Source organism: Drosophila nasuta, unplaced genomic scaffold (assembly GCF_023558535.2).
Source record: "Drosophila nasuta strain 15112-1781.00 unplaced genomic scaffold, ASM2355853v1 ctg14_pilon, whole genome shotgun sequence".
Taxonomy (NCBI): Eukaryota; Metazoa; Arthropoda; class Insecta; order Diptera; family Drosophilidae; genus Drosophila; species Drosophila nasuta.
Genome location: NW_026869386.1, coordinates 1,354,745 through 1,426,833, shown reverse-complemented (window position 1 = coordinate 1,426,833; position 72,089 = coordinate 1,354,745).

The following is a 72,089-nucleotide window of genomic DNA, read 5'->3' as shown; positions in this document are numbered from 1 at the left end:
TATGGTTTACTAAGAAATTATCGAATTTAAAAAATCGTAAGTCGAGACTTTACAAAAAATTCAAGGGAACTGGCTTTTGATTTTCTCCGCTATTCTGTTGCTCAAGCTGCTTTTCGCACTCATAACAATGAGTGTTATAATAATTATTTGAGTAGGTGCAGAATAAGATTTCAGCGTGATCCAAAGCGATTTTACGACTTCGTTAACTCGAAGCGAAGATCCGCGTCATCACCAGCATTTGTGTCTTTGGAGAATATGACAGTATCTAATGGTGATGATGTTGCCGCTTTTTTTGCGGACTTTTTCCAAACGACATATTCTGTCCCAAGTTCTCAAAATTCCTTTTCTTATCCTTATCAGTTAAATTCATCTAATTGTATTTTTGGTTCTTTAATTACTGAAAGCTCTATTTTAACGGAACTATTGGCTATAAAACCTGTTTTTTCGGCAGGTCCGGATGGAGTACCTTGTTGTGTGCTAAGGTATTGTGCTGGTAGTATCTGTAAACCGCTTTTTAAATTGTTTGAATTATCCGTTAACTCATGTTCTTTTCCTAAAATCTGGAAAAAATCATACATTATACCTATCCTAAAAAAAGGGAGCAAATCTAAAGTTAAAAATTATCGCGGTATATCTAAAATGTCTGCGATTCCGAAAGCATTTGAAAAAATTATAACTTCTCAACTGCAACATCTGTGTAAATCTATAATTTCACCTTACCAACATGGGTTTGTGAAGTCTAGATCCACTTCTACTAACTTATTGGAGTTCTCTTCTATTGTAATTAAAGGATTCGAGAATAAAATGCAAACGGATGTCATTTACACCGATTTTAGTAAGGCTTTTGACTCTGTTAATCATCACCTCTTACTGTATAAGCTTAATGTCTTAGGGTTTCCTCATAGCCTAATTGAGTGGATATCCTCATACCTTTCCAACAGAATTCAGAATGTGTATTATAATGGTTTTGTATCTAAATGTGTCCAAGTCACTTCTGGTGTGCCCCAGGGCAGTCATTTGGGTCCTCTATTGTTCACTTTGTTCATAAATGATCTTCCTTCTGTTATTGAGCATTCCCGTGTACTTATGTACGCCGATGACGTTAAGCTTTGCCTGACATTTAATGATAGTCTTGCGAACTCACTGTTACAATGTGACCTTACTCGTCTAGAATCTTGGTGCATCTCAACTGCAATAAGTGTAAGTTTATGACCTTTTGTAGGGGTTCTTTCCAGTTAAATAACTATGTGTTATATGATACTCCTCTTGAGCGAATTGAAGGTGTGAATGACTTAGGGATTCTGCTTGATGCAAAACTAAAATTCGATAAACATATTCTGTCTACTGTAAATAGCTGGGTGTTCTGGGATTTATAAAACGCTGGTCGAAAGAGTTCAATGATCCCTACATCATTAAGACTTTATACGTCTCACTGGTTCGTTCTATCCTTGAGTACGGATCTCTTGTCTGGAATCCCCAGTATAGGGTTTATCAAGATAGGATTGAATCGGTGCAGAAACAATTCTTATTATTTGCTCTTCGTAGTTTAAATTGGAATCCTAATATTAGATTACCACCGTATCGCAGTAGACTTTTATTACTAAACCTTCCTTCTCTTTCTGACCGTAGAACTATGCAAGGTGCTGTTTTTATACAGAGACTAATTAATGGTGAAATAGACTCTTTGGAGCTGTTAAGTCAAATTAGTTTTGCAGTTCCTGTCAGGATCACTAGGAATTTGCTTCCTCTTCTTATTTCACGTAGATCTACTAACTTTGCTTGCCATAATGCCTTCCGTATTCTGTGTGTGAACTATAATAATCTCAATAACGGAGTTTGCTCTAGTAAATCTATTCCTTTGCTTAAAACCTTATTATTTATCGAGTATTTAATTGTTATTTATCTTATTGTACATATATTCTAACATATTTTTAATCTAATTTATTTAGCTGTCCAGCGTCTTTTAATATTTGGTCGCGGTTTTCGTTTAATGCATGCTGTTCACAAATTTATTTTGTTTTGTCCGCGCGTCAACAAGCCCGAGCTTGGTGTCTCTGCGCCACTTGATGATACTGTCGTTAGTACGTCAACGTCCAAATAACTCACCCCAGCAACCTGGAACTGGCGAGACACTGGAGGATACATTTAATAATTTATATACGTACATAAATTCACATATCTTTGATCTCTTTACATACCATATATAAATTGTCCATACTCCGTTGTTGTTTCTTTGTTGTTAGGCTTTGTTTGTTTTGTTGTTTGCTTTTGCTTCGAATCCTGTTCCGTGTAGCCGTAATAAAATTCAAATATCTATAAATATTTGTAAATAAAAATAAATTAATTAAATGTTAGTATTTAAGAAAAATTCTTGAATAACATAATTGTAATTACGTTGTGTGAGTTTTCTCATCATGGTGGGGAATTACACAGCACTACGCCAGATGAGGAGCAGCCACTGATGTAGTGGCCAACGCAAGGGCGATGGCGTCAATGTGGCCATCTCAGGCAGGGTGGGTACGCCGGGGTCCAATTGGGCCTTATTCAAATATAAAAATGGATCAGTGAGAGTATTTATTATTGTTTTCTTGGTACTGCGTTTCTTTTGTTTTAAAGCAGCTGTTTCGTATCGGTGGAGTTATCAATTGTGCGGACTGCGGGCCAGGGATGAAACTCCACCTGAGTACCGATGAGCCAGCCGGCGCGGCCCCAGGGAGGACAAACAGTCCGTAACAATATGGCGCCCAATTGTTATTTGAATTAAAAAAAAATAAAAATAAAAAAAAAGATAGTTCAATCGATGTAGTGTATGTCCTTTTATCGTGTGAAATTGTGATCATCTGATGTCTTATATGGTACCCATAATTGCGTAGCTTTGATCGGGATTCCATTTGGTGACAGGATCCAAATCTTAATGTCATTTTTTTTTTTGTAGCAGGATCTGCTCATTTTGTGGTTGATGGGCGTGTGTCACTCTTACGATGTAGTAGAGAGTTTGCAACGTGTCATCGTAGCCTGGTGGCAACTACGAATAAATCCTGTGATAGAATAGATAGGTTAGCATTGTTGTATAGATAGTTTATCTTTGTTGTTTATGTTTACTATTTGTTCCGTCTCATTTCGAGTGGCGCCGGGTGTGTGCTGGCCTGATGCTCTATTATCAGCATGGGCGATAGGTGACCCAGATCGATATAGGATCGATTCTGCCGCACCTGCTACACAGCGTACACCAATCGTGCTCAAAATAGATTTCAGGTAGCGGTCCTTGGATGCCATCCATCACGAGAGTGATGAATAGAGCATCTGATTAGTGCTTAAGTGTTTGTCCATTGTTTGAATTGTGCGTAGTAAAGCATTGGTTAGGCCGTAGTATGAAGTTTTTCTCTCCCTTCCGTTTGTTAATGTTATAGAAAGAAAAAGGAAAATTGTTGGTGATAGTTTGTTTAAGTTATTTATTTATTTATTAGGGTACGTAATTATTTATGGTGTTTATTTATTTATTATATTAGTTTATTTTAGTAGTGGTCGTTTTCTTACTTAGCAGTAGATTAATAGGAAAATAGAAATGTCGGAGGGTCGAGAAACAGATGGAGCACCGGGGAATCTGCCGCATTTAGTGGGAGATATGGCGAGGACTCCTATGAACTTTCGTGGATTCCCGGTTTCAGTGCAGTTTCCATCAGCTGAGGCATTTGCAGAATTGGAGCAAGAGGCTTTGCCACCGGGAGCTCAACCACCAGCAGTAGCATCCGGTATGGGAACCGCAACTGTTAGCAATTCGGCGGATACGGGCCGACAAGTGTATCCACCAGAGGCGACGGACTCAGTCCTCAAATCGACGGTGAACGCGGCAATCGCGCAGGCTCATGCGACCTACCCGAGTTCGCTGAAGGAGGGGTTTTCTGGAGTTGATGAAGCTGATGCAGGAGACAACCCGGCCGCAGAGTGACGGTAGTAGTGGCAGTCGACCCGCCTCTAAGCTGCAAAAGTCGATGGCAGAGACAGTAGCAATCCCGAAGGTCCACAAAAGTGAGCCGGAGCCGCCAGAGCAGACCATACGAGGACCGTTGCCGCGTCCAGACTATTTGACGAGCCCGGAAGAGGTGTACGATCCGCACGCAAGGAACTGGCGGAATCCCCATGGCAACATGCGTTCAGATACTAGAGACGGAAGAATCGAATTAGGCATGGAAACGGAATCGTCGGGGGGACCGAATATACCTGAAGCTGGAGCGGTGGAACGTGCGATTCGATGGCGCCGATTCCTCTCACGCTGTGGAGGATTTTTTTTTCGCATCGAGTTCTTGCAAAGGCAGTACCAATGGAGAGAAGTGCTGCGCGGCTTCCTTGTACTGTTGGAGGGCAGAGCCAGGGAATGGTACTGGATGCATGTGAGGCACTCCAGGGTGGACAGCTGGACTCAGTTGCGTCAAGCAATGCTGACCGGTTTCGGGGCTACCAAACCGAGCATGACCTCATGCAAGAGCTGCTACAAAGGAAACAGCAGTCTAGCGAAGGCGTAGATGATTACATCCATCACATGCGGCGGCTAGCTTCTCGTTTCCAGAAGCCTCTCCCAAGACCGTGAACTGGTAAAAATAATAAAGCGCGGGTTAAAGGAAGGCTTGGCTTGCTGAATTTGCAGGCAACCTGGTCACGGTTTCCGGGACTGTATGTCCGGGACGAGGAGCATCTTTTGCTTTAGGTGTGGCAAACCTGACACCTTTAGCTCGCAATGCGTCAATTGTCCGGGAAACACCTGGGCGAACGCGATGAAGCCGGGGCAGACGCGTTCGGAGTCGAGACCCGACCAGAAACCGGAGTGGCGTGCCAACAGGAGCAAGTAGAGGATAAGACTGCGAATGGAGAACATAGCTTTAGTAGAATTGCAACTACGTTAAGGAGAAATATCGTGGATGAAGAGGGAACGAACACATTAGTGAGAGGAAGTATACTAAGAGGCTTACCATATGAAGAACGTGTTCGGGCATACATGTCGGGCCGAAATAAAATTTTTGGTGAGCGGCAGTGTGAAGGAATGACGCTGGCCACGAAACGCGTCATAAAGGCACGCGCTCGTTTTCGTCGGCGAAGGTTAACGAGGAGGCAAGTCGTGGAAGCAGTTCGGAGAATGGAGAACGCCGATCCCCGAGCCTTTGTGGACGTTGTCATCGGTGGACAAGCTTTAAAAGGCCTTCTGGACTCCGGTGCATCCGTTAGTCTGTTGGGGCGAGGATGCAAAGAGCTGGTCAGTAAGATGGACTGGTATGTTCAGCCGTACGCGACCATGGTCACCACTGCTGCAGGAGCCAGCCGACCGATCCTAGGACGAGTTAATCTGCCAGTGTCATACGGCGACAAGTCGTAGGAAATAGCTTTCTTTATGTGCCCCGATTTAGAGAGCGTTCAACATCGCTCCTCATTTGTTTGGAGAATTGGACCACCAAGAGTCACCCCGAGATGTGTCGGAAGTGGCCACTGTTGAAGTGGATTATTACCGAGGCGAGGATGTTGTCGAGTCTGATCCGGAAATATGGGACCTGGAAGAGATGCAGAGGAGTCAGTTGGAGGCCGTGAAAAGCGAGTTTCTCCAATTTGAAATTCATAGATTGAGCAAGACTTACCTGATGCAGCATCGGATACAGCTAATTAAAGGAACCGAACCCGTGAAGGACCGACATTTCCCTCTATCCCCAGCAAAACAGAAGATCGTGTAGAAGGAGGTTGACAAGATGCTTCAGTTGGGCATCATTAAAGAGAGCAACAGTCCATGAAGCAATCGAACGACGGTCGTCATTAAGCCTGGCAAAAATCGATTTTGCTTAGGTGCACGGAAGCTGAATAGCGTAACGGTGAAAGATGCGTCGGTCAATGATGTTGGTCAATGAGCGGATGATCTACATCAAACAGAAGAGTGCGCACAATTGCTTCACATGCAAGGGACGTCACAACACTCTACTTCATCGGGGCGATAGAGCCCATAATGGTGCCTCCTCCTCTTCTCCGATACAGTCCACTCCGAATCCAAAGGCAACAAATGTGCAAAAAATGTGCCAATAACGTACAGAATGTCCTTCTCGGCACGGCGGTCATCATGCCACTTGGGTACTACATACACCGCTCGTGCGCTAATCGATTCCGGGTCCGAAGCGATCCTCATTTCTGAGCGTCTCTTCCAACGCATCAAGTTGCCATTCCAGTCCGTGCGAGCCCCAGTATCTAGGCTGAATCACGCAGTTGCGGCCCAATCGCAGAAGTTACATATGTCACTTCAGTATTGGTTCTTCGACGAAGCCGAGGCTCCATATCGAGACTTCGGCATTCGTTATTCCACAGTTGGCAGGCAAACTGCCCTCCCTCAATATGCCGCAAAGTTTCCTAAGGGATCTACCAGCGATCGAACTGGCAGATCCACATTTCTACAAAGGCGCTCAGATTGACATTGGCGCGGATATCCTTCCATCAGTATTCTTGAGCGGCTCCCGGCTCACTCCTTGGGCATGAAACCGTGTTTGGCTGGATTCTCACCGGCCCCGTCTCCCAGAATGTGTCGACAACTGTCTCTGCGTTTTCGACAAGAGTCGCCCTCCAAGCAGACGAACAGCTCGACAGCCTAATTTCCAAATTTTGGGAGGTGGAGGATATTCTAGCGAAGCTGATAAAAGAGTCAGACTTCGTTTGCGAAGAAAACTTCGTAAAGACTACTTCTTGTAGCAAATGTGGCAGATATCGGGTGACTCTTCCATTACGGAAGCCCGATGGCATTGAACTGGGTCATTCCAGATCCATAGCGTTGGCTCAATTCCTCAAGAACGAGAATCGTTTGTCAAGAAACGATTCTCTAAAGGATCAGTACAATGCCGTTCTCCAGGAGTACGTGGATTTGGGTCATATGACACCCATATCGCCACAGGCGATTGTCACGACTCCTAACTTCTATCTGCCTCATCATGCCGTATTCAAACCAGATAGCACCACAACGAAGGTGCGGGTCGTTTTTAACGCTTCTTGTACATCCTCAAATGGCAAGAGTCTGAATGATATTCTTCATTTAGGGCACATTCTCCAATCGGATCTCACATTGCAGATCCTCAAATGGCGATACTATCGGTATGTGTTCAAAGCGGACATAACGAAGACGTATCGCCAAATCCTTATGGACTCGAGGCACACACCGTTCCAACGGATTGTGCTTCGTACGTCGGACGGTGAGATCCGTGACTTCGAATTGAACACAGTTACATTCGGTGTCAACTGTGCGCCTTTCCAGGTCCTACCAGTCCTCCAGCAACTTGCTGAAGACATACGCTTGTAGTATCCTCTCGCAAGTCATCTCCAGCAGCATGTACGTGGACGACGTCCTGGCGGGGACACATACTAAGGAAAAGGCCATCCGGACCATTGCGGAAGTGTGTGCAGCCCTAGATAGCGCTGGCTTTCCGCTGAGGAAGTGGACGTCGAACAACAAGAGCGTGCTGAAGAACATCTCAAAGGACCACCTACTTCGAGAAGACTTCCTAGAACTCGAGGACTCTAGCACGGCGGACAACTCTGGGCATCAGGTGGCAAGCTCACGATGACGAGTTCTTCTTCATGCCACCAGAATTTGCCCATCAGGACTCCTACACGAAGAGGGAAGTACTTTCGCAGATTGCTAAACTTTTCGACCCAGCCGGGTGACTGGCCTCTTTCGTTATCCGAGCCAAGATCTTCATGCAGGAGATCTGGCTGAAAACGCTCGAATGGGACGAACATTTACCCGCGGATCTTTTACTCCAATGGAAGGAGTATCTCGAGAGCTATCCTGCTCTGGGAAAGATCCGGATTCCAAGATGGGTCCAGTTCCAGACAAGGGTGAAGCTCCAGTACCTCGGATCTGTGATGCTTCAGAAAGGGCCTATGGAGCGGCTATCTATGTCCGCGTGGAGATGGCGAACAAAGTGACCACGCATCTCCTCACTGCGAAGACAAAGGTGGCTCCTGTCAAGTCACTCTCAGTACCACGTTTGGAGCTTTGTGGCGCAGTCCTGTTGGCTGAGCTATCTTCGGCCCAGCAGAGAGTTTCCAGACTTTCTTTTGGACTGATTCAACAATTGTTCTCGTCTGGAGCAGCGGATTAAGTGTAACATCGCTAAGTTACCTGTAGTATGTGCATATATTGGGAGAACACTGTACCGAATAAAAACATTTAACTGCAATACTTTGTCGCTTTACATTCCGACTCGACTCTCTCTCTCTCTCTCTCTCTTGCTAATATGCTTTTTCGCGTATTCTTAGAATACATAATATAAAATGTAATACATAACTATGCAGCAGCTTCGCTGCCGTCATCGACGGCTTCACCGCGTGCTTTTCTAATTATGTACTTAGGCTAGATCATGCTTTGATTTTTTCCAATAAATCATTATCAAAGTGAAAACCCAAAGGCACAGACGTGCCAGTGTCTAAATAAATTAATATTCTCGACACGTGCCTACTGGAGACAATTTGGTACAGTCATCTCCACATGGTGACCACGACGGTCATCACCACATGGCGACCGTGATAAATTGAAGTCGCAAATCTTCAACCAATCAGCCGCAATCAGCAGGAACAAATTGGATGCAATTCATACAATCTGTAAATAAAAATCAAACGCAGTGAGTAGAGTGATATGTGTGCAAAGCGGAGCGGAGTAGTAAAATGGTTGAGGGCAAGAAAAGCCCAACTGTTAAAACTACTAAATACAGATTCTTTACCTTGGGATAAATCAGTCAAGGTACACGCAGAGGTTAAACATATTAAAGAACAATTGAATAACCGCAAAGACAAAACCGCGCACACATACACCTACCATGCGATAAAGAATATTGCAAAACAAACCAATAAAACCGTTTCACCTCAAAAGAAAGAATTACCAAAACGTAGGAAGAAAAATTTTATTTTTTAATGCACTGCGTTGCATAATTTTTTTGAATGCACTACGATGCATATTTTTTTTTTATAAATATTAAGAATTGTAAAATTGAGCGACATTAAAGTTGCCCGATTAGAGTTTGGGCCGAAAACCATACACAATTAGGCAGGCAATAATGTAAAAACCAAACGAATAAAATACAAAATTAAAAATTATATATATAGTATATATACACGTCTGAATAATTTCTTTTAAAAAGAAATGGAATGGCAAAATATTAACGCCGTATTAATAAAAATAAAAGAAAATTTCGACGAGTCATACAAGTGTCTAGCATAAAATATTTCGAAAGAGACATATATACACTCGAGTTTAACGTGAGCACCTGCCATGTTGGCTTAATCCCACGAAGCCCGAGCTTAGGGATACAAATTATGCGTTGATCAGCGCCCCCTTGGAATTCACCGCAGGTACACATTTGAAGAGCCAGTTGTTTGGACTAGACACTTCCTCCTGTGTGGGGAGGAGGCCCATCTAAAACCTCTTCCGATTTTTGGTTATCGGCAACCGGTTGATTGTACGCAACTCCACGCTGAGTATAATCCTCATTGTCCGCTTTGGACTACCACAGAAAGAGACAATAAATAGACACGCAACAATACTAGTTGCATGTTTTAACCAAGCCCGTTCTTTTATACACGAAAATAAAGAAAAGTTAAATTCTAGCCACTGGTCGTATGTATCAAGATTCCTTCAGAGATTAAAAACAAACTTAAATAGTATTAAATCAAAATATTCGTTAGATATAACTATACCTTCAATTTTGAATACTCCAGTGTTAGGCGAAGAAGAAACAAATTCAGACTTAGAGACAATAATTGAATCTGAAATGGCGAGCGGTTCAGATAAATATATAAAAAAAGAAGATATAGGCGATCTTACGATACCAGCAGTAATAACACTAGCCGAACTATCCGATTCGAAATCTGAGTTTATTATTGATATAAAAAATCTAAATATGGCCATGACACAAGTTGAATTCCTTAAACTAGCCTCCTCACTCATACCAGAGTTTGACGAAAGGTCTGAAAATCTTCAAAGTTTCCTTGATGCTCTCAGTTTAGTGGATTCACTAAAAGGAACACATGAAACTATTGCAGTCAGCCTAATAAAAACTAGACTCAAAGGCCATGTTCGAAATCTAATAAACAATGAACAAACGATAGTGACCATAGTCGACAAATTAAAAAGCAGTATAAAAGGCGAGTCAGCTAAAGCATTATCCGCTAAATTATTCAATCTTCAGCAAAAGCACAAGTCAGTAAGTCAATATATTCAAGAAGTTGAACAATTGACAAGGGCTTTGCAATCAGCGCATATGATTCACGGTGTACCGCAAGAATATGCCGAATATGCAAACAGCACAATTGACGAAGTTAGATCTGTAATGAAATCACGAAATTTCAATACAATGAGTAAAATTACAACTGTTTTCGTCGATAGTTGCACAGACGCAGTAGGACGTCTAAATACGGTCCTATACGCTGCACAGCAACATAAATATGGATCCAGTCGAGGGTATACCCGCGGAAACTATCGTGGAAATTACCAAAACAATGGAAATAGATACAATAATAATTATAATAATAATGGCAATAACAGAAATAGAGGCCAATATAGAGGAAACTCTAGAGGCCGTGGTAATTCAAACAGGGGCCTCAACAATAATAATGGCAATAATAATAATGTGAGAATTGCACAGAATGCTTCGGGAAACGCACAACAGCCCTTAGGTACACAGCAATAAACTGTAAAAAGGTTCATTCGATTAATCTTAGTGTAAATATATTCGTACAATTCACAAACGTAGCAACAGACAATAAATTAATATTTTTGATAGATACTGGTGCAGATATTTCTTTGTTAAAAGACAATTCAAACACTTTCAATAATATAAACACTGACAACAAAATAAATATTCAGGGAATCAATCAAGGATTAATTCAATCTAAAGGACTGACATCTTTAGAAATACAAACTACTAAATATATAATTCCACACAACTTCCATATTGTCGAATCAACTTTCTCTATACCGTGTGATGGAATTTTAGGAACAGATTTTATTAAAAAATATAATTGTCAGTTAGATTTCACACCTTCAAAAGATCTCATAATAAGACCAGACAATCTAAACTATCCTATATCCTATATATGTTCCAATAATAATAATACCAGCAAGATCCGAAGTCGTCCGCAAAATCGAGTTAGCTTCAAATGAAGAGACCTTTTTAATTCCGAACCAAGAAATTCAACCTGGTATATATGCAGCAAACACAGTCGTAAGAACTGCAAATGCATTCGTCCGTTTACTAAATACAACTAGTACCGATCAAATGATTAATATAAACACGTTGAATTATGAACCATTAGCAAATTACGATATATCCGAAATAAATAATGAAACTAGAACGAACAATGTAATGTCAAAATTAACTAAAAATTTCCCTAAACTATATAATAAACAATTAAAAGAACTTTGTTGTAAATACACAGATATATTTGGACTTGATACCGAACCAATAACAACCAATAATTTTTGTTGATGCGAGCGCATTGCTAAGTGAGAGGCACACCTCCGCTCCGCCGACCGAAAAGCACTCAAAGCTTTTTCGCTCACTAGCAATGCGCTCAATGCGTAAGAATGCACTCAAGCTCCAGTGCTCTCAGCTTCTCTCTCCCACAACTCAGCATAGATCAACGAAATGCCGTCGGCATTTCTCTGACGTTTAGTTTCAAACCACGTCTCTTTTCGATCGGTATAATTACCCAACTCTGTGCGCCACAAAAACCCGCCAAGTTTCCAAATAAATCTACAATATATATATAGTGAAAAAACGCCAGTGTTTTTATTTCGGGAAGCAAAGACATTTCTGGAACTTTTCAGCGCCCCACGAGAACATTTTTTATAAGCAGGTTAAAAGCCGATGAACCAGTATATATAAAAAATTATAGAAATCCTCATAGTCAAAAAGACGAATTTCAAGCTCAAGTCGATAAATTAATTAAAGATAGAATAGTTGAACCTTCAGTCTCAGAATACAACAGTCCACTTTTACTGGTACCAAAGAAATCAATAACGATAACGAAAAGAAGAAATGGCGATTAGTAATTGACTATCGTCAAATTAATAAAAAATTACTATCAGACAAATTTCCACTTCCTAGGATTGATGATATCTTATATCTTTCTCTTGCCTTGACTTAATGTCAGGATTCCATCAGATTGAGCTGGACGAAAACTCTAGAGATATAACGTTATTTTCAACGAGCAATGGCTCTTATCGCTTCACGCGATTGCCATTTGGACTAAAAATAGCGCCAAATTCCTTCCAAAGAATGATGACTATTGCATTCTCTGGACTTGAACCATCACAACCATTCCTTTATATGGATGATTTAATAGTAATCGGTTGTTCCGAAAAACACATGCTTAATAATTTAATTAGTGTTTTTGACATGTATAGAAAACACAACTTAAAGCTGCATCCTGAAAAATGTTCATTTTTTATGCATGAAGTCACATTTTTGGGACATAAATGTACATATAAAGGAATCTTGCCTGATGACAAACATTTTGATGTCATATTAAATTATCCAGTGCCACATGACTCTGACAGCGCTAGACGTTTCATTGCATTTTGGAATTACTACAGACGATTCATCAAAAATTTTGCCGATTATTCTAGGAACATAACAAGATTGAATAAGAAGAATGTTCCATTTGAGTGGACTGATGAATGTCAAAATGCATTTGAATATCTTAAAGCTCAATTAATAAAGCCAACTCTGTTACAATATCCAGATTTTACAAAACAATTTTGTATAATTACTGATGCTACTAAGCAAGCCTGTGGGGCAGTGCTAACATAAGCCCACAATGGAACTCAACTTCCAGTAGCATACGCATCGAAAGCATTTACCAAAGGAGAAAGTAACAAGAGCACGACGGAACAAGAGTTAACAGCTATTCATTGGTCAATCACCAAATTTAGACCCTATATCTACGGAAATCATTTCATAGTAATAACAGACCATAGACCATTAACATTTTTGTTTTCAATGACAAATCCTAGTTCTAAATTAACGCGTATGAGACTTTAATTGGAGGAATATAATTTACAGTAGAGTACCTAAGAGCAAAGATAATTTTGTAGACGATGCATTGTCACGGATAACAATAACAGAACTAAAAAAGCATACAAAATAAAATCCTGAAAGTCACTACCAGGTACCAAAGTAGACAAAATTCCTGCGCAGGAAAAGAAAAAATAGAATTGCCAAGGCAATCTACAGAAAAAGCTTCTCAGCCCAAAGTACATGAAGTCATTAACAATGACGAAGTACGAAAAGTAGTGACCTTGCATGTAAAAAATATGCTGTTTTTTTTAAATATGGTAAGAAAATTACTGCAAGATATGATGTTAGGAATTTATATACCAATGGAACAATTGACATAGGTCAATTTTTCCAAATGCTTGAAACGCAAGCCGGTATAAATAAAATCAGCCAACTCAAATTGGCACCGTGGGAAAATATCTTTGAACACGTTTTAATTGATAATTTAAAAAATATGGGCAAGCAAATATTAATTTCATTGAGAGTAGCGCTACTCAACCCGGTGACCCAAATAGCAACAATAAAAGAAAAAGAAGCTCTATTGTCTACTGTGACAATAAAAATAAAATAAACAATAGCCCAAAACGTATATACCAGAGTTTTTCTCTCATACATGGTCACTCACCCAGCTGTGCTGAGTTGACAGCGCAAGTACAACGCAAAGGGAGTTAACAGCGCAAGTGCAACGCAAAGCGAGTTAACAGCGCATGCACAAATTTAGGAAAAGAAAGTAAAAGCGAGTTGGCAGAGCCGAGACCTTGACCTAGATAAAAAGGCGAGAGTAGGAGGAGCGGCTCTCTCACTCTGATAAGAACTTGCCAGTGCGTAACACTTTTACCCGCGAGTGTCATAAAGAAAAAGTCTAGAACCACGTGCCAAGTATACATCGAACAGTTCCATCACGCAACACACGAAAGACTTTAAAGGTACGTTCAAGCTGAATGCTTGATACCCATTTACACTTTAATTATTCCCTTTTGCTCCCCGTTCAACACATGAGATTACGCATAGCCATTAGCATAGTCATTGTATTAACCCCCTTCTAGTGCGACAACGCACACAACCACACTAACGATATACGCTAGACATTGTTTTTCTTTTCGCCGCGTCTTTCGTCCCCGTTCACCGTAGTAGTGTGATTACAGATTACTACAGTCGACGCTGAAAAAGTGTGTACAGTGTGACTGTGCCAGTGTGATCACACGCCCGCATTTGTCTCACTCATACTGTGTGCTTGTGCAAACCAAAGTGCCCGTTCGCGGTAACAGTAGTACAGTCGACACTGTAATAGTGTGTATAGTGCGGCCGTGTCAGTGTGATTACACACCAATACTCGCCTCACCTACACCGTACATCCCGGTTACGATTCTCCGCGAGGTATACCTAACTCCCGCTAGCCGTAATAGTGTGACTACAAACTATTACAGTCGGCGCCGGAACAGTATGTACGGTGTGATTGGGCAGTGTGATTACACACTCACAACCATTTCACCCACGCCGCGTGCTACGATTCATACTATTCGTTCGAACCCCAGTTTCTTCCTGTTAGCTGTAGTAGTGTGACTACAAACTACTACAGTCGACGCCGGAACAGCGTATACAGGGTAATTGGGCCAGTGTGATTACACACTCACAACCATTTCACCCACGCCCCGTTTTCCATATTCTTCGCACGAACCACAACTCTTCCCGATTAGCTGTAGTAGGGTGACTACAACCACTACAGTCGACGCCGAAAAGTGTGTACAGTGCTGCATAGTTGGTGTGCTTCACACTGACTCCCGTGACAACTGACTGTTTCAACACAACCCCATCTATGGCACATGACTATTGTCCATATGAACTTGTTTTCGGTAAAACAAACAGTTTACTAAAACATTTTAATAGCACAGATAATATAGAACCTTTATATAATATATATGATTATGTTAAGGAAAGCAAATATAGATTAGAAATAGCATATAAAAGAGCTAGAATTATGTTAGAAGAAGCTAAGAGAAACAAGTAAGAAAGTTACAGTCGAGTGTGCTCGACTGTGAAATACCAGCTACCCATTTTTAATAAAGGCAAAATATTGCGGTATCATTTTCAAAATATACCGAAAATACTAAAAATATACCAAATGGTATGTTTGGTATATCGATATAGTACACCATTCAAAATATACCATAGACGGCACAATGTGCCAGATTATCGGCCAAAGCAACTAAGACCCCTAGTAAGTAGGCGTTTTTGCCCATACAAAAGTATTTCTTTAATAACTTCGACAATTTTTATCTGATCCAAACCAAATTTTCAGGAATCATAACTACTATAATAAATATTGTATATACCATAATACCAACTCTAGCTTTAAAATTACGCTTGTTATTCGATTTTTTTGATTTACGGGGGCGGAAGTGGGCTTGGCAAAAATTTGAAACAAACTTGATCTGCGTGCAAACATAACAAATGCTGTCGAAAAAATTATATTATTATAGCTCTATCTCTTATAGTCTCTGAGAACCAGTGTTTCATGCGGACGGACGGACAGGCGGACATGGCTATATCGTCTCGGCTGTTGACGCTGATAAAGAATATATATACTTTATAGGGTCGGAGATGCCTCCTTCTACCTGTTACATAAATTTCCTGCCGGCACAAAGTTATAATATCATGCTTTGATTTTTTCCAATAAATCATTATCAAAGTGAAAACCAAAAGGCACAGACGTGCCAGTGTCTAAATAAATTAATATTCTCGACACGTGCCTACTGGAGACAAGTTGGTACAGTCATCTCCACATGGTGACCACGACGCTCATCACCACATACCTCCTACTCCTGATTTCCTGAGATTTTGGCGGAGCACTTCGCACTTCCGCCTATGTTCTCAGGTTCTTCGATAGAAGTCGGCAATTGGCAGTTTCAACCTCTTTCGTGGTCTAAGCGGATGAGCTTTCACGGATCCAAGAGCGGCTTATCGTCATGGCTCAACGACAAACCTTTTCGCAGGAATACCACCGTCTGCAGTCCAAGCAGCAGGTTCCTTCTTCAAGTTCAATCCAATACTCTCGTACTCCTCGTCCTTTGCACGACTATTGATTCGTTTCACCCATGGTATATCCTTACATGGGGGTAACCAAATCGTCATGCGGCTGATCCGTTCCAGATTCTGGATTCCAAAACCGAACGTCCTCGCCAAATCAACTCTTGCAAGGTTTGCGTGATCTATAAGAAGAGATTGCAGACGCAAATGATGAGGGACTCGCCCAAGGAAAGGGCGTCCTACTCGAGACCGTTCACGCACACTGGAGTCGACTTCGCTGTCCCTTTCGAAATCAAAAATTACACTGAGGCGACATCGGATCTCACGACGGAGAAATTCCTGGCCGCATTCTCCCGTTTCATAGCACGGCGCGGGTGTCCACACCAAATGCACTCGGACAACGGGAAAACTTTCGTTGGAGCTGAGAAGGTGATCTCCACCGACTTTTTAAAAGTGACGAGGGAGTGCATCATCGCGCAACATGGTCACAAAAGCCTATCGTGGCACTTCAACCCGCCGGGCGCCCCACATGTGGGTGGATTATGGGAAGCCGGCGCAAAGAGTTTTAAGGCACTCTTTTACAAGGCGACCTCCACCACAAAGTATACGTTTGAAGAGTTATCCACTCTTCTGGCTAAGATCGAAGCCTGCCTGAATTCGAGGCCGATCTCTCCTATGTCCGAAGACCCTTCGGATCTACTAGCGCTAACTCCTGGCCATTTCCTCATAGGTGGCCCACTTATTTCGGTGCTGGAACCAGAAGCCAGCGCCAACCGGCCTCTTCCATCCTAAATCGATGGCAGCGACTGAAGGCTCTTCACCAACAATTTTGTTTCCGTTGGAAGAATGAGTACCTGAAGGAGCTACATAAACGGACCAATTGGCAATCACCTACACGGAACCTTCGGATCGGTGATGTTGATGCGAGCGCATTGCTAAATGAGAGGCACACCTCCGCTCCGCCGACCGAAAAGCACTCAAAGCTTTTTCGCTCACTAGCAATGCGCTCAATGCGTAAGAATGCACTCAAGCTCCAGTGCTCTCAGCTTCTCTCTCCCACAACTCACCACCGCTGAGCCGCGCTCAGCATAGATCGATGAAATGCCGTCGGCATTTTGCTGATAATCAGTTCTGAACCACGTCTCTTTTACACCGGTTGCAAAACACCCCCCAACTTTGTGCGTTCCAAAAACCCGAAAGTTTGTAAATATACGAAATATATATATAGTGAAAACCGCGAGTGTTTTATTTCGGGAAGGAAAAACAATTCTGGTACTTTCAGCGCCCCCACGACAACATTTGGTCCTTCGAGCCGGATCTACTACATTGTCATTTCATCGGTATTCCAGCATACATCCGCAGATAAGTACCACTAGTTTTTTCTTTCCTATTCCTTCTTCCACGGTCGTCCGCCCTTTCAGTTCCGCCATATTGCGCAAAAGTTTTTCCAATAGCTTTTGCCAAATTGCATTCTTTTTTCTTCGGACGACCTTTTCCAAGGTTTTTTGCCTATATACATACATTTATAACAAATTATTACATATATCTATTTTTTTTTCCGCCAATCGCGTACGTATGTATGCATGTGTGTTTTTCTTTTCTTTCTGAGTGCAAGTGCAAGTGCAAACAGTGATAAGTGGAAAGTATTCAAAGAGAGAAATATAATAAAGTGCGAATGTTATATATTGTATACTCCATACATATATAAACATTTAAATTAAATAACTTAAATTCCAGCATTTCGTTTTTTTCTTTATTTTTTGTCCGTTGTACGTTTGTATGTCGCGATAATCGCCGACATACATTCATACACACATATTTGTGCTCTCTTTTGTCCTCAAGCGCACCGGCTTGCAGCCGCGCTTGCTCTCGCGCTCTCACCGCACACACACGTTCTCTTGTACACTGCGCTCTTGTCGGCTTGCAGCCGCACTTGCTCTCGCTCTCTCGAGTTTTTACATACAAACATACGTGCACTTCGCTTGCTTAGACGTTGGCAGCGCAGTGCAAGCATACATACATACATACGTACACACTGTTGTGCATGCTTAACAGCGTGCATAAGTACTTCTGCGAGTGAAGTCATAGATTGGCAGGGCAGCGGTAGTCGCACTCGACATACCCTACCCTTTCCTTGATTTTTTTTGCCAAGTGATATATTTAGTGTGTGTATTTTAAGAGCAACTCCCAGCTCAAGTGTCGGTGTATAGGCTTTACTCCAGCCAGTGTCCCACATACATAGACATACACACACACATATACACACCTACATATAAACACAATTATACTTCCACCACATATCCATATAAATTTTATGGATATTTATTTATTGTTTTTTTTCCATCCAGTGCATTTTTAACCACATTTGTGTTTTTTTCAGCATATTGTGTTTTTTGGTATTTTTCCGTGATTTTTTTGTTCTTGTTTTCGACAAACATTTGCTTGATTGTCGCGGGAAATTTCCCCCGCCCCCTTTGCTTTCGTTGCCTGTGTCCGCAGTCCGTACCCATTTGGGTGTAAAATACCTCAGCACTGCCTGTGGTATTTTTTCAGTATTTTTGTTTGGTATATTTTTTTACTAGTTGCTACATTCTTTCCGTCTCGTTTCCACCATCTGGGCCATCTGGTTTTCAAACCAGCTGCTTCCTATCTTCCGTGCGTAGCATGTCAACGGGCAAACCCGATAAGACTAAAGCTAAATTGTCCGTGCCTTCCACTAGCGCCGCTAGAATTTCGATTAACCCCCCTTTGCCTCGATCCAAGAAGGAGTCGGCTCTTCGTGCATCCAGCACATCGCCGGTTCACACCAAAAGGAAGGTCCCCGCACGGTCGGCTAGTGTTTCGCCCACTTCCGGTACCAAGCCTCTGATCCTCGTCACCAAACCTCCTTCTGTTCCTAAGACCAAGGTTGTTTCCGTCCCAATTCCTCGGCTGCCAATTGTTACTCGTTCGCAAAGTAACATGGCACACAATGCAGTAGATTCGGCATTGAATAAGTTCATCGCCGCGACTGACCGTATCAGTCACTTTGCGGCGCGACTTAACAAGCCTTCTACTGACAGCCCGTCCCTGTACACGTGCCAGGTCCGGAGGGACCAGATGCGTGCCTTGTGGGACAAGGTCGAGAAGGAGTACGAGGCTTGCTCCTGCGTCATGTCGGATGAAATGAAGACAGACGAGTTGCCTACTATTCAGGCAAAATATGATTACTGCTATATTCTCTATGAGCAGTGGTCCGCTCAGTTAAGTGAGCAAATAGCTGATGCCTCCCAGGCACTCACTCCCCGTACACCCGTACAACCGCATGTCCACAGGGTGTCGCCTACCTCCGTGCGACACCGAAGTTTTCGGAGGCGATTACACTCGCTGGCCCACCTTCCGAGACTTATTCACGGCTATTTACATCCAAAACCCGAAGCTGTCGGAAGTTGAGAAACTTTTCCATCTCAACTCCAAGACCAGCGGTGAAGCCCATGCCATTGTGTCGAAGTCTCCTTTGACCAATGAAGGGTTTCAGTCGGCGTGGTCCAGCTTGACTGAGCGTTTCGAGAACAAACGGTTGCACGTGAACAGTCAGCTGCGAATTCTTTTCAATTTGCCCGCCATTGGGCAAGAGTCGGGTGCAGCCATTCAGGAGTTGCAGAGCACCATCCAAGGGTGCCTGACGGCCTTAGAGCACTCAAGGATCAACACGGAGAATTGGGATTGCATCCTGGTTTTCCTGTGTTCTTCGAGGCTCCCCAAATTCACCCTTTCTCTTTGGGAACAGTCCATACAGAATAAGAGCGAAATTCCAACGTGGGCTGACATGAACGCTTTCCTTCTAGATCGGTATCGCACCCTAGAAGCGATAGCGGAAGTGTCAGCCAGCACGAGCGCTCCGACGGTTTCACGGGCCTCACGCAAGGAGGCCCCCGTCGCCAAGCAGGTTAACTCTTTTGAGAGTCTGGTGACTTCAAAAACCCAGTCCTGCAAGTTGTGTTCCCGGTAGAATGATCCGATTCGCTTGTGCCCTCGCTTCCTCCAGATGGGTATCAATGATAGGGTCAATTATATAAAGCAACAGAAGCTGTGTCTAAATTGTTTCGCACGAGGCCATATCCTGGCCGAGTGCACAAGTGCGCACAGCTGCTTTACTTGCAAGGGTCGTCATCATACACTCTTGCATCGAGTGAGCCCAGCGCCGACAGTCACAACCCCCATTCCATCTCCAATACAGTCCACTTCCACCCAGTCAGCTAACGTCCAATCTTTCATGGCAGTTAACACACAAGGTGTTCTGCTCAGTACAGCTGTCATTCACGTATGCCATCTCGGCGTCCGCTATACAGCTCGGGCTCTGATTGACTCCGGATCAGAAGCCACTTTCCTCTCAGAAAAGTTGTTCACGCGCTTGAGGATGCCGTATACATCCGTGCAAGCCCGCGTCTCTGGGCTGACTCAAGCTGTGGCAGCCCAGCCTCGAAAGTTTTGCCAATTCTTAATTGGCTCCCCGGTCAGACCCGATTTGCAGATCGAGGCGTCGGCGTACGTCCTCCCCCAGTTAGCGGGGAATCTGCCCTCATGTTCCGTCCCACAAACACTCCTCGAAAATCTGCCAAGCATCCAGCTGGCAGACCCCAAATTCTTTGAGAGTTCGCAGATTGATGTGCTACTAGGCGCTGATATCCTCCCGTCCATTCTGCTCGGCGACTCTCACCCTAACATTTGTGGGACCCTCCTCGGTCAAGAGACCATTTTCGGTTGGATCCTGACTGGCCCTGTGTCGGGATCCATTTCAAAGTCCATTTCGTCGTTTTCGACTCGACTGTCCGTCGAGCGAACTCCGCCATTGGAGGAACTCCTCTCCAAATTTTGGGAGGTGGAGGACCTGCCGGCTAGCCCAGCGAAAGAATCTGACCTTTTCTGTGAGGCTAACTTCAACGCCACGACCGTGCGAACCTCAGCGGGTCGCTACATGGTCACGCTCCCATTCCGCGATCCTGGTCACGTTGACCTGGGTCACTCGAGGGCTACCGCTCTCGCTCAGTTCCTGAGAAACGAGAGCCGTTTAAAGAGGAACGACTCTCTGAAGGAACAATATGACTCCGTTATTCAAGAGTAAATGGATTTGGGTCACATGACTCAAGTCCCCCCATCCAGTTCCGGCAACTACTATTTGCCGCATCACGCTGTTCTCAAGCCCAACAGCACCACTACAAAGCTTCGTGTTGTATTCAACGCCTCCAGCCCGACTTCAAACGGGAGGAGTCTGAACGACACCCTCCACACTGGGCCAATCCTTCAATCTGACCTAACCATTCAAATCCTGAAATGGAGGTTTTTCAAATTCGTTTTCAACGCCGACATCACCAAGATGTATCGGCAAATCCTTGTGGATCCCAAACACACCCGGTTTCAAAGGTTGCTCTTCCGCACTCGAGACGAGAAGTTATGCGACTTTGAACTCAACACGGTCACCTTTGGAGTGAACTGTGCTCCGTACCTGGCTATCCGCGTTCTGCATCAACTTGCGAGTGATGCTCGCGACCGGTACCCCCTAGCTAGTGACATCATCGCCAATTATATGTACGTTGATGACATCCTAGCAGGAGCTCACACTAAGCAGGCTGCGGTGTCTGCTATAGATGAGCTTCGAACAGCGCTCGAGAGTGCTGGGTTCCCTTTGCGTAAGTGGACCTCGAATTGGAAAGATGTTCTGAGAAGAATCCCTAAGGATCACTTGCTCTGTGCAGACTTCCTCGAGATCGACGAAACTAGTGTCGCAAAGACGCTAGGTATTCGATGGCGGGCCACGTCCGACGAGTTATTTTTCGTCACCGCCGAGATGGTGTCCAAACCATCTTTCAGCAAGAGAGAAGTGCTGTCGGAGATTGCCAAGTTGTTCGACCCTGCAGGTTGGCTTGCTCCCGTGGTCATTTGGGCCAAGATTTTCATGCAGGAGAAATCGGCTGGGACGACTCCTTACCGGCGGATCTCACAGAGCAGTGGACCAGTTTTCTGCAAAACTATTCGTCCTTGCAGAACATCCGCATTCCTAGATGGACCAACTACACTCCCAGCGCAAAAATCCAATTCCACGGTTTTTGCGACGCCTCTCAGAGCGCATATGGAGCCGCTCTTTATGCACGTGTGGAAACAGCTGGACAAGTGTCCGTGAGCCTCCTAGCAGCGAAGACTAGAGTTGCACCTATCAAGACGGTCTCTCTACCTCGTCTTGAGCTGTGCGGAGCTCTCCTGTTGGCAGAATTATCCGCCGTCCTCCTACCACATTTTCCCACCCCGACGCTGAGACGTACCTGTGGACAGATTCCACTATAGTTCTGGCATGGCTGGATAAGCAGCCATGCAAGTGGACCACTATCGTGGCGAATCGAGTGGCTAAGATTCACTCGGTGAATGGCACGTGGCAACATGTTCGTTCCGAACATAATCCAGCCGATCTGGCGAGCCGCGGTGTCTCGCCGCAAGAGCTATTGGTCAGTCGCCTGTGGTGGCAGGGGCCTGAATGGCTGACGCACTCACCAGCGCAGTGGCCTTCACCAGTCATTGGGCTTGATACTGAATTGGAGTGTCGAGCGGTGAAGGTCCATGCAGCGCAAGTCCTGTGTGAGGACTTCCTCGACCGTTTCTCCAGGTTCGATCGAGCGCTCCGAGTGTTTACGTATGTGCGAAGGTTTGCCCAGCGTTGCCGCCATCCCAAGGTCTCGTTTCCAGAGACGCTCAGCTCTCAAGAGCTTGCAGAAGCTCAAGAGAGGCTGATTGTACAGGCTCAGAATCGGGTATACACGAAAGAGTGTGCTTCCCTCCGATCCCATAACCGCTTAATCGGGTCAAGCGATATCCTAAGCTTGAATCCGTTCCTTGACAAGCAAGGTGTTCTGCGTTCCTGTGGACGCGTAAGAGCGTCCACCTCCTTTTCCTACGACGAACGGCATCCAATAATTCTCCCGTTCGGCTGCGTGTTTTCACGCCTCCTGGTTTCCTTCACGCATCAAGTCTCCCTCCATGGAGGCAACCAATTGGTGATGCGGCTGGTCCGAACCAAGTTCTGGATTCCCAAGCTAAGGAACTTGGTGAAGACAGTAATTGGTGCATGCAAGACCTGCGTGATACATCGCCGCTAGCTCCAGTCGCAGCTGATGGGCGATCTCCCAACCGCTCGGTCGACCTTTTCGCGACCTTTCACTAACACCGGAGTAGACTTCGCCGGTCCCTTCGACGTCAAGAGCTACGTCGGACGGGGCTGCAAGATTACGAAGGGTTACGTATGTGTCTTTGTGTGCTTCAGCACGAAGGCAATCCATCTTGAGGCGTCCACGGATCTGACAGCGGAAAAGTTCTTGGAAGCTTTTTCCCGATTCGTGGCACAGCGCGGGTGCCCTCTTCACATGTACTCTGATAACGGGAAAACGTTCGTCGGAGCCTCCTCCATTCTCTCCCAAGATTTTGTGGAGTGATTCTCACCACTCACAGCCATCAAGGTCTTGCATGGCATTTCAACCCACCGGGAGCCCCTCATATGGGGGGTCTCTGGGAAGCAGGCGTCAAGAGTTTCAAGACGCATTTCTACAAAACGGTTTCCTCCGATAAACATACGTTCGAGGAACTTTCCACCCTCCTGTCCAAAATCGAAGCGTGCCTCAATTCGCGGCCTCTGTCTTCTATGTAAGAGGATGTGAGCGACTTGGCGGCACTTACTCCCGGTCATTTCCTGGTCGGGGGTCCACTACTTTCCATGGCGGAGCCAGAGTCCAGAGAGGATGTGGAGTCCATCCGCAACCGCTGGCAACGGCTCAAGGCTCTCCAACAGCATTTCTGTGTGCGATGGAAAAACGAATATTTAAAGGAGTTGCATAAGCGGAATAAGTGGCAGTCACCCTCACGCGATCTCCAGATCGGTGACATGGTGGTCATCAGAGAAGAGAATATACCACCACAAGAATTGCGCCTTGGGCGTGTGCTAACCGCTTACCCAGGCGCTGATGAAAGGGTCCGCGTGGTAGACATCCAGACGTGTCGTGGTGCTTTCCGCCGACCAGTTGCGAAGCTGGTCCTCCTTCCAACGGGACCCACGCTCTGAGTCGCCCACTCTTCTCTCTACTGCCATCCACTATCCTGTGGTTTCCTCTTCCGGCTTATGCAAATCATACCGCGCCATTTTCTTCATGTACTCTATTGTTTCTTTTTTTTCTCTTCCTTTTGTTTTTCGTTTTTTGGTTCTTCTTTTCATCCCGTTACAGTTTACCATGGCGTCCTCCAGAAGATCATCCTGCTCTCTCTCCGACGAAGTGTGCTTGCGAAGGCTCTTCTCGCCAGCGCGCTCCATTTCGCCTCCGACTGCCGGCTCTCCGCCGAGACAAGTCGCCCTGATGGAGACGGAGCCCTCTCCAGCACCGGTTACTCCGCGTGGAGTTTCCGTGCCTTGCCGGGCCGCCCCCCAGCGGGGTGGGTATGTGCCTGCCGGCAGAAACTCGTTCCGCTGTAGGGTGTGCCGCAGTGTCCATGCGCTGCGCAAGTGCCCACGGTTTGCCCAGCTGACGCCAGAGAAGCGGCTCCGGGCAGCACTTGTCAATAAGTACTGTCCCAACTGCTTGGCTCATCAGCACTCCGGGGGCACTTGCCGCAGCGGTGGACGGTGCAGGCATTGTGGTGAGGACCACCACACCATGCTGCACATGCGGGACCTCAGCTCGAAGCAGCGGTTGGCGCGACAACCGAGGGGCCGACGCGACCACCCGGCACCCACCAGAGGGGGACCATCGTCATCCCGGATGAACCGGCCCACTTCCCCACACACCAGGCCCGTGCCTAGCCCCGCCTTGACATTGACGGCACTACTCCAGTGCAAGGGAGTGAGTATTCTCCCCACCGCGGCGGTCTGGCTAGACACGGGGAAGACGACCTTCGAAGCTCGAGTGCTCATGGATCCGTGCTGTCCCGTAAGCCGCATCAGCGAGTCGATGGCAGTGGCCATGGGGCTCTCCATCACTCGCGTGGTCGCAGAAGGAGTGTGCACGTCAACGTTGCGCTCCAAGACGTCACCCATGAGCCGGGAGGTCGTCTTCAAAACAGATCCACAGTTCCATACAACGACGCCCACCAGGACTGTCACACCAGCCGGGCCCAGTTTTTTCAGCAACCTCGTGTTGGCTGACAAGGACTGGTTCCGCTCGGCATCGGTCTCGGCAGTCTTGGGGGCTGATGTGTACCCGGATGTCGTGCTGCAAGGTATCCTCCCGAGCCAAGGCGGACTGCCTATGGCACAGAATTCCACGCTGGGCTGGATTCTGTCAGGCACGTGCTACTAGCCGTTTTCGTTGCAATCCCAATATTGCAAGGGGAGGAGAATGTTGATGCGAGCGCATTGCTAAGTGAGAGGCACACCTCCGCTCCGCCGACCGAAAAGCACTCAAAGCTTTTTCGCTCACTAGCAATGCGCTCAGTGCGTAAGAATGCACTCAAGCTCCAGTGCTCTCAGCTTCTCTCTCCCACAACTCACCACCGCTGAGCCGCGCTCAGCATAGATCGACGAAATGCCGTCGGCATTTTTCTGATAATCAGTTCTGAACCACGTCTCTTTTACACCGGTTGCAAAACACCCCCCAACTTTGTGCGTTCCAAAAACCCGAAAGTTTGTAAATATACAAAATATATATATAGTGAAAACCGCGAGTGTTTTATTTCGGGAAGGAAAAACAATTCTGGTACTTTCAGCGCCCCCACGACAACAGGTCGTAAAGGAAGACAACCTTCCCTTCAACGAGTGGCGCCTAGGACGGGTGCTGACAACGTGTCCAGGTACCGATACCAAGGTCCGAGTTGTAGATGTGCTCACGGCGCTGGGTACTATACGAATACCCGTCGCTAAACTAATTCTACTCTCGATGGAGGACAGTAAGACCCCTCTCTGTCAGAAGGACTGAAGGACGAATAACCTCCTGTTTCGCATCTCCATTCGTCGTCCTGTGCTGTCCTATGCTGTCCTGTTCCATGTGTCATTGACAATGTAAAGAGGCTACTATAATAATTATTTGTTTCTTTTGTTCCATTCCATGTAGTCACACATCATCACATCACCATCACATGCACCCGCCGACCGGAGCCGCCCCGCTGGCACTAACTCTTTCCGGTGTCGCGTGTGCCGTAGGATCCACCCACACCGGAAGTGTCAGCGCTTCCTCAGGCTGACAGCGGAGAAACTGTTGAGAGCAGTACTGTTCAACAAGTACTGCTCTAACTGCCTGGCCCACCAACACTCCGGGCAATACTGCCGCATCGCGGGAAGTTGCAGGGTGTGTCATAAGGACCACCACACGCTGCTGCACTTTAAGGAGGCACGCAGCGCTCGCCCCATTCGTCAGCGACGAGGCGACGACCGACCGGACTCGACCCGGTCCCCAACTCCAGCAAAGTCACGTTCCCGCTCGCCGTGTCCCCATCGACCGGCCTCACCTACGCCCGAGGGGGGCTTTTCCGACGTCGCTCACATCCTTGTTGCAGGACAAGGCTGTGAGCATCCTTCTGACGGACAACATCCTGATCGACACCGGATGTAAGACGTTCGAGATGCGAGCGCTGATCAACCCGTGCACGGCGACCAGCCGTATCAGTGCATCATTAGCAACGGCCTATCGGATATCCGTCACCCGCGTTGGTACGGAGGGCGTCTTCACGGCGATCATCCGCTCGCGGACATCCGAGTTCCGTCGAAAGGTGCTGCTGCAGGTGGATTTCCAACTCTGCCGCCGCACCCCCCTCCGACCTGTCGATGGCGAGAACTTGGAGCAGTTCCGCAGCATTACTCTCGCCGACGAACTCTGGTTCCAGCCATCGATGGTGTCCCTGGTGCTCGGCACTGATCTGTATCCTCACATCATCCAACTTGCCAATGGCCCAGAATTCCACATTGGGTTGGATTCTGTCCGGTCCATGCGGACAATGAAACCGTTTGCAACTCATTGCAAGGGGGGGAGGATGTTGATGCCAGATGACTGCAGGTGTGACCACTCAGGCCAGCTGATAGTGTGCTCGCGATCGAGTCTTATCGATAGCGACAAAATGCTGGTATACTGAGCGTGTGACCTTGTCACACGCGCAGTCTCACTGATCTAATTTCTCTTGATGCTGGTCACCCTGCCCACTTTTAGTGCTTTTTTCCTTCCCTCCACATATGTTCGAATTTTTTCTTGCGCATATGACAAGTGTTGTTACAAGTGCTAATAAAAAATATTGTAAAAGTTTTTACAAAACATAGAATTCAAAAGTGAAAATGTTTTTACTATCCTGAAAACGCCCCCCTACACACAGCCTATGTAACACTTCTTGTAACGTATTTAAATGCTCTTGCTTGATTAAATCATCGAAAATTTAGATCATAAATCGTGAAAACACTGCTGATGCATTTTGGATTGAAGTTTCTTCCACGTAAACATTTTTCAAAACTAATTTTGTGAATATTGCTTTGTTTACTTATTTCATAAATCTTTGTCGTTCTTAACTATTTTCTCATCCGTAGAAACTCCTAGATTCGTTTTTTATAATTTCCGCTTCAGCTAATAATTCCATTACCGTTTTTTCATTTAACCTGTCGCCCTTAATAAATTCATCCTCTAACAGTTACGTTGTCCAGTGTAATGGATTCTGATAAAGCGATCTTGCCCTTGAAGGACATTGCAAAATGCTCATTTTGTTGCCACTTCCGTTGTTCCAACTTTCGTCGTAGTTCTGCTTTCGAAGCTCCAGTGCCAAATGTTATTAGTTGATCACAAAGCGTTTGAAAAGGTTCACGCAATCGTGAGTTGGCTTACCCAAATGCGTGCATATGATTTTCCGTCGAACTCCAGCGTAGCTTCGTTTGCGAGTGCAAGCGAGACCGCTGATCCACATTTTACTTTGTGTAGCTCATTCTTTTCTCTTCCAGTACTGGCCGTTACATTTTCAGTGCTGCCCATAGCGTGACATACAGAACTGCTGATGTTGTTGTTGTCGCTGTTGACGTTGCTGTCGCCCAAATTCGCGACTTCTGGCGCCGAACGCTGTGCAGCTGCGCGCAAAAACAGTGAGGCGCCGTTTTTGTTGTCTATTTCTGATGCGAATTTCGCAATTCTTCTTTGCATAGACGCAATTCTTCTTGCAGCTTTTCAATGGTGTTTAACAAATCCTGGTGAACACTCTCTCCTATGCCAGACATTCGCAAACATTTTGAGTTTGATCATGACGCTCGTTGTTATTGGGCAATTTCTTTTCTTGGCCAGACAAAATATTGGCCAAACTTAATAAATCGTTGCTTTCAGATGGTACTTCGTCAAACATTTCGGGTGAAACATTTTTTTTACTTCTTTTTTTCCACTTCTGAAATTGTGGTAGATAAATACACGAAAGAAACCAACACGAATTGTGGCGTAGTGTCCGTTTTATTATGCTTCTCGATCAAGACTGACTACGTTGCTAAACTATGTATATCAAGGAATGTCACATAGAATGAGAGAATTGATAAAGAGAGCCAATATCGAGAGAGTTCGGATAGCCGAGACCCAGCCAGAAATTGGAAGATCGATTTTGCATTAATCACCTTGACGAGTCTTCTTCAAGTCGTTGAAATGATTAAAAAAAGATTCGTTTTATGCGCGACTAGAAAATGAGTCGTAAATGATCTTTAAATACGATTTATAAAATAGCAAAAACAAAATTATAAAGTAATCGAAAATTAGTCAACCAGATAATTGAAATGAGATTATTTGTTGCTTTGCATTAACATTTGGTAAGAGAACTTGGAGCTGCTTAGTCGCGCGCTCTCTCTAGGTTTTCTGTTCTCTGCCTTATCTCGTTGATCTTTTTTAAACGGTACTTTTCACCAAATTTTAAATGGTTGCTGCAATGTTCTGCATTTTTAAACTCAGTTTCAGTAACTTTGTGAGATCAGTGAGATTATGTAAAATGAAAAGAATGTCTGCCAAAAATATTAGAAAATTGGCAAAAAAAAAACAAGCTAAACAATTATTAAGCAAAGACATTGTGTTGTCTGCATTAAAAAAATGAATATGTACATGGCAGATGACACAAATGAAGAACTTGTCGCAGAAAATAACAATGAAAATTATAACGACTCAAGCGCGTCAAGTGAAAAATGTTCTTCTACGAGTGATTTCGATAGTGAGAGTGAAAATGAAAGTGAAAACGAAAGAATAAGTTTGTGCGAAGAAATTTCAAAATGGGCTACCCAATTTGGAGTAAGCTTTGCTGCACTTAATGCATTGCTGTTAATATTACGAAAGTGCAATATAACAGTGCCAAAAGACGCTAGAACCCTTTTGAAGACTCCTGGCTCTGTTACTCAGAGAACAGTTGGAGAAGGAACTTACATACACTATGGAGTAAAATACAGACTAACGGACTTTTTGACTGTACAAGATTGGAAGTTACCGAACTTGGTTTTGGACTTCGGTATTGATGGCCTTCCTTGATCAAAAACAGCTCGAAACAAGTATGGCCAATATTGGCCAGCGTTGCAAACGCAACCTACGTTTTTCTTGTTGGCGTGTATAAAGGAACTTCTAAGCCAAGTTGCGCCATGGATTATTTACAAGAATTTATTTCTGATATGAAAACTGTTATGCAAGAGGTTTTTTTGTTTTCTAATAATTTGTACCAAATCTTTGTTCGCTGTTTCGTAATGGATGCACCGGCAAAGTCTTATATAATATTTTGGTGGATACTATTCATGTGGAAGGTGTACTCAAAAAGGACAAATGGTTAAACATCGTCTTATTTTTCCACCAGAAACCACCAATTCACCTAGAACTAATTATTCCTTCAGAAATAGGACTCAGTCAGAACAGCACTTAAAGCAATCTCCATTAGAAATGTTAAATATTGATATTATATCACACTGTTCCTTAGATTACATGCACGTTATATGTTTAGGTGTGATGCGGATATTGTTGAATGCATGGGTAAAAAAAAAGGTGCAGACTTTTCTTTAACATCGTGGAAAATCGAATCTATTTCAGAAGAGTTGCATTTTAATAGAAATAACATGACAAGGGAATTTACAAGAAAACCTCAAAGTTTAAAAGAACTTGACAGATGGAAAGCAATAGAGCTTAGACAATTTGTACTTTATACTGGACCTTTTATATTAAAAGAAGTTCTAACTACGCACTATGGTCCGGATTGGCGATTTGAAGGCACAAAGTCCAAAATTTTATGGAAGAAAATCTGAATTTTTTTTATATATTTAAACTAGATACCCAAGATAGTAAGTATCAATAAATATTTTTGTCAAAAATGCAACCTTGCAATTTTTACAGATGGTTAAAATCAGGTGATTGTGCAGCAGATTTTTGTGACAAAATTGGCGGGAAACTTTTAGTGACTTTGAGCACTTGGCAAATCCAAACGAAATAATAATTTTCTATTTTTATACCCGCTACCCATAGGGTAGAAGGGTATTATAACTTTGTGCCGGCAGGAAATGTATGTACAAGGTAGAACGAGGCATCTCCGACCCTATAAAGTATATATGTATATTCCTGATCAGCGTTAACAGCCGAGACGATGTAGCCATGTCCGTCTTTCCGTCCGTCCGTATGAAAGACTCTATCTCAGAGACTATAAGAGATAGAGCTATAATTTTTCGACAGCATTTGTTATGTTAAAAGCTTACAAAAGTGTTCGTCTTCTGTAGAGGAAAAAAAGGTGTTCTGCGTATTTGTGCGTTTTGTAATGCATGTTAAACAATAGTAAACACTTTATATTAAATTTTAATAACAGTAAAGTTTGCGGCTTTTTCGATGCTTTAATTATTTAGATGTGCTTGAGTTCTATCATGAATGTACACTGAGCGACGACAAAAAAGAGTGCAATAAATAAAAAAATTAAAATAAAATATCACGTATACGTCATGATGTCTATATGAGCATTGGAGTAGGCGTGGTCAAACTTACTTGAAAGTTTGCTTAAATATTTAGAGTGGTCTATTATTGAAGTATGCCAAGTTTCAGCTCGATAGATGCAATATTCAATTTAATGCCACCAAATCGGAAATCCGGACCATACACAGTGGGCGATTTGGTCTCGCTAGCGGCATTTAATTCAAATTTTGAAATTTAAAAAGCGTTGATATTTTTTCACTAGTCGACAACAGATGCTTCGATTAGATTTATCAAAGCGTTTTAAAAGCTCTACGATCAACTGATCATCAGCTGTGAACGGTCAAACACACCATATGATTTTGCAAAGAGCTCTAGAAAATTCTTTCTTTTTTCGCGCATTGATTTCGAGTTCCTCGGAAATTTACATTTTTTTTTGAATTTGTTAAAAGTTTGGCTTTTTATTATCTTTAAGGTATGTATTACAAAAAAAATCAATGTTTGTGACCGATCTATAAATGTGTAGCTCATAAAACGTAGTGGTAATTCAGTGTATTAACAACGAGTCCGGATTACCGTACACCTGTCTATCGTGGAGTCGAACTTACTTTATTCAGTCTAACTCTTTTATTAGCCGAAAGTGTGAATCAGCGGCGTCCAAAATGTGTAATATGAACTGCTATTACCTGCTAGCCTTCAAACTATGGTACTTCTTAGGCATAGTGTTAGTACCAAAAAGGGATCTTTTTTTAGTATTTCACTCAGAAGTCATCCCATTTTTTTCCATCATCCCATCATTTTTTAGATAAAGTTTTTAAATTAAATTTGTTAATTGAAGTTTAAAAAAAATAAAAGTAAAACAAAATTTTATATTTAACAAAATTTTTTTTAAAATTAAAAAAAAAATTTAAAAAAATTTTTTAACTTAAAAAAATCTATGACTTTTCTCTGATCAGTGAAAAAACCTTTTACAGACATCTATTTTAGTATAGAAGTTATTAATTAAATGCCGCTAGCGAGACCAAATCAACCACTGTGCCATAGTGGTACGGTATGATATGCTCACTTTTTAAAATTATCTTTAGCCCTAAGAATTCTTTCAGATAAATATGTCTAAAAGCTTAACAACTCATGTGCTGAAAATCTTTTGTGTTTGATACACCAAGGCTATACGATTTGTCCTTCATAACTTATAATTTTCATTCATTATTGGATATTCATGAAGATGCCAAGCTTTATAGATCTCTAGAAGGTATAAGATCATTTAAATTTGAGAACCATTTAAATAAAATTAAACGAAAGGTTAGGAAAGGAGATAGTGTAGGTAGCAGTACAAATTTATAAAAGGCATGTAGAAAGTAGTTATAATTTAGAGAAGGAAGTAGGATATGAATGACATGCTACTTTTGGAAAAAATAAAAAGGGAAAAAGGTAAATGTGTAAATAAGAACGGTGTTATTTTCTAAGTCCGAGAACCCGATAATTTTTGTTTGGTAGGAAATAAAATTCTTAAGATTACTGAAATAAAGTGCTCTAATAATATGCCAGTTTTTTTTGGAATGCACTATGGTTCGAAAGCCCAAATTTGCGGCATAAATGATTTTTTTTTTTTAAAATAGTGTTGTTTAATTATTTTTTTGGTATCTTGAATATTTATAAAACAAAATTTTGATAAAATTTTTTGGTAATACCCCTAATTTTTTGCGCGCTTTTAAAGTCAGCTGTTCAGTGTCGTTTTGTTTTAGACAAAGAACCCGCGAAAATTTTGACGACTTGCAGCTCGTAAATCAATTGAACCAAACATTAAAAGTTAAAAGTGTGTAAATGGAAAATAAAGGTCAAGGTATGTAAATTAATAGTTACTAAACGTTTTTATATATTTCTAAATGTTTGTGTTGTTTTGACTAATGTGTTGCAAATGTGTTGTTCTAGCTTATTCTAACAAAAGTACATGTGTTCTGTGAAGCTTTTCTTTTAAGTGCCTCCAAGTGCCTTAAAGATAAAAATGTAATATTTTTAACAAATCTCTATAGAATCCATTTTTAGTAATGGTTTTGCCCGTTTTGCCCGTTTTTGAAATAACAATACATGTTGCAGGTGTTTATGAGTTCTCTCATGCAGCGCTGCTCAAAGTGTTTTTTTAATAACTTCGACAATTTTTATCTGATCGCAACCAAATTTTCAGGAATCATAACTACTATAGTAATTATTGTATATACCAAAATTCGTAACTCTAGCTTTAAAATTAGGCTTGTTATTCGATTTTTTTGATTTGCGGGGGCGGAAGTGGGCGTGGGAAAAATTTGAAACAAACTTGATCTGCGTGCAAACATAACAAATGCTGTCAAAAAAAATTATAGCTCTATCTCTTATAGTCTCTGAGATCCAGTGTTTCATACGGACGGTTATATGGGGGCGGGGGGAAGGCGTGGTCAAATTGACACAAAATTTTTTCCGAAATTCTATCTTTCTCTCCCAGATATTTATGCAAATTTTCAGAATCTTAGGTCCATTTTTAGAGTTTATGCCGCAAATTTGGGCTTTCGGCCCATAGTGGAATGGCAGTAAATAACTTGACGCAAACATTTCTCCAACCAATTGAGTCGAATAATTTTCAAATGTATTGTGCGGCTGATATAATATTTGATGACAAAATTGAGTTTTCAGTAAACGATATTCTTAATAAAATTATATGTTTTCGTAATTCTGCGACCCTTAGTTTCTTTCTTACACCCCTTGTGCACAATGAGAACTATTATTCATATGAAAATTTTCAATACCCACAATTGAACAATTCAACATCATGTACGTAGAGCGTAATCTTTTAATAACGATATTATTTTTAGTGCAAAATGATGCCAGATTTGACAAAATTACTGAAATTTTACTAAATATACAAAAAGAAAACTGAATGTTAAAGGCTGAAGTTTTGGACATAAAGCTTTCTATTACTAAATTGGAAAATAGAAAACTTCACAGTACCAAAGGGCAACACACGAATGATTTCCCAGATTTTAGAAGCCTTCCTTTCACCGACATAAATGAAATTATCAACTTTTATAGCGACGTACAGCAGGATAATGAGAAATTACAACAATTTGTAAGTATTGTATATATGAATCAATTTTAATTTGTTATAAATAACCAAATTTTAAGAAACAAATTATAGAAAGAAAATAAGAAAATATTTATATTATTGGTGAAAAAATTAATATTTTTCTCCTCCTAGATATTTGCACCTAAAATACAATTGTACGGATAAGGACATGAACATGGTTTTCCAAAAAATGTAGTAGTAGTAGTATATATATATATATGAATATATATATATATAATTATAAGTTCGCGGTGCACGAACAGTAAAAAAAATAAAACGCAAGGATTTTATTTTTTGTTTACTTAATAGACTACTTTATTTTTATTTATAAACTCGCGGGCTACGCGTCTTGAATGAGGAAAGTGTCTTTAAAAACTAAACTCACAATATGTTGGGCTCTAACATGAAAGTTCTTATTACGACTTAGGGCTAACATACGTGTGATGTTTTGTGTTTGTGTTAGTGCAGTAATGCTGAGTCCTCAAGTTGCAAACGGAAAGTTTTAATGGACTTTGGATTTTTGGAAGTGGCACGATCGCCAATGTAATAGGATCTTTCTATTTGTGACAGTCGGTGCCGTCGCGACAAGTGTTTATGTTTATGATTTGACTTGTGGGAAAGAATTTGGAAGATAGGGGAATAATTATGAGTGTTTGTCACGTACGAGAAATTATTCTGGTGGTGGATATATTACTCCCCCAACCTATAGAGGTTAGCTTGTCCTCAAGCGTTTAGTTCAGGGTACATAAGTGGGACTGGAATTTCAATATTATCGGTTTCAGCATTAGCACTTATGTCTGTGTCATGTGTTCTTACAAATTTTTGTGTTATTATGTTGAATAGTGTTTTAATTTTCTTCTGTATATAACAATGAGGATTAATATTAATACAATCGTAATTATTGAATATTTGTAATTATTGTTTTCTCTATTGTTATACATAATCATTTCTTTTATTTCAATATGTGATAGTGGTTCTATTTTAGTTACATTATATTCTGTAAACATAATGGTTGTAAATTGTTGTGCTCTATTTGAAATTTTAACATTTTTTAATTCAATGGTACAATTAAATATTTTTATTATTTTATCTTTTTCGATGTACATATCTAAATCATTACAATTCTGATTTAGTTTGGTTCTGGTTAAGTTCAGGTTATTATAATATTCGGCTCTACTATTTGTATAAATTCTTGTTTACGGTATTTATTAAAAGTGCAAACTGGAGTTTCATGTTTTATTATATTATTTATGCAGTGGTCATTTATGATCTTTTTAGAGATTGAATTTGAAACAAAGTTATTGTGTAGATAAAATTTTCCTTCAACATTTTCATTGATGATTTGTCCATTCTTATCTGGGTAAGGGATTACTTGGAAAGTTTTGGTTTCAAGATTACTCAATGGAATATGGGACATGATGAAAATTTCATTTGTAAGTGTACTGAACCAAGCAGAAGTTTTAATATTCATCAACTTTTCGTGATTAATGTGATCTATTTGATCGTGTTTAAGTAATTTTGGATTAAATATTCCTAAGCGAGTTAATTGTAGGCTTAGTTCGATATCTTCTATATATTCGGTAAAATGTTCAATGTTAAAAATTAATGAATTTAATTGTTTTTCTTCTTCCAAAATTTTGCTTTGATTATTTATAATATTAATACCTTGATTAAATGTATTTAAAAATCATTAAGATTATTTGCCTGAATTGAATTATGGGCAATAATGTTAATTTGGTTTTCAAATTGTTTCTTATCTTCTTCATCTAATGTGCCGAAAAGGAATTTAAGTGATGATCCTATGAAATCGAATAAACCTCGTTTAGTACGACTTGTTATTCTGATACCTGCCATTTGCTTTTCTAATTTATTCATTAAATATTTTATTTGGGGGTACTTATTAAAGATATGGCTTTGAGTTAATAATAAATCAAAAGAGTTCTCTATTTGTGTTACGTTTATAGTTAAGCAATGATGTTCGAAGGATATTGGTAAATTAATTGTTCCTGACTCAAATAGGATGAATCCTTGATCATTTTGAATGGGATTTACTTCAACTTGTTGAGCGTTTACGGTTGTGCAAATAATTGACAATATAAGTAACATCAGTAATTTAGGATGTTTCGTCACTTGGGCTGGAATTAACATATTTACTTTTGTTAATTACTTTCTTCTTTTTAAACTTCGATCTATAATGTGTAACTTTTCTACCTCTATTCGTTTCTTCGTAATGTTTTTCATCGAGCTTTTTAATGTTACCTGTTTTTTAAAGGATTTGTGGTTTTGATTTAACCAATGGGGCTTGTCTAAATCGTGTATCTACTTCAAAATCACTTCTGTTTTTATTGAGGTTATTTATTTGATTTACTTTATTCTCTTGTGAGTTATATTCAGGGGTTCCTGCATAAATAAAAATATCTGCTGGAGTTCTATTAGTTGCTTTATGTTTTGTTTTATGATTATAAGTATATAATATTGTTTCGAACTTTGTAATTTTATTTTCAATATTATCGTCGCTTCCTATTATTCTTAACTTTTCATTTATAGTTTTATGAAACCTTTCTATATCTGATATTCCTGTTTTACTTGTTGTTATGTTAATTTTTATGCCTTCTTCTTGTAACCAAATTTGCAAAGCTGCACTGATGAATGCTGAGTCTTTGTCTGCTTTTTATTTCTATGGGTTTTCCCATTTCATTGAAAACTTTTAGTAAAGCTCTTTTAGCTTCTAACCAATCTCTACTTTGAACTTCAACTAATGTTGTGAATTTGGAATAAACGTCTATACAAGAAAGAAATTGTTTCTTATCTATCATATAAAATCTATAACATATTTATCCCTAACATTAAGTACTTCGGGTGTTATCTCGAACGTGAGTTTTGTATCTCTATGTTCGGTTTTAGCTATGTTGCAAATTTCGCATTCATTAATTAGATTTTGTATTAGTTTCTGGTAATCAGGGTAATAATATTTTTCCTTAAACCAATTTATTGTTTTTTCTATACCTGGATGTAACAATTTTTTATGTGTTTTTAAAATTAATTCTTTAAACTCTGCAAAGGTTTGTAAGTCAATTAATTTTAAGCTTGTTTTCATTATTTTAGTTATATTACTTGGGCTTATTATTTCTAAATAGGCTCTTTGAAAAATTGGAAAATCTATTTCATCATGAAAATAGACAATACTATTTTTGAGCAAAGATATTCCTTTATCATATCTTTGGCATATTGGTTAGTCATTTCCTTGTAAGAAATTTTAATGTTAAGTTTATGAAAATAGTGAGTTGTTTCAACTTTATTATCGTCACTTTTATGAATTCTATTTGCCTGTTAAAGTAGTTTAAAGGTCTTTCAGTTATTGGTATGTGATATTGACTGTCCTCTTGAGCACTATGTATAGTTGCTCCTGTGCTAATTGCATCTTCTAAGAAATTCTCTTCTATTTTTATACGTGAAAGTGCATCTGCTACGTTATTTTCCTTTCCTGGTAAATACTTGATTTGATAATCGTATTCGTTTAATCGGATTTTCCATCTTTGTAATTTCATGTTTGGTTCTTTAATGTTACTGAGCCAAACTAATGGTTTGTGATCGCTTAAGATCTGGAATTTTCTACCGAATAGGTAAGAACGGAAATATTTGGTTGCCCACACGATAGCTAATAGTTCTTTCTCTATAGCTGAATAGTTTGATTCGTGTTCGTTTAAAGTTCGACTTGCATAGCAAATGGGTTTGTGTTCTTGTGATAGAACAGCGCCTATAGCAAAGTTGCTAGCATCTGTAGTCAATGAGAATGGTTTCTCGAAATTTGGATAAACTAGTATCGGATCGGACGTTATTAAAACTTTGAATTTTTCAAATGCTGATACATAAGTGGGATCTTTTATGTTTATGGTGGCGTTTTTCTTCAACTTTGTTGTCATGGGTTTTGCAATACTTGCGAAATTGGGTATAAATTTGCGATAAAATCCGCATAAACCTAGGAATGATTTGATTTCTTTTGGAGTCTTTGGTATTGGGAATTCAACAATTGCCTTAATTTTGTTTGGATTTGGTTTTATACCTTGCGTGGTGATTACATGCCCGAGGAAATCAGTTTCCTTTTTCATGAATTCGCATTTGTCTAATTGTAATTTCAAATTTGCTTCCCGAAGTTTTGAGAAGACTTTCGAAATGGATGATATATGCTCTTCCAATGAAGTGGAGTAGATAATAATATCATCTAAGTAAACTAGACAATCCTTGAAAATCAGATCTTCAAGTAAGTTATTCATACAGCGCTGGAAAGTCGCTGGAGCATTTTTAAGCCCAAAGGGCATACGAGTAAATTCGTAGTGACCATGCTTGGTTGAAAAGGCAGTTTTGCAATTGAGTCGGGATTCATTTGGATTTGATGGAAACCCTTTGCAAGATCGATCGTAGTGAAGTATTGGCATTTGCCTAACTTGTCTAGGATCTCATCCATATTTGGTATGGGGAATTTGTCGTCAATGGTTATTTCATTGAGGTTTCGGTAGTCAATGACTAACCGGAATTTTTGCTTTCCTGAAGCGTCCATTTTCTTTGGAACAATCCAGATGGGTGAACAATAGGGGGATTTTGATTTCTTAATTATGCCCTGCTCTATCATTTCGTTAATTTGTTTATTGACCTCTTGATCGTAAGCCTGTGGATACTTGTAGGGTCTTTTATATATTGGGTCTTCGTGTTTCGTTTGAATTGAATGCTTAATTGTACTGGTGAAAGTCAAATTTTCACCTTCCCGGTACTGAATATCGCGAAATTCATGTAAAACCTTTTTTAGTTTTTCTACCTCTTCTGTGTTGAGATGTTCAAGTCTGAACTCATTACACTCTTTTAATTCATCTTCGATTGCGAAGTTAAATGGCCTATCTTCGGTCAAGGGTGGATTTGCACAATCTTCTGTGTAAGTTTCTTCAGAATTTTCTTCTTCGTTTTGAAATGTAAATTTATATTCTCCTAATGTAACTGTGCCATTTTCGTAATCAATTTGGGATTTACTGGCTTTTAAGTATTCTCTTCCTAATAGCATATCATAATTTTCAGAGAAATTATGAATGTAAAATTTTTGATTTGTAGGGCAAAGTCTGCTGGGACCAAAAAGTATACTTTCTGACAATTCGGTAGTGCCATTAATTGTTTGAACATTGATTGGATTTTTATAAATTGGAAAACTGAAAGTATTTTGTTTTAAAAGGTTTATTGAGGAACCTGTATCAATGATACATTTTAGGTTCACTTCATTCATTTTGATTCTTATGTATGGTGTGTTTGTTCTGCATTTAGTTCCGAGGCATTTTGATGAAAATTTTCACCATGCTCCATTTTGAACTGGCCGCTTTGGCTCTCTCTTTGTCTTTTTACCGGTGGGTTAGGCCCACGGCTTGTTGAAGTATCCCTCGAATAGTTATAAGGGTTTTGTGTTTGAGCTTCTTTTAGTTTTTTATTGAATTCTTGGTGAAGATTTTGATTATTCTGATTTGAATTTGAATAATTAGTTTGTGGTTTTGAATTGGACGAATCATCTGAATGAGAATTGTTTGTATAGTTTGCGTAAGATTTATTTTGATTCCTACGACTATTGTTTTCACTTTTATGGTTATTCTGAGTCTCATAAGACTCATAAATACCTTCTGTTTGAGCAACTGCTTTTAGTTTGCTTATTGAAGTTATATCATGCCTTGCTAAGGTCATGTATATCCTGTCTGGTAATTTTCTAGTTATTACATTTTTTGTTGTTATTTTTAACGCATTTTTATAAATTATTGCTGTGCTACCATCAGTGTCTAGTGCTAACTTATTGCTAATAATATAGGATTTTCTCTCGAGCTCTTCTACGAACTTACGTAGGCTTCCATTCCAATTGGTATTGTATAGTCTTCTTAGTAGCTCCTTATAAGGTGTTTGCGTCTTGAATTCCTCGATTAAGGACGATCTCAGCGACAGCCAATTGTTGGATTGAGTAATCTGGGAGGTACGCAAGGCTTCTCCATCCAGTTGTCGCTCAATAGCACCGAAGATTACGCTGCTTTGGCGTACATCAGTTGTTGGGTATAGAGACAGAATGAAATCTATTCTCTTTATAAATGCCGACAAGTTTTCTGCTCCGTTATCAAACGCTGGCACGTGTTTGATTTGATTTAGACACTGGTTTAAGTGTGCTTCAGTTAATTCGGTTGCCATTTTTGAATTGTTATTGATTTGCACACGTGGTTCGGGTTTTTTGAGATTTTTATTATGACGGATTTTTTACAAGGTTTTTTGCATTACCGTTTAATAACGCACTCACGCACGTAGATGTTTTTCGCGGATACGTTTTGGCTAGTTCACAACTTGGACGCGTTCTCCCGGGACAATGTTAAAGTCCTTCTAGCGGTTCACGACTACTTTGTTGATTCAGTAACTAGATCGACGTAAACAGTAACAGTAAAAATAAAACGCAAGGATTTTATTTTTTGTTTACTTAATAGACTACTTTATTTTTATTTATAAACTCGCGGGCTACGCGTCTTGAATGAGGAAAGTGTCTTTAAAAACTAAACTCACAATATGTTGGGCTCTAACATGAAAGTTCTTATTACGACTTAGGGCTAACATACGTGTGATGTTTTGTGTTTGTGTTAGTGCAGTAATGCTGAGTCCTCAAGTTGCAAACGGAAAGTTTTAATGGACTTTGGATTTTTGGAAGTGGCACGATCGCCAATGTAATAGGATCTTTCTATTTGTGACAGTCGGTGCCGTCGCGACAAGTGTTTATGTTTATGATTTGACTTGTGGGAAAGAATTTGGAAGATAGGGGAATAATTATGAGTGTTTGTCACGTACGAGAAATTATTCTGGTGGTGGATATATTACTATATATATATATATATATATATATACATATATAATAATATATAACATAATAATATATAATATATATATATATATATTCATATATAATAAATAAAAAATACAAGAACAAATTATTATTGAATATTTCACTTATTTTTGATTCTTATATCACTCGAAAATGATTCGTTATTGCTCGAAATATGACTTGCAACTGAGGGAATTTCGATTAAAATATGCCGGGAAAATGAGTCGACAACGACTCTTCCTGAGCTGTCGAATACGACTCTTTAGGAAGTGTCGCGGCTAGGGTTCCATTTTCTCCCGAACAGAGTATCTTTTTCGATCAGAAGACGAGCGCATTTATGCTTATTTTAATCTTCTAGGAGAGGCGAAAATGACTCAAATTCGATCAGAAATTTTATAAAATGCTGACAGGGGAGAGCGTCAAGTTAATGTGTGTGTGTGTGTGTTTTTTTTTTTTTTTATTCAACTTTGCTCTACTATTACTTATACTAATATTGCTAACGAGATTTATGTAATAAATTATATTGGATATAGGGCAGTGCGATCTCCTGTGGGACGGCCGTGTAGCAATGCTTCACAAGAAACATAGCCTCACTTTTTCCATCGACTCTCTCCTGGCTCTCTCCATGCTTCTTTGGGTCTGCATCACTGTTGACACAAACTCGCATATCACAACCCAGTTGTCCACTGATTGCACCAAATCTCCCACCGCGATCGATACACCAAGTGCCCTTTCCAAGTCGTTACGAAGTGATCCATACAGCTTGCAAACGAACATAGTATGCTCCGCATCTTCCAGTGTTCCACACTCAGAACAGTCGCCAGAAGCTTCATGACCAAAGCGGTGCAGGTAACTTCTGAAGTGGAAGTTGACTTGGCCGTGCTTCCTACCAGTCCATTCGCCGATGTTCGGGATAAGCCGATGCGTCCAGTGGCCTTTTGGAGACCTATCCCATCGTCGCTGCCACCTCTCTAAGCATTCTTGTCGTCCTGCATTACGAACAGAACGTGTTTCGGCGTTGCTGTGGTACCGGGATCACAGCTGCCGATAAGTAGCAGCTCGCTCTCTAGCCATTTCTACAAACGGAGGTACTCCAGCGATGACCAAAACTGCGTCCTCAGAAATTTTGCGAAATCCACTAATAATGCGGATGGCACTCTTTCTGAAATTTGCCTCCAGCCCTTGGCAGTAACTCCTGGTGTCCAGTGCTCGTATTCATACTGGTGCCGCGAACAGTGCGATGGATCGCATGGCACCCGCAATCAGAGATCGTCGCAATTGTTTTGGGTCTCCAGTATTCGCCAAGAACCTTGATAGAAGCCGGTTCATGCCCGCTGCTTTATTGCTCGTCGCTTCCAGGTGCTCTCGAAAGCTGAACCTTGTATCGATCCATACTCCCAGATACTTAATCGCTCTTTTGGACGTAATAGAGGTGCATCCAACCGAGATTTTCGAAACTTCGACACTTTTTCGGCTGCTGATCAGCACGGTTTCACTTTTGTGCGGCGCAAGTGCCAGCCCAACTGAAACAAGCCACTGCTGGATGGTCGCGATTGCTTGGTTGCACACACTCTCGGCCTGCATCAGCTCTTTCCGTACGACAAGGACAGCGATATCGTCTACGAAACCAACCATGTGCGTGTCCGGTGGGAGGGCAACAACATTTTTCCCGCATTGTCAATGAGGCAGATTGGCCGATATGCAATAGGTTCCCCCGGATTCTTGCCTGGTTTGGGGAGCAGAACCAGTCTCCACGATTTCCAAATATTTGGAAAAAGAGCCTCCTGTAGCCACTTGTTGCACATGTCAACGAAGATTTCCGGCCTCAGAGCACAGGCGAGCGGTAGTGCTCTCAGAGGCATGCCATCCGGCCCCGGCGCCTTTCCCAGCATCATGCTTCCAGCGATAGTACTTATCTCAATACTGGTAACCAACTCAATTGCCGCGCTATTATTGGATGTGGCGTCATCAAGATTTCGCACCGTCTCGCCAACAGCTCTCTCACATCATCCGGTGGCATGACGCTTTGTGCGCCGAGATCTTTTTCGTGACCAGTTGATACGCCTTATTCCATTGGGTCGCTCTCCACAGTCTCACAAAGCTCGATGAAGCATTTGCGTTTGCTCGCCTTGACGGCATGCTTCAGAGCTTTTTGCCTCTCCTTGTATTCGCGCTGCCACAATGTGAAGGACGATCTGCCTCGCGATCGCTGGTAGTATTTTCTCACGCGGTTGCATTCCCGCCTGGCGGTGGCGATTTCCTCATTCCACCAGTACACTGGCAGATGGTGGTGGGTGGATGATCTTCTGAGGGGCATCGTATCTTTGCATGCTTGCGCTAACGCATGCAATGCTGTCATAGCCATCTGCTCGGCGCTTCCTGCCGCTTCCATACTCTGCATGCGAGCGCTGAAGCGCAGCACATCCATTTTGTCCGCGTTGAAATTAACCCATCTTGATGGAGCACCTGCATTGCTGGGGCGCCGCATGCCAACTTCGCACAGAATGACACGGTGGTGTAGGCGTCACTCAAGCGCCAACGTGCCGATGGCGACAGTGCGCTGCACACATAAGTCAGGTCGACTATGGATCCCACGCCAGCTCTACTAAAAGTCTGCTGCGTGCCCTCGTTCAAGAGGATTAGGTCCAGCATTTGGAACGTTTCCGTCACAATAGAGCCTCTCGCATTTGTGCAGGGTCTGCCCCATTCCATTGCCCATGCATTGAAGTTGCCGCCGCCAATTAATGGGGAGCGGCCTATAGCATCAGCTGCGAGTTCGTCCAGAATGCGCCCGTACTCCTCCAGAGAAAGACTGGGGGCCAGATACACGCTATAGACCCATGTACCGCCAATTTTTGCTCGCACAAATCCACGTGCAGCATGCTCGTGTCCAAACTGCAACGGTGATTTCCCGCACAAGCAGATTGCTGCCTTGCCCGTAGTATCCGCTGCCCAGACTGAGCCTGTTACCGTTCTGTACGGTTCGCTTAAGATAGCTACGTCAGCGCTATCATCTCGAACTCCTTGCTGAAGAAGGTCATGCGCAGCTGCACAGTGATTTAGGTTAAGCTGGACTACTTGCATGAGTGTGCTTTCTTTGCGCTCTTTGTTGCCTATGGGCAATTGCGACTACCAGCCTGGTGGTTTAGCTGTTTGCTTCCGTTTGCGCTGCAGATGTAGCAATTCGCTGCGTTGGTGCACAATGCCACTTTGTGACCATGTACTCCACATCTTAGACAGCAGTTACTCCTGTCAATGAGATTTTTACATCTGCTGGCTATATGCCCGATCTCAAAGCATTTGAAGCACCTCGTCCTCTGCTCTTGCTCCACAATTCTGCAGCGTGACCACCCAACCTTAAGTTTGCCTAACTCAAGGATTTTTGGAGCCCATAGCGGTGGCACCTGGAGAATTGCCACCTGCGTGCCTGCGTATGCCACTCTCAGGCTCTTCAACTGGCACACGTTGATAGGTACGCCCGCTTGCGCATGCACTGCTGCCAACACTTCCTCCTGTCGTGTAAGTTCGTCCAAGTCGCGAATAGCAATTGTGGTTCGCTGAGTTATGCTGCGCACCTCTGCGTAATCCCCTAGCACATTCTCGATTGCGTCCTTTAGTTTGGATGTACTGTTCAGCCCAAAGCCGCCGAGCTCCAACAGAAGATCTCCCTTGGCAGTTCTTCGACATTTTTCAGTTTCCCATCCTGCCGTCTGGTAACCATTGAGAGCACGTCGCTATAGCTCATCTCTCCTTTTGCACTGACCACCAGTGCGTCTGGGCGTGGCTTGGTAGTGGTCCTCTTCTTCCCAGTGCTTTTCGACTCCACAGTAGTCACTCGCATGGCGCGTGAGTTACCGTTTTATTCCGCTTAGGTGGAGTTTTTCTCGGCTACGCCTCGCTATCCCTCTGTCTCTTGGGCGTTGCCGACGGCTTGCCGACGGCCGATTGCCGCTGACACGACTCCTCTTGGGGCCGCCTTTTCCAATGCGCCTTCAGTGGCTGTAGCTGTGGTGACACTTGCCTCGAGACACAGCTCTGTTGCGGCTCGGTGCAGTTTCTGCATTCTTGCTAACTTGCTCCTCATTTTTTCATTAATGTGCCTCTGCGAGGCAAACTGCTCGGAAAGGCCATCCAGCTCCATACCCAAACGCTCCAACAAATCTTTGAGCGACCTCTTCTCGCTGGCTGGGCCAGCAACAGGCACAATGCGTGTGACCATGTCGGGATCAGACACAGCGACCGCCGACGAGCTTGCTGCTGAATCCTCGCTCCTGTTGTCACCCGTTTGGTTGTGGCATGCTGTTGCTTCTACGCTGCCGCCACACGGGAACTTAGGCCTGCTAACTGGTGGTGGTGGTTTTTGGTTTTGCACCCCGGCAGGAAAATCTTCAAAAAGATGCCCTCTACCTCCAGTAGAAGGGTATGTGCGATTCTTACGCACTAAAAACCTCCGTATGCTTTTAGTCCTTTGTAGGCTCACCGGGACTGTCAATTAAGTTATTACTATTATTCGGTGAGCCGGAGGTGTAGGGGGTATCCACATGGTTAAATCGTTGAGGATACCCTCGAAAGCAGCCGTGATCCGTTAGGAACTGGGTTAGATGTTAGTCCAGCTCCATATGTTGACACTTGATCCAGGTAGCGATGTCTGGTAGTAGTTCATAGGTCCATCGCCCCTTTCTTGATGCTTGCCATCTACGCTGCCACTCCTCCAATTGGCGCTCGTACGCCATCGTCCGGTTTGCGCCTTCACGAATTTCCGTTAGGGCTTTTATCTTCAGGTCTACTGTTAACATACCTGCGACAACCAGCCCCGCGTCCTCTGAGATGGTCCTAAAGCCACTGATAAGCCTTAGACCCATGGTTCTGTAGGTTGCCCGCGCCTCTTTGAGGTAAGACGGCTTTACCGTAACTCTGCTCCATATTGTTGCTGCGTACAGTAAAGTTGCCTTCGCAATCGAGGCCATCAGTTTCCTTCCTGACATTCTCGGGCCCCCTACGTTTGGCATCAATCTACTCAAGGCGGCGGTCGACATAGCGGCCTTCCTACTAGCATATTGCACTTGATCCCTGAAGTTGAGTCTATGGTCAATCATAACCCCAAAATATTTCAGGGACCTAGTTGATTCAAGCTGTATTCCGCCTACTGTTATATATAGCGACTCTACTGCCTTTCTGCTGCTTAGTAGCACAATTTCTGTTTTCTGGGCTGCAATGTTTAGCCCGACACTCTCTAGCCAATCAGTGGCAGCCCTGATTGCTTCGTTGCAGGTGGATTGTAGAACAGACAATGTTTTGGCTACAGCTGAAATCGCCACATCGTCCGCGAAGCAGTGCAACTTTGCGTTCCTTGGTTTCCTTACATTCAGGATACCATTGTACATGATGTTCTACAGGATTGGACCGATCACAGATCCTTGTGGGACACCCGAGGTAACTTGGTACTTTTTGGGGGGTTCACTCGTTTCGTACCAAAGGACCCGCTCTCGGAAATAGCTCCCAACAATATCCCTGAGGTATTTAGGGATACCCATGTTTCCCATGGCGCTGAGGGTGCTGGTCCACTTAGTCGAGTTAAAGGCATTTTTTACATCAAGGGTGGCTATCGCGCGGTGTTCCTTCGTTCCTCCTAGCCATCTTTCTCCGTCCAGTGGGAAGCCAAAGGGAAGCTACTTTTGGGAACAGTTCCCATTGCACCGGGCTGCATTTGTAGCTTACCCGCCGAAGTTTTTAGCTTTTTATAAACTATCTTATATGAAGAGCCCCATGGGTTCTCGTCAATACTGTCGAGCAGGTCGTTAAATGCTCCAGCCTTCGCTATCGCGATTGCCCTCTGTAGTGCCGCCCGAGCTGTTCTGTGGCGGTTCACTAATTGCAAGTGTTCGTCACGTCCTCTCGCTCGCTGAGCTCTTCTTCTTGCTGCGAGGCACTCCGCTCTCAAAAGTCGCAAGGACTCACTCCACCAGTAAGCAGGTGGCTTGCTCCTGTTTGCCTTTTTTTCGCGGCATTGTAGCAGGGCACGTCGTTTCCAGTAGTCTCGTCAGGTTTGTGGCCATATTTTTAGCTTGGTTAGCTGGATTCTCCAGGCCTTCTATTATATAAGTTAGCATCTCTTTGTCCAGTTTCCTCGTGTCCCACATTCGACCTAGTACCTTCCTTCGAAGCCTATGTGTCGCACTCGTCATTTGAATGTTGATAAGGATCAGCTCATGGTCATTCAGCGTCTCGTCCTCCAGAACTTCCCAGGTGGCATGCATTTACTGCTAAAGCCTTGCTATCGAAAGTGACATCAATATACGATGAACCCCTGTCATTATCAAAGGTCGGTTTGTATCCATCGTTAAGTAGTACGAGGTCGAGCAGGGTCATTGTGTTTATCAGTGCTCTTCCTCGACGATTTGATATTCTGCTGCCCCATTCGGTGGCCCAGGCATTAAAATCCCCGGCTACCACTATCAGGCTACGCCCTCTGGCGTGGCGCTCCAGCATGTCGAGCATGTCTTCAAATTGCTCATGGCTGTCGCTTGGGGGAGCGTAGCAGCTGTAAAAATGGATCCCACTCAGTCTAGCGTAGGCGAAACCCCGTAGGAGGGGACTGTACTTCTTGTACATGGATTCCGGAACAGCGTTTGTTCATCGCCTTTCCTAATCCGTCCAGAATCATGTCTGCATTCCCTCCACTTGGGATATAGGGTTCACTTAATAGCAGAATATCTATCATATATTGCGTTCCACTTCGGTCTGCGGCAGTAGGCTCTGGGCAGCCGCACAGTGGTTAAAGTTTAGTTGGGCAATCCTAACGAGTTCTTGCATGTTGCTGGCTCTTTTTCTTCTTCTTGTTTTTTAACTTTGCTTTTATTTATTGAATCTTCTTCTTAATTTTGAGACTAACAATAAGTTTACGAATCTTAACATTAAAATTTAGCTAACAGAGTGTTAAGGCTGCATTCTGGTTGCGCGTCCCTCAAGTCGGTCGCTAGGTAGGTAAGTCATTGGGACGAAGACGTGATTGGTTGCTCAACCTTGTTAGACCTCTCGCCAGGTGGTTAGGGTGCAACAGTAGCTTGCTATAGTACTTTTTCTTCTGTTCTGCGATCACTTCTTTGACTGGTAGAATGTTTAAGTCGCGTTGTATGTTTGCGAACGTACCACGGTGCCCCGGTGATGGTTCTCAAGATCTTCGACTGAGCTCGCTGGACTATGTCAATATTACTATTGCTGGCATTCCACCATAACTGGGAGCCGTACATCCATATAGGTTTTAGTACCGAGTTATACAGCAGGACTTTATATTCAAGGCTAAGGGGAGACCGAGCATTGATAAGCCAATGGAGGCTGCTGGCTTTTAGCTTTTGGTGTGTTCTTTTGGCTTCAATGTACCGGCGCCATGTGAGTCTTCTGTCGAGGTGTACTCCTAGATATGTCACTTCGTTTGCTTGCGGGAGTAGAATGTTGTTTAACGTTAGCGGCGGGCAGTTTTGCCTGTTCAAGGTAAATGTAACGTGTTTGCATTTTTTTTCTCGTTCACTTTAATTCTCCAATCTGATAGCCATTTATCAACATCGACCATGTGAAGAGCTAGCTGCGCAGTTGCATTTTGAGCGGGCATTTTGAGCGGCTAAGAATAGCTGTATCATCGGCAAATGTAGATGTTGTTATTCGTGTGCTTGTCGGGAGGTCTGCTGTGTGTGTTCTGTCGTGAAGGTAAGACTCTAAAAGCTTATGGGTGTGCTGGGGAGCATTGTCTTGATCTTGTACATTAGACCTTTTAGCCAGACTCTATCAAATGCTTGAGAGACATCTAAAAATACGGCAGTACAGTACTCTCGTTTTTCGAACGCGTTCCGAATTTCTGATGTTATCCGGTTGACCTGCTCAATTGTTCCGTGCTTTTCGCGAAGCCCAAATTGGTGTGAAGGAATTCCTTCCTGGAGTCTTAGGTATGTGTTTATCCGAGTCAAAACGCATTTTTCAAAGTCTACACGACGTGGAGATTGTGTGGTCTTTCCCGGCTTTGCTATCATTATTATAATTGACTTTTTCCATTCCACTGGATAGTAGCCAAGTTTTGCGATGGCATTGAAAAGCTGGGTGATAGTGCAAACGGCGCAATATGGGAGTTCGATGGTAATTTTGGGAGTTATGTGATCGCAGCCCGGAGATTTTTTCGGACTCAGTTGATTTTTGATGATACTCACGATTTCATTTGGGCGAAATTCGATTGGCTCATGTTGAAGCTGAGGCTCATATGGGATAGTCGGCAAAGTAAACTCACTTGTGGCAGGATTTGGTTGAAATACATTTTTGAGGTGGTTGGCAAACGTGCTGGCTCTGTCTGCATCACTGCGCGCCCAGCCTCCTGTGGGATTTCTAATAGGCATCACGGTTTGTTTCGGTGAGCTCAGAGTTGGGTGAGCTCTCTATAGTGAGATTTTTGTACTAGAAGTATACAATTGCTCTATGTAGTGGCGCTGGCCATATGCTTCTTCTTGTTGTAGAGCTTTAGTAAGTTCACGTGAGGCATGTCTTTAACTTTGCTTAGCAGTTGGCGATCTGTGGAATTGCCACTCTCGACGTAAGCGTGGCTTTTCGAGGACGAGCTGCTCGATTTGTAGATTTGTCTTCTTTCGATTGCTTTGTGTATTTATGGTTTGAGGTGTTGAAGCTTGGGCTGCAGAGACAAGTACAGACTCCAGTGAATTAACAAAGATGTCTACGACGGCTTCATTTTTGAGATGGGGACTTAGCTCAATGTGTGAGCTGATATACTTTCTGTACTTAATACAATTGGTTTTCTGTGAGGTCAATTTTAATGATTGTTCCAATGTTCCTGGATGTCGGAGTAGAATAAACAGTATAGGCGAGTGATCAGATGAAAGATCCGAAAGGCATTCGGCGCTTATCAGATTTTTTGGAATGTTTTTGGTAATCGCAAAGTCTATTAAATCGGGCAGTTTCTTTGGGTCTGCCGGCCAGTATGTAGGTGTGCCAGGAGAAACATAGTCGAGCTTTTTCTTGGCGTTGATATTGCCATTGTAGAGCTGCTTTCGTTTTGGAGTCATGAGACGATATCCCCAGTGTGTGTGCTTGGCATTGTAGTCTCCTGCTGCTATGAAGTGGTCTCCTAGTGAGTTGAAAAACTGCATAAACTCATCTTCAGCTATAGTGAAGCGAGGGGGGCAGTATACGGCGGCTAGTGTAAGTTCGTTGCCGGTATTTAGTTTTATATTTATAGATGTGGCCTGTAGGTTGTTTTTTAGCAAATTTGTTATGATAGTAGTGCTTAATACGGCTTCTGATTGGAATTCCAGTCCGTCTGGATGATTTGTTCCGTAGAAAGTATATCCTCGTAGTTGAAAATTGTATTTGTTTGTAAGGTGTATTTCTGAAAGCAGCATTACGTCGATTTGATTGTCGAGTAGGAATTGAGCTAACTCAAGTTTGTGCTGTGAAACGCCGTTAGCGTTCCACGTAGAGATCCATAGGGATTGGATTTGGATTTGGATTGTTGTGAAACCAGCATTTGAATCAATAGATTTTGGTTTCGCATTAAATCTTGCATAGTTGTGCGCATGAATGACATAAATTCTGTAAGGCTTCGAAGTTGTTATTTGGCTGTTCCGGCGATTGATGCTGCTGAGCCATGTTCGGTTCTTGGTATGCTGATTGCAGAAATTAACTTTTTTGGGGCAGGGGTAGCCGGTCCTGATTTTAAAGCGCATGTCACACTTTTGTCAGAGTTAATAGGTCCTAGTGAGGATCTGGCTGCAGTCGAGAAGAAGACTTCAGGGTTTGATCTGGAGACTTGCAATGTTTTATTTTGGGTGCGGGCGGTAATTCCTTTCTGATGGATACGGCTTTTCAGATCCTTATAAACTGGGCAACCTCTATAGTTAGCAGTGTGATTGCCACCGCAGTTGCCGCACTTTTTCGAGTTGCAGTCATCTTTGCTCGCTGGGCAGTGTGCGGAGTCATGAAGCTCTCCACAAACTACACACACTGGGCGCAGTTTACAGTATGGCCTTGTATGACCATATTCTTGGCAGTTCGCACATTGTACCGGACCATTGCGTTTGTGCGGTTCCTCAACTGTAATTCGGCGGTGCAGCAGGAACTGAAGATTATATATAGGGTGCACTTCGTATTTCTTCAGGGGCCTATTTTCTGGCTCGAGCTCAACCTTAAAGAGTGGCTGCCGCTTTCTATCCCTGTTTAGGATATTGAAGACTGTCTTTGCGCTAAATCCTTTCTCTTTTAGTGCCTTTCCTTCTAAATGTTTTTTTGCCATCTGATAGGTGGGGCATGCAAAACCGCCGGTCACATGATTCCGATTCTTCCCTTCGCCGCAGATCAAACAATTCGGCTTAGCTGTGCATCCCTTGGCCTTATGCCCTTTGGCCCCGCACCGTAAGCAGCAGTCCGATCGCTCTACTTCCTTACAGCTACTTGCTTGATGCCCGTAATCTAAACACTTAAATGCCTAATGTCTTGGGTGATGCGACACCTTGACCAGCCCACTGTAATAGAACCCTTTTTTAGTACTGTTATGGCATCGTTTACGTCTAGCAGTACCAAAGCTATTTGGGTCCCGTCTCGCATCCTTCTTAGTCCTTTCACATTCGGACTTGAGATCGTCGGTTATTAGGCCTTTAAACATTGGAGAAGGTCCCCAGTGGTCGTTGCCTCATCCATGCCACTGAATTTTAGTGCAGTTTTTTTGCATGCCTGAACGTACCGTGGCGATGTTGTTGAGGGAGTTTGCAATGCCTTCGCGGATTTTGGTCACTTTACCCTCAGATTTACCGTCCAGTTCCAGGAATAGGTCACCTTTCTGCGTCCTCCTGATTTTACGGACGTGCTTGCCTATTTCGTCCAGCCCAGGGTCCCCTTTTAGTTGACGCAATATGTCTACGTAAGAGGTGTCGGCAGTTTTTGGATTATCACTGCCTCGGGTTTCTTGCGTAGCTGTTTGGGCTTTACCCTTTTTTTTCTCTTTGGCATTACGGCTAGGTGCTTTAGTAACCTCTGCATAGGTTGCCACCTTGGGCGCATTGGCCCCAGCCTTCACGGTATCATGCTCCCTCCTTAAAGATGTCGCTTTTGGCGTCTTTTTGGCCTTAGCGACTGGGGGGGATCTTCTTTTTAGAGGATGCCACTGTTTGGGTGGCGACGTTCGTGGCAGGAACATCTTTTGGTCTACCCTTGTGGAGATCCATCGCTCTATTGTTGAGCGCAGCCAGCATCTGATATTGCATCTTTGGACCCCTTGGTGACGTGTCGCTTAGTCTCGAAAGCTGCCACAAGTAGGTTAATTCTACTTTGCATTTCGTTCAAGATCTCGCTGAGGTCCGAATTGTACCATGCTGTCGTTAAGTCCAATGGGCGTAGAGGCGAGCCCGGAGGGGTCTTACTTCCTGCCTTTGAAATCGGCACGCTGATGTGATCGGTGGTAACATTACTTGTAACATTAGATGCTAGCGAGGCCAAGTATGCCACCTCTTTAGCATTGCGGTCGCTGGATATCGACGGCCGGGGGCCCGCTTTCTCACCCCTCATAACCGCCGGTACTGGACTTCCGACACCCTGCACCGTAATTTTTACTCCTCTATGACCTTCCATTTGGTTAATTCTAACCGGTGCATTTTAACCCTTCTGCCAGGGGCACTCCCTCTAATGAGATGGTGTAGGTGCCCTACAAACTAGCCGCCCACTATGGGTCAGACGCTAACCAGTATGCCGCCCAGTCTGGGTACAGACGCATACTGGTTTTTTTAATAAGCCATTCGATGATTTCTCACCGGCAGGCCGCCTTCTCATCTTAGCCAGCCCACTGTTGGGTAACAAAGTGGCTGTTCCCGGACGCCGCGTGGAGGCGATGAGCTGCTTGAGTTTAGCCAAGTATGGATCGCGCTGCACTTTGCCATGTTAAAGCCGCTCAGCAACTTTACCATACTAGCATCACCCCGATGTGTGTGTGTGTGTGGGTTTTTTTATTCAACTTTTCTCTATTATTACATATACTAATATTGCTAACGAGATACATGTAATAAATTATATTGGATATAGGGCAGTGCGATCTCCTGTGGGACGGCCGTAAAGCATTGCTTCATAAGAGACATAGCGCCACCTATTCCATCGACTCTCTCCTGGCTCTCTCCATGCTTCTTTGGGTCTGCATCACTGTTGATACGAACTCGCATATTATTATTTGGACGTTGACGTACTAACGGCAGTACCATCAAGTGGCCCAGCGATACCAAGCACGGGCTTGTTGACGCGCGGACAAAACAAAATAAATTTGTATACAGCATGCATTAAACGAAAACCGCGAATAAATATTAAAAGACGCTGGACAGCTAATTAAATTAGATTAAAAATATGTTAGAATAAATGTATAATAAGATAAATAACAATTAAATACTCGATAAATAAGCTAATAATAAGGTTTTAAGCAAAGGAATAGATTTACTAGAGCAAACTACGTTATTGAGATTATTATAGTTTACACACAGAATACGGAAGGGATTATGGCAAGCAAAGTTAGTAGATCTACGTGAAATGAGAAGAGGAAGAAAATTCCTAGTGATCCTGACAGGAACTGCAAAACTAATTTGACTTAACAGCTCCAAAGAGTCTATTTCACCATTAATTAGTCTCTGTATAAAAACAACACTTTGCATAGTTCTACGGTCAGAAAGAGAAGGAAGGTTTAGTAATAAAAGTCTACTGCGATACGGTGGTAATCTAATATTAGGGTTCCAATTTAAACTACGAAGAGCAAATAATAAGAATTGTTTCTGCACCGATTCAATCCTATCTTGATAAACCCTATACTGGGGATTCCAGACAAGAGATCCGTACTCAAGGATAGGGCGAACCAGTGAGACGTATAAAGTCTTAGTGATGTAGGGATCATTGAACTCTTTCGACCAGCGTTTTATAAATCCCAAAACACCCATGGCCCTATTTACAGCAGACAGAATATGTTTATCGAATTTTAGTTTTGCATCAAGCAGAACCCCTAAGTCATTCACACCTTCAATTCGCTCAAGAGGAGTATCATATAACACATAGTTATTTAACTGAGAAGAACCCCTACAAAAGGTCATCTTACACTTATTGCAGTTGAGATGTAACATATTTACTCTGCACCAAGATTCTAGACGATTAAGATCACATTGTAACAGTGAGCTCTCAAGACTATCATTAAATGTCAGGCAAAGCTTAACGTCATCGGCGTACATAAGTACACGGGAATGCACAATAACAGAAGGAAGATCATTTATGAATAAAGTGAACAATAGAGGACCCAAATGACTGCCCTGGGGCACACCAGAAGTGACTTGAACACATTTAGATACAAAACCATTATAATAAACATTCTGAATTCTGTTGGAAAGGTATGAGGATATCCACTCAATTAGGCTATGAGGAAACCCTAAAACATTAAGCTTATACAGTAAGAGGTGATGATTAACAGAGTCAAAAGCCTTACTAAAATCAGTGTAAATGACATCCGTTTGCATTTTATTCTCGAATCCTTTAATTACAATAGAAGAGAACTCCAATAAGTTAGTAGAAGTGGATCTAGACTTCACAAACCCATGTTGGTAAGGTGAAATTATAGATTTACACAGATGTTGCAGTTGAGAAGTTATAATTTTTTCAAATGCTTTCGGAATCGCAGACAATTTAGATATACCACGATAATTTTGAACTTTAGATTTGCTCCCTTTTTTTAGGATAGGTATAATGTATGATTTTTTCCAGATATTAGGAAAAGAACATAAGTTAACGGATAATTCAAACAATTTAAAAAGCGGTTTACAGATACTACCAGCACAATACCTTAGCACACAACTAGGTACTCCATCCGGACCAGCCGAAAAAACAGGTTTTATAGCCAATAGTTCCGTTAAAATAGAGCTTTCAGTAATTAAAGGACCAAAAATACAATTAGATGAATTTAACTGATAAGGATAAGAAAAGGAATTTTGAGAACTTGGGACAGAATATGTCGTTTGGAAAAAGTCCGCAAATAAATCGGCAACATCATGACCATTAGATACTGTCATATTCTCCAAAGACATATATGCTGGTGATGACGCGGATCTACGCTTCGAGTTAACGAAGTCGTAAAATCGCTTTGGATCACGCTGAAATCTTATTCTGCACCTACTCAAATAATTATTATAACACTCATTGTTATGAGTGCGAAAAGCAGCTTGAGCAACAGTTCCCTTGAATTTTTTTTGTAAAATCTCGACTTACGATTTTTTAAATTCGATAATTTCTTGGTAAACCATAAGGGCTTATCAGACAAATGTGGAATACTTGATGGAACACAAGCATCAAAAAGCGAGTTTAGAGTAGAATAGAAAAATTCAACCGCTCTATCCAAGTTTGTAGACAAAGAAAGTTGGGACCAGTCAGTTTGAGATATAAGCAGAGCAAGTTTCTCAAAATCGGATTTCCGAAAACAACGAGAAAGCTCACCACAACGTACACTCGACTCTGACGCAATAAATGGGAGCTCCAACATAATTTCTAAAGTGGGATGGTAAGGGTCTTCAGGGGAAGATATAGGAGATATTCTCGATAGAGAGCATGAATCTGGGTCTAAAACAAAAAAAAGGGTCTAGAGACCTGTTTAAGCAATTTGGAATACCATTAATCTGAGACAATGATACCCCGAAGAGACTATCAATAAAAACATGGGATACAGAGGGGCAAAGTCCATTTAGATTCTCGGCGGAATGCCATGACACCCCAGCAATATTAAAATCACCAAGGACTATAAAGTGATCACGTTCAAAAAGCATATTAGAAATGTTATTAATAATAGAAAAATTAGCTAAATATAAAGCATCATCTGAAGCAGGGGGGATATATGAGCAAGAAATAAAAATGCTAAAACTACCAAAGGATAATCTAACAGCCACTAGCTCAATATCAGAAGTGTGCTCAATCAACTCTGAATTTAATTGAGCATCTACTGCAATTAAAACCCCACCACCGCGACGTACCTTGCGGTCACGTCTGTATACGGAAAATCTACTAGAAAAGATTTCCGTATCAAGGATGTCATTTTTTAACCAAGTTTCGGTAAAGGCAATGACATTGAAAGGGAAAGATACACTATTTAAATATAAGTCAGTAAGTTTACTACAAATACCTCTTACATTCTGATAGCCAAGAAGTAAAGAGGATGTTAGTTTTTTTGAACTGACAGACATAGAGGAAGGCTTTGAAATCGAATTCTTGCAACTACTAGGAAGAGAAACCGGAGACCGATTTTTCTTTTTCGCAACAAATTCTTTAACTAATAGGTGTTCCGGCCAAAACTCTTTACTGCACATCATGCTAAATTGTTCAACCGGAACACTTATTTTAAAAGACGAAATCTCCCGTTCATACGAGAAATTAAATTTATCTACTTTAACCCTGGCTTGAGATTTGGACTTAATATAAGCCCGAACATCATCAGATGTCGTATCAGGGGAAAGCCTTGAAACGAAAATCTGCTTAAGAGGTGGCACTGCAACTAAAGTGGTGCGGACAACTGAGGTAGGAGCTGGAGGCGAGTCTTCTATCGTTACAGCACTAACAATCTCAACAGAGGATGGTGATGGTTGAATTTCTTCAACTGTCTCCATCTCAGTCGACAACAAAATCGAAGCCGGTGCAGGAGACTCCAATCTTAAAGACGTAATGACATGATCTGGAACATCCGGAGCTACCGAAGGTTGAGGGGACGGAGAACTAAACGACATTAATTCCCCAGCAGGTGGTACAGATAAGCTTGGAACATCAACTGGGACAGAAAGCTCGATTGGGGTAATCGACAGACGCGTATTGGCCTTTTTACGCTTCGGAGACTCGGTCAAGAGCTTCATACTCTTAAACCCAGAATCCAAAGCAGAAAAGCTATCGGAGAGTTTTTTAAAGCCCGCCAATATATCTTTAAAACCAGTTCGCGTCTGCCGTATAAACCCAGCAATATCGCGTTCAGAGTCCCTACAATGTTCACAAGTCCATCTCAATCCAGACTTGGCCGAAATCAAATCCACTATACGGCCGTTAAAGCCAGCTCATTTTTCATGTGCAACGTTGTCGCATAACCAGCAACAAACAAAACCCATTTTGGCACCAACTGGTACCCGGCATTTCTTGTTATAGCAGGTTAACATATTGCTAAAACAAAGATTATTAAACCAATTAAAAAATTAAAAAACAAAAAAAAGAAATAACTCAAAATAAGTAAATTATTTGCAAACTAATATGATCTGTACTTACGAAGAGCACAAAACACAGAGAGTATGCACAGATCGAGCGAGACGCAAGATAGAACGATAGGCAACTACAACACCAAGAGAGGGAGAGTTACTATTCTAAAGAGCGTTGAGAGCACAAAGCACAAGCACTGAGAGTAAAGCGCGGGCCGAGCGAGACGCAAGATAGACGATAGCCAACAACAACACCAAGAGAGGGAGAGTTAACTATTGTAACAGCGTTGAGCGCAAAGAAAAGCAAGTGAAAAAAATAAGAGCGCGAAAGTAAACAAAAATACAAAAACAAAGTGCAGCGACAACGAAAACAGAATTGTTTTGCTAACGAAGCAAAGCAAAGTTTGACCACACAATTTGTTGTTATATTTTCAGAAAAATTATAATAATTTACTAAATACACGAAAGCACACAGCGATTTAACGATCTCTAGTTAAAACCAAGTGAGAGAGTAAAATTAATGTTATATTAATAGTAAATAAATATGAAATTTAATGAAAAATCACAAATTTAAGAGGGAAGAAAAAAAAACACGTCCGACTGCGAATGCGAGAGCGAGCGAATCATTACAACCCAGTTGTCCACTGATTGCAGCATTAACGGGACCAAATTTCCCACCATCGGTACACCAAGTGCCCTGTCCAAGTCGTTACGAAGTGACCCATACAAATTGCAGACGAGCATAGTATGCTCCGCATCTTCCAGTGTTCCACACTCCGAGCAGTCACCAGAAGCTTCATGACCAAAGCGGTGCAGGCAACTTCTGAAGCATCCATGGCCGCTTAGCACCTGCGTCAAGTGGAAGTTGACTTGGCCGTGCTACCTACCAGACCATTCGCCGATATTCGGGATAAGCCGATGCGTCCAGCGGCCTTTTGGAGACCTATCCCATCGTCGCTGCCACCTCCCTAAGCATTCTTGTCGTCCTGTATTACGAACAGAGCGTGTTTCGGCGTTGCTGTGGTACCGGGATCACAGCTGCCGATAAGTAGCAGCTCGCTCTCTAGCCATTCCCACAAACAGAGGTACTCCAGCGATGACAAAAGCTGCGTCCTCAAAAATTGTGCGAAATCCAATAATAATGCGGATGGCACTCTTTCTGAACGTTGCCTCCAGCCCTTGGCAGTAACTCCTGGTGTCCAGAGCTCGTACCCATACTGGTGCCGCGAACAGTGCGGTGGATCGCATGGCACCCGCAATCAGAGAGAGAAGCCGGTTCAGGCCTGCAGCTTTATTGCTCGTCGTTTCCAGGTGCTCTGGGAAGCTGAGCCTTGTATCGATTCATACTCCCAGATACTTTATCGCTCTTTTGGACGTAATAGAGGAGCATCCAACCGAAATTTTCTCAACTTCGACACTTTTTCGGCTGCTGATCAGCACGGCTTCAGTTTTGTGCGGCGCAAGTGCCAGCCCAACTGAAACAAGCCACTGCTGGATGGTCTCGAATGCTTGGTTGCACACACTCTCGGCCTGCTTCAGCTCCTTCCTCACGACAAGGACAGCGATATCGTCTGCGAAACCAACCATGTGCGTGCCCGGTGGGAGGGTTAGTCTCAGGATGCCATCATACATGGCATTCCACAGAGGAGGGCCCAAGACCGAACCTTGTGGGACACCTGCCGTCACGACGTACTCCTCTGTACCAGCACTTGTCTCGTACAATAGCCGCCTGCAGGATACGTAGCTACGCACGATTTCCAGAAGATATCTCGGCACTTGAAACGCTGCCAGAGCCTTGAGAATGCAGTCCCAACGAGCCGAGTTAAAGGCATTCTTGATATCCAGCGTGACCATCAAGCAATACTCCTTGGCTCCTCCCTTCCATCTGCTATGGCGTGTGAGGGGATCTCCACAACTCTAGTCGCTGCGTCGACTGTCGATCCGCCCTTGCGAAAGCCAAATTGGTTTGGTGATAGGTCACCTCCTGCGGCAAAAGCACGCTCCAGCCGGGTGCATATAATTTTCTCCAACATTTTTCCCGCATTGTCAATGAGGCAGATTGGCCGATATGCAGCAGGTTCGCCCGGATTCTTGCTTGGTTTGGGGAGCAGAACCAGTCTCTGCGATTTCCAGATATTTGGGAAGACAGCCTCCTGTAGACACATGTTGAACATATCAACGAAGATTTCCGGCCTCAGAGCACAGGCGAGCCGAAGAGCTCTCAGTGGTATGCCATCCGGCCCAGGCGCCTTTCCCAGCTTCATGCTTCCAGCGATAGTACTTATCTCGGCACTGGTAACCAACTCAATTGCCGCGCTGTTATTGGATGTGGCGTCATCAAGATTTCACACCGTCTCGCCAACTGTAGTCGGAAACAGCTCTCGGACAATGCTGTGCATCACATCATCCGGTGGTATAGACGCTTTGTGTGCCGAGATCTTTTTTCGTGACCAGTTGATACGCCTTACCCCATGGGTCGCTCTCCACAGTCTCACAAAGCTCGATGAAGCATTTGCGTTTGCTCGCCTTGACGGCATGCTTCAGAGCTTTTCGCCTCTCCTTGTATTCGCGCTGCCACAATGTGAAGGACGATCTGCCTCGCGATCGCTGGTAGTATCTTCTCACGCGGTTGCCTTCCCGCCTGGCGGTGGCGATTTCCTCATTCCACCAGTACACTGGCAGATGGTGGTGGGTGGATGATCTTCTGAGGGGCATCGTATCTTTGCATGCTTGCGCTAACGCATGCAATGCTGTCATAGCCATCTGCTCGGCGCTTCCTGCCGCTTCCATACTCTGCATGCGAGCGCTGAAGCGCAGCACATCCATTTTGTCCGCGTTGAAATTCACCCATCTTGATGGAGCACCTGCATTGCTGGGGCGCCGCATGCCAACTTCGCACAGAATGACACGGTGGTGTAGGCGTCACTCAAGCGCCAACGTGCCGATGGCGACAGTGCGCTGCACACATAAGTCAGGTCGACTATGGATCCCACGCCAGCTCTACTAAAAGTCTGCTGCGTGCCCTCGTTCAAGAGGATTAGGTCCAGCATTTGGAACGTTTCCGTCACAATAGAGCCTCTCGCATTTGTGCAGGGTCTGCCCCATTCCATTGCCCATGCATTGAAGTCGCCGCCGCCAATTAATGGGGAGCGGCCTATAGCATCAGCTGCGAGTTCGTCCAGAATGCGCCCGTACTCCTCCAGAGAAAGACTGGGGCCAGATACACGCTATAGACCCATGTACCGCCAATTTTTGCTCGCACAAATCCACGTGCAGCATGCTCGTGTCCAAACTGCAACGGTGATTTGCCGCACAACCAGATTGCTGCCTTGTCCGTAGTATCCGCTGCCCAGACTGAGCCTGTTACCGTTCTGTACGGTTCGCTTAAGATAGCTACGTCAGCGCTATCATCTCGAACTGCTTGCTGAAGAAGGTCTTGCGCAGCTGCACAGTGATTTATGTTAAACTGGACTACTTGCATGAGTGTGCTTTCTTTGCGCTCTTTGTTGCCAATGGGCAATTGCGACTACCAGCCTGGTGGTTTAGCGGTTTGCTTCCGTTTGCGCTGCAGATGTAGCAATTCGCTGCGTTGGTGCACAATGCCACTTTGAGACCATGTACTCCACATCTTAGACAGCAGTTACTCCTGTCAATGAGATTTTTACATCTGCTGGCTATATGCCCGATCTCAAAGCATTTGAAGCACCTCGTCCTCTGCTCTTGCTCCACAATTCTGCAGCGTGACCACCCAACCTTAAGTTTGCCAAACTCAAGGATTTTTGGAGCCCATAGCGGTGGCACCTGGAGAATTGCCACCTGCGTGCCTGCGTATGCCGCTCTCAGGCTCTTCAACTGGCACACGTCGATAGGTACGCCCGCTTGCGTATGCACTGCTGCCAACACTTCCTCCTGTCGCGTAAGTTCGTCCAAGTCGCGAATAGCAATTGTGGTTCGCTGAGTTATGCTGCGAACCTCTGCGCAATCCCCTAGCATATTCTCGATTGCGTCCTTTAGTTTGGATGTACTGTCCAGCCCAGAGCCGCCGAGCTCCAACAGAAGATCTCCCTTGGCAGTTCTTCGCGCTGTGATCACGCTATCAGCGACATTTTTCAGTTTCCCATCCTGCCGTCTGGTAACCATTGAGAGCACGTCGCTATAGCTCATCTCTCCTTTTGCACTGACCACCAGTGCGTCTGGGCGTGGCTTGGTAGTGGTCCTCTTCTTCCCAGTGCTTTTCGACTCCACAGTAGTCCACTCGCATAGCGAGTGAGTTACCGTTTTATTCGGTATTATTGTTGCCGCTGACACGACTCCTCTTGGGGCCGCCTTTTCCAATGCACCTTCAGTGGCTGTGGCTGTGGTGACGGTGACGCTTGCCTCTAGACACAGCTCTGTTGCGGCTCGGTGAAGTTTGTGCATTCTTGCTAACTTGCTCCTCATTTTTCATTAATGTGCCTCTGCGAGGCAAACTGCTCGGAAAGGCCGTCCAGCTCCGTACCCAAGCTCTCCAACAAATCTTTGAGCGACCTCTTCTCGCTGGCTGGGCCAGCAACAGGCACAATGCGTGTGACCATGTCGGGATCAGACAACACAGCGACCGCCGACGAGCTTGCTGATTCCTCGCTCCTGCTCCTGTTGTCGCCCGTTTGGTTATGGCATGCAGTTGCTTCTACGCTGCCGCCACACGGGAACTTAGGTCTGCTAACTGATGGTGGTGGTGGTGTGCGCTGCAAAGCCAACACACTCTTTTTCGACCAGACCACTTAGTAAATTAAGTGTTGGACTTGAAAGTATGCACCTTCAAATCACTCGCTACGCCCACGGCAAGCTACAGCCCCTCCTGGGAGTATGCAATTATTTTTTGAGTTTTTTAAGCTTTGCGCTGTGCTTATGGTTGGCCGTCTGGCAACGCCAGAGCGCCCAGTCTGGCTGAGCAGCTGGTGGTAGTGCAGCCCTCGACGTCAGCTGATCGTGGGAGTGCAATTGCTATTGTTTTCCACTAGTTGTGGTCAATTGTACTGAAACCAACAACAATTTCCCTCGCAGCCGTCAACTCTGCCAATGCGTCTCCTGGTAACGCGGCTGCCTACGACGTCCAGCAGCAGGTGCCCCGACCGACCGTGAGTACGCAAGGGTTGAACACAGCTCAAGCTCACTCGTAGTCACTTTTTTTTAGATTTCCGACTTATTTTGGCGAATTCCAGAGCAATCGAAAGGAGCGCCTTCAAAAACGCGACCGGCTTGTGGAAAACTCAACACTGTGTGTGTGTGTTTTTTTTCTTTTTGGACGGTGACGCACCGCAGTACGTTCAAGTGGTCCTGCGAAACCAGGCTAACGCCTGTTTCTCCCGCATTCAACGCACTCCCGGGAACTGCCGTGAGGTATTACTTCAGAGGGAGGGTTCGGCCTTTATCGGCCCTCTTCTGCGTTGGCTGAGACTCGTGCTCTCTCTTCTCTTCTTAGCTGCTTCATTACTGCCACTGCCATCGTGTTCACCGCCACCCATTTTCTCCTTCGAGCTTATCATATGCTCGACTACGGACTCCGCCTCGACACGCCCCTCAAGGTGTGACCTCTAGCTCCTCTCTAGCACCCGCGAAGCGTCCGCAGTGCATCTTCCACCACCTGCGGCTCGCAGTGGGCGCAGTAAGGGTCTGATGCATGGCCGAAACGGTGCAGGTATCCTTTGAAACACCCGTGACCACTTAGTAATTGTGTTAGATGAAAGTTCATCTCTCCGTGACCTCTGTCTAACCACCTTGACACGTCCGGTATCAGGCGATATGTCTATCGACCTTTCGTGCCGCTGTTCCACCTTACCTGCCACTCCTGGATGATGCTAGATCTATCCCTGGCCCTCACGCGCGTTCTGCTGCCTGTAGATCGAATGCCACTGTTCCCGCAAGGACCATTGCAGCTTCTCCCGATACCGTCCGGAAAGCGCAGCACATTCTGAGCGCGCAGATCCTGTGCACCGAGTTCATCTGCCTCAGGAAGGTGCCGCTCTCCGTTCCCTTTAGCCAGATCGGGGCTGCGTAAAGGCTGATGGACCTGACCACGTTCGTGAGCAGTAACCTTCTTTTCTGCCTAGGGCCCCTGTGTTCCGCATTATTCGAGCTAAGGCCGTAGATGCGGTTGCTGCCTTACTCGCCGCGTACATGAGGTATGCTTGAAAGTTGTGTCTGTTGTCCACCTTGACTCCGAGATAGGTCATAGTGGCCTGTGAACGTATCATTGTATCCCGAACTACGATGTTAGCAAACTCCACCTTTTTCCTGGAAGTAACTAGCACGGCCATAGCGTTCCACAAGGTGGGGCCGAGCACTGATCCCTGAGGAACGCCACCAGTGACCTCATAGCTCTCAGTGCCTGTACTGGTCGTGTACCAGAGCTTCCTGTCGCTAAGGTAACTTGCGATTATACGGGTGAGATAATTCGGGATACTGAAGTGCTACAGCGCGTGCAGGATCCTATGCCAGCTAGCAGAATGAAAGACATTTCTTACGTCAAGGACGGTGATGAGGCAGTACTCCTTACTGCCCCAGAGCCAGCGCTCCCCCGCGATTGCCTTCTCCGCCTTGTCCATAATTTGGCTGATAGCCTGAATCGTAGAGCGACCCTTCAGGAAACCAAACTGCCATGGTGATAGGCCCCCTGCATGGTTTATCGCGACCTCCACGAGCTCCCGTAATAACGTTTCTAGCGCTTTGCCCGCCGTGTCTAGTAAGCAGATCGGTCGGTACGAAGAAGGCTCCTCCGGAGGTTTCCCCCCTTTCGGGATTAGCACGAGCGACTGTTTTTTCCATCGGATAGGGAACACTCCTTCCTCTAGGCACCTATTGTACAGCCTCATCAGGTCCTCCGGGTAATTCTCCAGGGCGGCTTTGATGGCCAGACCAGGGATACCATTGGGGCCGGGCGACTTGTTCACCTTAATGCCTCTAGCGACCTCCTGGAGCTCTTCCCGAGTAACTGCGGGGAAGCTGATACGGTGTCCTTGCAGTACCGTGTTTGGCCTTTCTACTCTACTCTGCAGTGGGAATAGTTCGCGCACAATCCTGCCAAGGAGGGTAGGGCAGGATGGACTGGGAGTCCTAAACGCTTTCAGCCTCTTCATCGTCAGCTTGTAGGCCATACCCCACAGGTCGTTGTCCGCCTCGTTCACCAGATGCTGAAAGGACGCCCTCTTGCTTTCCTTGATAAGGTTCGCCAGAATCCGTCTCTTGGTTTTGTGTACTCCTCTCAGGTACTCGTATCAGGGAACTGCAACGAGTATGTTGGCGTAGGGGCGCTGAAAAGTTCCAAGAGTTTTTCCCGAAATAATAACACTTGCGTTTTATATTTTTTCAAACATATATTTAAACTGTCGGTTTGTTGGACGCACAGATTTGGGGGGTGTTTTGTAACCGATCGAAGAGAAACGTGATTCAGAACTGAACATAGGAAAAATGCCGACGGCATTTCGATGCTCTAATGCGCCAAGCTGCGCTCAGCGGTGGTGAGTTGTGGAAGAGAGAAGCTGAGAGCACTGGAGCTTGAGTGCATTCTTACGCATTGCTAGTAAGCAAAAAAGCTTTGAGTGCTTTTCGGTCGGCGGAGCGGAGGTGTGCCACTCACTTAGCAATGCGCTCGCATCAACAGAGTATGACATTTTTGCTCATACTCGAGTACTGATTCAGTACTCTCTTTGATTTAATCCGTTTGCTTCGGGTATACGTATTGAACTTTTCGTTTCTAACTCAATGCCGACGAACAAGTTTCAAGCACGAGTAATCGGCCCATACATGATTTTTTTATGAACGATACCAATACCCGAAGTTCAATCATACTCAAACATGATTGATGTAAATGCTAACCGGTGTTCGCTCAAATTGTGTTCATGTACTCGTACACTCGTTGGGTACACATATGTATGTAGTTCTAGAAAGTTCCAAATGATATAACGGCAATCATTAAATTCAAACAAAATATTTTAGAAAATATTGATAAGGTATGGATGCAAAACCTTTGTTTTGACTTGCACCTGGCTCTGTTGACAGTATTATATTTTTAAATTCAATTTTTAAAAATTAAAATAAATTAGATGAATAATAATCAAAATATAAAAAAAATAAATAAACTTTATAATGTATTAAATATAATATAAAATGACAATTATAATTATTATAAATACTACTTTTCCTTTGTTTTATTCAAAAACAATTTTTAACATACATATGTAGACAGGCAGACAAAGCACATACTTTTGATGTGCATTTCATCAATTATTTTTATCACAGGCATCATAACCTAATCACTCGAGTAAACGACAGATGAATAAAATCAACACAATTATACTCGAGTAAAAATGCCTTGAATTCTGACTTAGCAACAGTTCAACCCAATGAATCGTTAGCAACAATCGCATCAAAGGGTTTGATGCAAGCCGAAGCAGCCCATACTTGTACTTGATTGTGATTGCCGAGCGAAAATCGGTTCGAGTAAAATCAAATCAGCTAACGCTGGAAGTACTTGAGTTGAATCGAACTCGTTGCGACTAATTGTTTGATTTGATTTGATTGCAATTTGGGTATGAGTATTCGCTCATACTTAATCATACTCGTTGCAGTTCTCTGACTCGTATGCGGTGCCGGGGGCAGCACGCTGGTAGTTCCTCCTGGCTCGGAGGCACTCTCTCCTTGCGTCCGCTATCCCGTCGTTCCACCACTGGACTTGCTGAAGACGACTTCCTCCCTGCACTCTCCTGGACATTGAGGCATCGCAAGCACTCGCTATCCTTGCCATTACCTTGCTGGCCATAACCTCCGCCGTGCCATCGAGCTCTGCTCCTCTGATCATATAATTGAAGACCTCAATATCGAAGGACCTCATATTATATGAGAGGCTCCTGGGGGTGTTTCTCCGTAGCAGGTTTCCTCCAATCTCCGTAATAATCGCAGAGTGGTCGTTATGCGTGCAATCACTGCATACTTTCCAGGATGCTCTACGTGAAAGGCTGCCACTTACGAAAGTAACATCGATGGTGGATCCCATACTACCCCTACTGAACGTGTACTGATTGCTAGAATTTAGCAGTACTACGTCCAGGGTTGCCAACGCCTCCAGCAGAGCTTGACCTTTATCGTTGGTCCTCGCACTCCCCCCACTCCGTGGCCCAAGCGTTAAAGTCCCCAGCGATAAGGCAGGGTGTCTTTGTCCTCGCGTCATCCGCAAGTTCGTTCGTAGCCGCCCTGAAGCTTTGTAGATCCATGGATGGAGGCAGATAACCACTATAAAAGTAAATCGGGCCTATCCTGGCTCGAACAAAAAAAGCTGCGGGATTTCTGTCTGTAGGGTTCGCATAAAATGGCAACATCAATTTTCCTTTCTCTAAGAGTCTGTTCTAGCAGGTCCTGGGCCGCTGCGCAGTCATTCAAATTTAATTGATATATGCGCATCATTTATGTGACCGAGCGACAGCCTTCTTGAAAAACGGGGAAAGCGTACTATTTGTTGCGTGCTTGCAGTCCTTATCTCCTTTTCTTGTGCACAGCATGCAGGCTTTATCCTCCTTGCAGTTCCTGGCCTGGTGCCCTCTTCCTCCACAGTTAAAGCAGCGATCCTTGCAGTCCGTCTCGGATGTGCATCTACTTGCTACATGGCCGAACTCCATGCATCTGAAGCAGCGAAGAGGCTGTACCTTCTGTCTAATGCGACAGATGACCCAGCCTATCCGGATTTTGCCTGCCGATAGTAGCTTCCCCGCCAAGCCGCCGGATACTCTCAGTGTGGCTGTTTGGGTGCCTCCGTACGCCGGCCGAAGCGATTGTATTGAGGATCGGCTGATGTCCGTACCCCCGAACTGGGTGACCAGAGCCTCCAGGATTTCTGCTTCTGTCGTCAGCTCATAAATGTCTTTGACCTCTAACGACACGGTTTCCGATAGCATCCGGACTTCCGCCTTGTCACCTAAGAATGTGCTCACAGCCTCTTGCATGACCTTCGTGTTAGGATCGGCCGCGCGCACCATTTCGAAAAGTAGTTCGCCTTTCGCGTTCTTCCTGATTCCCTTCACTAGTTGAGCTAGATCCTTGAGTCGAGGTTCCGTCTTCACCGATAGCAGGATATCCACGTAGCTCACTCCCGTCTCTCCTTGGATGACGATCGCATCCGGCCTTGACTGCCTAACTCGCGTCTTCTTCGGCTCCACCTTCGTCCAACTCTCGCGCTGCTGCTTATCGCCGCCTGTGCTTCTACCTTCCCTTGTCTTGGTTTCCTTCCTAGGTTTACCGGCCCGGATCATTGGCTCCCTTGCGCGGGACGCAATTGTTGCCGCTGTGTCTGCGGGGGGTGGGCAAACGAAAATAGCAAATGGGCTGTCTGAAAAGTCAAAAAAATTTGAAAAATTTTGAAATTTGGCAAAAATTTGAGACTTTGAAACTTGAGCAAACGATGAATTTGTATGAGCAATCAAAAAAAGTTGAAAACCTTCAAATTTTTCAAAATTTTGAAATTCTGAGATATGGGCAGACTTGAAAACACTTGAGGCTACCGTTGTAGAGCTTTAGTTTTCATAATTTCGAGGTGTGGGCGATCGAGTTTGAGTCATTCATGCCGAAAAAATGTCAAAATTTTTCAAAATTCAAAATTTTGAAAACGAAAATTTTTTTCGAAAAACTAAAAGATGGCCAAACATGGGCAAACGATTTTAAAGCGATTTCCGCAAAAAAATTTTGAAAAAAAAATTTTTGAATTTTCGAAAAAAAAATTTTTTTCAAAATTTCGAAACTAAGGGTGGGCAAAAAAAATTTTTCCTGGGCAAACATGGGCAAACGATTTAAGCAATGGGCACCAATTTTTTTTGACTTGCACCTGGCTCTGTTGACAGTATTATATTTTTAAATTCAATTTTTAAAAATTAAAATAAATTAGATGAATAATAATCAAAATATAAAAAAAATAAATAAACTTTATAATGTATTAAATATAATATAAAATGACAATTATAATTATTATAAATACTACTTTTCCTTTGTTTTATTCAAAAACAATTTTTAACATACATATGTAGACAGGCAGACAAAGCACATACTTTTGATGTGCATTTCATCAATTATTTTTATCACAGGCATCATAACCTAATCACTCGAGTAAACGACAGATGAATAAAATCAACACAATTATACTCGAGTAAAAATGCCTTGAATTCTGACTTAGCAACAGTTCAACCCAATGAATCGTTAGCAACAATCGCATCAAAGGGTTTGATGCAAGCCGAAGCAGCCCATACTTGTACTTGATTGTGATTGCCGAGCGAAAATCGGTTCGAGTAAAATCAAATCAGCTAACGCTGGAAGTACTTGAGTTGAATCGAACTCGTTGCGACTAATTGTTTGATTTGATTTGATTGCAATTTGGGTATGAGTATTCGCTCATACTTAATCATACTCGTTGCAGTTCTCTGACTCGTATGCGGTGCCGGGGCAGCACGCTGGTAGTTCCTCCTGGCTCGGAGGCACTCTCTCCTTGCGTCCGCTATCCCGTCGTTCCACCACTGGACTTGCTGAAGACGACTTCCTCCCTGCACTCTCCTGGACATTGAGGCATCGCAAGCACTCGCTATCCTTGCCATTACCTTGCTGGCCATAACCTCCGCCGTGCCATCGAGCTCTGCTCCTCTGATCATATAATTGAAGACCTCAATATCGAAGGACCTCATATTATATGAGAGGCTCCTGGGGGTGTTTCTCCGTAGCAGGTTTCCTCCAATCTCCGTAATAATCGCAGAGTGGTCGTTATGCGTGCAATCACTGCATACTTTCCAGGATGCTCTACGTGAAAGGCTGCCACTTACGAAAGTAACATCGATGGTGGATCCCATACTACCCCTACTGAACGTGTACTGATTGCTAGAATTTAGCAGTACTACGTCCAGGGTTGCCAACGCCTCCAGCAGAGCTTGACCTTTATCGTTGGTCCTCGCACTCCCCCACTCCGTGGCCCAAGCGTTAAAGTCCCCAGCGATAAGGCAGGGTGTCTTTGTCCTCGCGTCATCCGCAAGTTCGTTCGTAGCCGCCCTGAAGCTTTGTAGATCCATGGATGGAGGCAGATAACCACTATAAAAGTAAATCGGGCCTATCCTGGCTCGAACAAAAAAGCTGCGGGATTTCTGTCTGTAGGGTTCGCATAAAATGGCAACATCAATTTTCCTTTCTCTAAGAGTCTGTTCTAGCAGGTCCTGGGCCGCTGCGCAGTCATTCAAATTTAATTGATATATGCGCATCATTTATGTGACCGAGCGACAGCCTTCTTGAAAAACGGGGAAAGCGTACTATTTGTTGCGTGCTTGCAGTCCTTATCTCCTTTTCTTGTGCACAGCATGCAGGCTTTATCCTCCTTGCAGTTCCTGGCCTGGTGCCCTCTTCCTCCACAGTTAAAGCAGCGATCCTTGCAGTCCGTCTCGGATGTGCATCTACTTGCTACATGGCCGAACTCCATGCATCTGAAGCAGCGAAGAGGCTGTACCTTCTGTCTAATGCGACAGATGACCCAGCCTATCCGGATTTTGCCTGCCGATAGTAGCTTCCCGCCAAGCCGCCGGATACTCTCAGTGTGGCTGTTTGGGTGCCTCCGTACGCCGGCCGAAGCGATTGTATTGAGGATCGGCCGATGTCCGTACCCCGAACTGGGTGACCAGAGCCTCCAGGATTTCTGCTTCTGTCGTCAGCTCATAAATGTCTTTGACCTCTAACGACACGGTTTCCGATAGCATCCGGACTTCCGCCTTGTCACCTAAGAATGTGCTCACAGCCTCTTGCATGACCTTCGTGTTAGGATCGGCCGCGCGCACCATTTCGAAAAGTAGTTCGCCTTTCGCGTTCTTCCTGATTCCCTTCACTAGTTGAGCTAGATCCTTGAGTCGAGGTTCCGTCTTCACCGATAGCAGGATATCCACGTAGCTCACTCCCGTCTCTCCTTGGATGACGATCGCATCCGGCCTTGACTGCCTAACTCGCGTCTTCTTCGGCTCCACCTTCGTCCAACTCTCGCGCTGCTGCTTATCGCCGCCTGTGCTTCTACCTTCCCTTGTCTTGGTTTCCTTCCTAGGTTTACCGGCCCGGATCATTGGCTCCCTTGCGCGGGACGCAATTGTTGCCGCTGTGTCTGCGGGGGGTGGGCAAACGAAAATAGCAAATGGGCTGTCTGAAAAGTCAAAAAAATTTGAAAAATTTTGAAATTTGGCAAAAATTTGAGACTTTGAAACTTGGGCAAACGATGAATTTGTATGAGCAATCAAAAAAAGTTGAAAACCTTCAAATTTTTCAAAATTTTGAAATTCTGAGATATGGGCAGACTTGAAAACACTTGAGGCTACCGTTGTAGAGCTTTAGTTTTCATAATTTCGAGGTGTGGGCGATCGAGTTTGAGTCATTCATGCCGAAAAAATGTCAAAATTTTTCAAAATTCAAAATTTTGAAAACGAAAATTTTTTTCGAAAAACTAAAAGATGGCCAAACATGGGCAAACGATTTTAAAGCGATTTCCGCAAAAAAATTTTGAAAAAAAAAATTTTTGAATTTTCGAAAAAAAATTTTTTTCAAAATTTCGAAACTAAGGGTGGGCAAAAAAAATTTTTTCCTGGGCAAACATGGGCAAACGATTTAAGCAATGGGCACCAATTTTTTTTGAATATCTCAAATCACTGGACCCAGCTTCTTTGAGCTAGATCCTCGTAGGTCAGGAGAAGTCTCAACTGAGCCTGTACGCCCAACTGAATAAGGACCAAACATTGAGCGTGCTTAGAGGTCAGCCACGATTTTAACGGGACGGGGGCAGTCACAGCATTAGCCTAGTAGTCGTTTCGACAAGATATTACTCTGCCTACTCAGATACTAGAATAGTGTGACTGTCACCCCAACTCATCAAATCAGAGGTGGTGTTTCCAGTATCCTAATCAAGGCTGTACTGGGCTCGGCCTTGATACCACTTTAATCGCCTTTTACGACAAGCAGTGGTTAGCTGAGGTGGTATTCTCATAACCGCCACGGTGGTCTGTGTGTGTGTGTGTGTGCTTTTTTTTTGTTTCTTTTTATTCGGTATAAACTAGATAAAATAATAAATGTAACACAAATTAAAGCAACAGATAGAAGATAGAAAGAAAGAAAGAAAGAAACTGTCAAGGAGACTCTCGTGGTACTGCCGTGAGCTATTGCTTCACGAGACCTTGACGGGTGCTCACTCCCCTCCACTTCGCCTGCGGGTACGTTCCCTCTCTAGAGTCCGTAGTGCTGTGGTCACTTTCTCTGCATAGCTACATACCGCTGACCAGTACTCTTCTTTGTCCATCACACGGTTCCTTTAAGCTCTCGTCGCTCACAAGAAAAGCACCGACAGCACACTAAGATGTGCTCCGCCGTTTCTTCGACTTCGGGATGGCACCATAAGCACATCGGGTCGCTTTCGTGTCCAAATCTATACAGATAGCTGCGGAAGCAGCCGTGCCCACTCAGAATCTGTGTCAGGTGGAAGTTGACGAAGCCGAATTTCCTGCTGACCCATTTACCTATGTTTGGGATTAGGGCATGGGTCCAGCGGCCCTTGCCAGATAAGTCCCACTTTTCCTGCCATTTCCTTAGGCACTCTGCTTTAAAATTGGACGACGCGTTGTGTTCGTTGTGTTTATGCCTGTAGCTATTGGACCTCTCTAGCGCTTGTATGTCCAGGGATATCATGCCTGCTAAGGCTAAAGCGGCGTCATCCGAAATTTTTCTGAAGCCGCTGCAGACCCGCAACGCGCAGAGCCGATACCGATCCAGGCTCGCTCAACAAGGCCGCGTCCACCTTTAACTCCCGAACCGTCTGCTTCAGTAGCTCTTGGGCCGCCAAGCAGTGGTTTAGGTTGAGCTGCAGGAGCCTTTGAGTCATTTTGGCCC